Below are 72089 nucleotides of genomic sequence, written 5' to 3' on the forward strand. Positions count from 1 at the left end.
TAATTTAGGGCAGCCCGATGAATGGCGATTTTCTTTTTTTAACAGGTAGAATAAGCTAAAACCAAACACTCAATGGAAGTGTGAAAAGGAGCTTCCATCTGAACCAAGACACTGCATCAGATCCACACACATTTTACACGTGGACTCCCAACCCAAACTCGACATTGCTGGACGTGACTTCTCAGACAGTTTCCACATGGCCAAGTCCAGCCTAATAGGAGAAAACGGACTTGTTATTGATGAAGTTGCTCTTGCAATGTACTTTGTGGATTCTAGCAGTCAGACATGAGTGCAGGGCTGTTGATGATTAAAAGGCAGCACAAACATCAGAGTGAATGCATAGCAAGTGGCAATTGCTGCATTCATTGTCATTCTATTTTTACTTCTAGGAATGAGAAGAGGTGCTTTGGGAAACTATATCCCCTCTGTTGTTTAACTGGAATAGCCTTGGGAACTATGGACCTGGCTTTACAGTAGGGGAGGAAATCATTTATTGATTGAATTGATTTGTTTGCTGCCCATTTTGCTCGGAGGTGACTCTGAACAGCTTATAAACATTAAGAAATAATGACACTATGAACAATAAATATTCATAATATCTTCTTCCTCGCCTTCCCCCTCCTCCTCCTCCTCCTCCTCCTCCTCCTCCTCCTCCTGTACTACTACTACTACTACTACTACTACTACTACTACTACTACTACTACTACTACTTCTTCTTCTTCTTCTTCTTCTTCTTCTTCTTCTTCTTCTTCTTCTTCTTCTTCTTCTTCTTCTTCTTCTTTTTCCTAGCATATTCCTGCAGGTGCAGGGTCCATTTTTTAGATCATTGAATGCCACTTTGCATGGTCAGCTGTCTCTCCAGGGTGCAGGTCCATGGTTTGCAAATCTTTGTTGATGGTGTCTTGCCATCTCTGTTTTGGACACCTGCAAGATTGCAGGCCACAGACTTTGTTGGTAGACAGTCTTGGCCATGGTAGAAGGTACTATTCTCTCTGGATATGTCCATACCAGCAGAGTCGGCCTTCTTTCATCTTCTCTATAATTGATGCTACACCAAATGTTATCGAATGGTGTCCTAATCCTATTCCTAATAATAGCAATACATTATAATTAAATACAATGGGGAGGAAGGAAGCAGGATATGCATGGGAGTGGGGGGAAGGTGGGATTTTCTCTTAATCCATCAACCACCTCCAGTTTGATACACCCCCATTGAGACCACAAGCCAATTTACAGAGCCAGATCTTCAGGACCTTATGAAATGTCAGACATACAGAGGATCTCACTTTAGGATTGGGAGGGGTGGGGAAGATAGGATATCCCAAAAGTCAGAAGAGGCTCTTCTCCTGGGCCCTGCCAGCCAAAATTCTTTGATTGACAGAACCCACAACATTGTGCCTTTTACATCATGTTACTCAGCTCTGTCTCAAGGGAACAACAGGTATCAAGTTGACCTTGGGATGAAAGTAAAAGAGGAAAGGATTCTCTGAATTTGAAAAGGACAATTTTTTATTTGACTTGATTTGGTTGGGTTGGGTTGGGTTTGATTTAATGTGGATCAGTCAGCAGTTTTCTTCATATCAGCCTATGGAGCCATTTGAAACAATTATTGCTTCTGGATTTACTCACCTGGTCATATTTTAAATGTTATATTCTTAGGAATCAGAGAAAGGAATAAAGGAATAACAGTTTTAGTGATGACAGATAGAGATTATCTCAAAGGTTTAGTCATCCCTTGGATCATAATAGACTAAGAGAAATAAGAAGAAACATAAGAGTCAAGAGTTTCTGGATGAGGAACTTGTAACCCTACTAAAATTAATCCATCAAGGAGTACTTTCTTGTCTAATCTCAGGCTCTGAGGTTAGTTTAGAGGGTGCCAGCTTCATAATACCTTGCACATACATGAATAAAAGAATATTTTTTTAAAAAAAAACCCAGCAAGCAGAATGACTTCTTCCATTATGACAGGTAATGGCAATTAATTATTTTGTCCCTGCATGCCTTTAACAGCAAAGATTCCCATTAAACAATACACTGGAGGCAAAAACATATTATTCCCTGTTGGAATTTCTGTTTGGAATTTCCCCCCTTGGAATTATTTCTATGATTTATTATTCCTGAATCCAACCTCCAACCATAGGTCTACTTGATATCTCTCAGCTTTATAGGCTTGCAAACCTACTTATATTGTTAATGAGTTATGGCTGCTTTGGTGAATGACTCATTTGGCTGGGATTCATGCCATTCACAGAGCATGATTTGCTTAACTCGTGGTTTGTTGGATAAATGGCTGGGTTCACAGATAAGTCTAACCATCCAAACCTTGTTTGCAGTTCACAATAACTGAATTCAGAAAATGCCCTAAGCCGACATCATGGAAAGTGCATTATAGTTTGCAGCACTTTGTCATACAATGTGCAATTGGAACTCATTATTACAAGCTATATGGACGAGACGCAGTGGCTCAGTGGCTAAGATGCTGAGCTTGTCGATCGGCAGTTTGATGGTTCGAATCCCTAGCGCTGCGTAATGGAGTGAGCTCCCGTTACTTGTTCCAGCTTCTGCCAAACTAGCAGTTCAAAAGCATGTAAAAATGCAAGTAGAAAAATAGGGACCACCTTTGGTGGGAAGGTAACAGTGTTCCATGCACCTTAGGTGTTTAGTCATGCCAGCCACCTGATCATAGAGACACCTTCAGATAATACTGGCTCTTCAGCTTTGAAATAGAGATCAGCACTGCCCTCTAGAGTTGGGAACGACTAGCACATATATGCGAGGGGAACACTGGTGGGATAGGACTGGTACCTCCCTGGTACAGGCATACCGGTGCCTGCCGGGAGCACCAGGTACCGTTCCAGTACAGTGCTTTGGAGGGCCCACCTGCCTGCCCTCCTTACCTGTATTTGAGCCGATTGGGGCTTCTGCGCATGCGCATGGAGCATACGGCACCTGCACGATGCTCCACTGAGCAGCTGGAGAATTGCAGGCAGTAAGTACACATGTGCATGCTGCACGCATGCTGTGCGAGTGCACGTGGTGGACGCTGCGACCCGTTGCAGCATACCGGTTGCAACGGGATCCAAAACCCACCACTGGAGGGGAAACTTTACCTTTACCTATGGATGACTATTATTTTAGAAGCATATAGGGAGGGGACAGGAGAAATTGATGGCGGGAATTTCCATCACAGACTGCTGATCTTGAAGCTTCTGTGCTATGACTCCCAAAAGCATGTGAAGAATAATGGCAGAGATTCCAGAAACATTCAGCTGACCATGCAAGAAACAAAAGTCCAAGTTAAAATATGCCTTCGCCTAATTCAGCAAGTCCATTCTCATGCTTTTATGGGAACCCAGCCAATCAGTATACATATTCTGCTTAATGCTTTATAAAACATTGCAAAATCATATTTTATGCATACCTCCTTAACTTAAACTATCCTTGCACTGGCTCTAATTCTCTAAATGAAGCCTTCTTTTAAAGATGGAACTGCTGAACAAGAATAGAAATTGATCCATTGACTCAACTCTTATATAAGCTTTCTATTAGTGCTTCCTTTCAACTGATTTGCAAAATACTCACAGCAGAAAGTACTGGCTTATCTAGAAAGCTGCAGCAATGAAGAGAGAAAAAAACAACAACACAGATGAATCTCATAAATCACTACTCTTGCTCTTTCCCCTCTGCTTCCACAACCGTTCCTGTATTTTAAATGAAAACTCCCTGAGATTAAAGCTGCTGAAACATCCTGTAATCACTTTTTCTGCTGGATTTATTTAGCCTAGACATGTTCCTTTTGTGGAAAAGTAATAAACTTCCTCCCTCCCTCTCTTCTTCCCCTCTAGGAGATGGCGTAAGAAAAGGGGGTTGTTTCAGCTGCCAAATCAACATCTCAGAAGTAACAAACACAGAGGAAAGAAGCTGAATGAACCGATTTGAGCCTAGAGTAGGCTTGTTCTGAGTGAAGAAGAAAAAAAATTATTGTAGTGGTATAAGCCAATTAAATAAACCTCTTTGTTTAGGAAAAGCCCTCCTTCAGTAACTGCAACATCAACAGATAATTTGAAGATAGATGCCAACAAGTGATTCTTCCCAGATAAAGCTTTCTGCTATCTGCGATTAATCTTGTGTTCTTAAATCAAGACAATCCATCTATTCATCTATACGGCTTCACTAAGTAAATTGTCTCACTTTTCATACAAAAGGTCAATTCAATTGAAATATTTTATTGTCAATGCACAACCTGTGTACAATGAGACAAACAGTGGGAAAACTGCTGAAATTGTCCTTGTGCCCATGAATCCAATATCTGGGCATTTGTGACATGGCGAAGAATTATGACCACTTAAGAACCACTGAGTCCCAGTGGTGCAGTGGTTAGAGTGCAGTACTGCAGGCTACGTCTGCTGACTGCTGGCTGCCTGAAATTTGATAGTTCAAATTTCACCAGGCTCAAGGTTGACTCAGCATTCAATCCTTCCGAGGTCAGTAAAATGAGGAGCCAAAATTGTTGGGTGCAATATGCTGACTCAGTAAACTGCTTAAGAGAGGGCTGTAAAACACTGTGAAGCAGTATATAAGTCTAAATGCTATTACTATTATTGAATAAGACTGCCCGGTACCCAAAGTTGAATCTAACAAGTTGCAATTTTGTTAGATTTACAAGACCAGCTCATCGTATGAGACCATCCCTCAAATTTCAGGTTAATTAACATAGATTTTTGCCATTGCAAAACCTTTGCAATGGTTGATTGCAATGATCAATGAGTTCATTTAGTTGATCAATAAATTCGAACTCTAGAATTGATGTCTGAACCAGAGGTGGGTTGTGTTACCTTGCACATGCACACGATGCTTCTGTGCATGAGCAGAGGCGTCCGGGCAGATGGGCGGAGCCTCATGCCACCACTACTACTGTTTCTCCCAACCCAGGCCAAACCAGCAGCAACCCACCTCTGGTCTGAACAACACTGGTTTTTTTTGTGGGGAGGCCTTTAAATCAGTGTCAACTCCTGCAACTGCCTGGACAGGTCTTTGCAGTTTTCTTGGCAAGATGTTCAGAAATGATTTGCCATTGCTTGCTTCCCAGGGCTGAGAGAATGTGATTGGCCCAAGGTCACCAAGCTGGCTTTCTGTCTAAGGCAAAACTAGAGCTCACAGTCTCCCAGTTTGTAGCCTGATATCTTAACCACTGCACCAAACTGGCACTCTGTTATACGTATGCTATTTACAGTAAACTGAACTAAAACCAAAGCAAAATGTCCCTTGCTCTCAGCCCAATGAGATACAAAAATAAAGAAAGGCAGGAATGGAGAATCATCAGACTGTATCTGCAGTTCACTAGAACCTGATAAGGATAACTTTGTGTAGTTAGAAAAGTATATTTTGCATATTGAGATCTGTATTCCTTCTTTTTTGGTCACATATAAATACAGCAATACATTCCAAACAATGGTGAGTGAGTTGATAGTCATACTTGAGAAATTTATAAGACATAAATAGCAATGGTTTTCTTGTCTCCATGATTTATAGAGCTGAGGTGGCGCAGTGGTTAAATGCAGCACTGCAGGCTACTTCAGCTGACTGCAATTCTGTAGTTCGGCTGTTCAAATCTCACCGGCTCAAGATTGACTCATCCTTCCATCCTTCCGAGGTGGGTAAAATGAGGACCCGGATTGTTGGGGGCAATATGCTGACTCTGTAAACTGCTTAGAGAGGGCTAAAAGCCCTATGAAGCGGTATATAAGTCTAACTGCTATGGCTATTTCAGTGGTTCTGCTCTAAGCACAATTAAAGCTGAATCCATTGCAGCCTACAGATAGCCCTTGACTTATGACCACAATGGAGCCCAAACATTCTGTCGTTAAGTGCTATATTTGTGATGCGAGCTGTTTATTTTGCCACAGTTAAGTGAATCACTGCAATTGATAATTTAGTAGCCCAGTTGTTAAGTGAATCTGGTTTCCCCATTGACTTTGCTTGTCAGGTGGTCACAAAAGCTGACCACTGAAACTTGGTATGCAGGAACCGTCATAAATATGGACCAGCTGCCAAGCATCTGAGTTTTGATCACATGATTATGGGGATGCTACAATGGTCGTAACTGTGAAAAATGGTCATAAATCATATTTTTCAGTAACTTTGAATAGTCACTAAATGTACTGTTGTAAGCAAGGACTAATTGAATTTTAAAAAGGCATGGTGTATTTGGCTTTCTACAACAAGGTGATATCACTCTTGCTTTGCTGTATTACTGCAGAAAAGATTGCATGTGTAATCTCTCAAAATTCCCTACCTTAATGTCAGAAGACACCCCTCCTCCTTTTTTGAGTAACGTTTCTAAGTTCTCCTTAAAGACTGTTGCTTACCCCTGAGAGAAGCAACATTCAGCCTTAAATTCTAAAATATAGTAAATTTGTTTGTGATCTGAACAGCCATGTACTTGTGAAAAGGAACAGTTTGGCAGTCAAAGGCTAACAATAACATACGTTTCATAGGCTGCCATCTACTGCAACAGTTGGAGAGAAAAAACACACCCTGACAGATCACACATACATGGTAGGGTAGGAGAACACAAGTAGCAAAGGGAGAAAAACACAAACTATAGGTAGAATCCTTTCCAATAGTGGGCATTCAGCGAATATTAAGGCAGTGTAAAGAAGCATCGATCAGAACATGTCTTGGAAGGGAAATGCCAAATGAAAGTGCTGGATCATAGCTGAAGACTTCAGAAGGCTTGCTAGTTCAGTCGGATGATAAAAGTGCCTTCTGTGCACATGAACATACATACACCAAAGACTTTGTTTCTTCAGACCGAAGCAGTTAGTCAAAGCGCAGAGCCCCCCCTATCATTTCCAAAATGGAACAACTCCCTCCTCTTTTTCCCCTGAGGAAAGTACCTGGAACAGTGGTGGGATTCAAAAATTTTTACTACTAGTTCTGTGGGCATGGCTTGGTGGGCGTGGCAGGGGAAGGATACTGTAAAATCTCCATTCCTTCCCTACTCCGTGGGAAGGTTACTGCAAAATCCCCATTTCCTCCCCATCAGCTGGCAGGCAGAGAATAGATGGGGGCGTGGCCAGTCAGAGGTTGTATTTACCGGTTCTCCGAACAACTCAAAAGTTCCGCTACTGGTTCTCCAGAACTGGCCAGAACCTGCTGAATACCACCTCTGATTTGGAAGCAGATCACCACCAGACTCGGCTGAAACTGAAGCAACATTTTGAACCAGATGATGGTCAAATTGCACTCCCTATTACAAAAAAACAAAAAAACCCACCAGTCATTTTTACAATGAGCTGCTGATGAACCAATGCAGTGTGCTAAACCTCTTTGGTTCCTGTTTTACCTCTAGGAAATAATAGTAAACTCTTTGATTTTTTAACTCAGCCCTTTGGTGAGAAAAAAAAGTCTTAGCTGATTCTTTTCAAGGACAAGCACCTCAAGGAAGAAAAAAGGGAAGCATGGCAGCAGATAACCTGACCTTGAATTTGGCAATCCGAATTCAAACACCCACTAATTGTATGTGTGCCGGCTCATTACAATCTGGGGTCATTTCACTAGATTAGTAGTTGCTTATGGAGAGGTGTTACATGCTGCAGTTGAATTCCATCCAATCAGTTGCTCACTTGACTGAAAAATTGAATTTAAAGTTAAACTGATTCCTCTGAAGGGTGGGGGGGAGCATACCTAAAATTCAGTTCTCTCATTCAAACTGGACTCAAATGTTGCAAGCATGCTGGATAGACTCGGGCAACAGAGCAGCCACGAGTCTGTGGCATCGACTGTGAATTCAGCTACTCCTTCTTCCCAGGAAAGACCGAATCTATGGACCATATATCTTAGCCGCTGCCAGAGCCACCCTTCCCCGGGTTCGGAACCTAAGCGGGATGCACCTGGAGAAAAGGTGGAGGAGAGATTCCTGCGGAATACCCAGACCGGGAAGCTGAAAAAGACATCCAGGAAGAGGAGAAAGGACTGCAACAGAAAATCACTTGGATGAATCCAGGTAGCCGCCAGGAGCCGAGCATCACTTGAAGACCTAGGAGGATCAGGGTTTACGGAGCCTATGTCTTCAACCTGACTTCACTGGAAGGCGGGGGGGGGGGAGTGGGAGGGGAATTTGCAGGGAGGGGCAGACAAAAATCCCCCCCCTGCACTGGTGCCCCTCCTGAGAAAGTGGTTTTCTCCAGGATCGCCAGACCTCTCGTTGAACCTTCCCCATTAGAGGGCGGGGACTTCGCGGCGGGGTGGGGGTGGGGAGGAATGAATGAGGCAGCCCTGTGGTTGGTTCACCCTCGCCGGCTTTCTGTCTCCTCGGCTCGTCGGTGGCCCTGGGCTGCCCCGCGTCGGAGAGGGCGTTGAACCGCAGCCTCGCCTCGCCTCCGCCCGCTCCCCAGCCGCAGTGGCCGCTCCTCCGCTTCATTCCCGTCTAGCAGAGGGCGAAGCGAGAGGCTGCTGCTCCCGCCGCCTTTTGCGCACTCCTGACCCTTCTTTCCAAAGCAGCAGGTTCCGGCGTTGCCTGGCATGGCCCTGGCTTGAACGGCGTGGGAAAAGATGCTCCCGGGGAGGCAGCAGCAGCAGCGCCCGGGCGGCTGGGACCGCTGCAGGGTCAGCGAGAGACTGCAAGCCGCCCTGGCCGGCCTCCAGGAACTCCAGGTGCTGCGGGAAAAACAGCGGGCGCTGGTGAGCGAGGCTTTGGCCATGCAGCGGCCAGGCGAGGAGAGCCAGGCACAGAACAAGGAGCAGCGCCTGGAAGCCACCCTCACCGCCCTGAAGGAGCAACTGGTAAGGGAGCCGCTGCGGAGGCTCCTGGGTCACGGAATGCCCTTGGTTCGCGAGTGGGGTGGCTGGGTGGGGAAGAACCGCAACGCGCCCATGACACGCGCGACTCGGCTGCTCTCTGGCCAGGTAAGCGCGCCCCGGCTGGCTCTCGGGGCAGGCGGGCAGGCAGAGGCTTTGTAGCCGGCAAGCTTTCGAAGGAGGACGCCTGGCCGAAAACCGGCAGGGTCCTGGTCGGTCATTGTTCGCTACTCCTGGTTGTATGGAGCTCCCTTGCCTATTCTCTTGCCATGAGAGGTGTCCATGTGTAGATTTGCCCCCCCCCCCACAAAAAAAGGATTGTCCCTGTTAGAAAATCCATTATTTCTGGGCTGAACGAGGGGGAAAATCTTTCGTTCTTGTTTGCACAGACGGATTTCGAGGGGAGGTATTGTTAACAGCCTACCTCTCTGCTCGAAGTAATTGTATTTTAATAGTAAGTTTCCTCCCCACCTGCAGTCTCTCTCTGCTCAGTTGCACAATCTTTGTCCTCGCCCTCTTATTTAGGTTTTATCTGTTAGATCTTTACTATATAAATAGAATGTATCTATAATGTAATACATATATATAATACACACCCACCCTATTTTAATAGTAACCATTAAAAAAGGGAAGGCTCTTGGGTACCTTATAAAAGAACACCAGGGTATGTTCTCACATGTTCAGAAAAGAAGTATATATGTGTCTGCATTTGAAGTTAAGAATATTCAAATTCTCCAGTGTAATGATTTATGATAAAGGAGCATTTAGATGAGAATCCAATCTCTATTGCAGTCATATAATAATCCTGGGGCGGTCCTTGTTATCTTCCTTCCCCATCTAAGAGGTCTATGTATTTTCCCAAGTAAATGTATAGCAATTTAGCCACAATGTGAGATTGTCATCCATAACAACGTGCTTCCTGTCTGTTGCATTTTTTTAACCACAAATGTGAATTCTGTACAAGAAAATATTGAAATAACTCTGAATCTGAGTATAGCGGTAGGGTTCCATTAGCTACATGTTTTGACTTGGATCTGGCAGACTCTTGATGTCAGTGAGAAAGTACCCATGGGTAAGTAGACTTGGATGGTAAATTGCCCCTTTGATCTACTCCACCCATTATTCAATATCTTTTTTTTTAAAAAAAGTTTCAGACTGCAATTCCATGGGCATTTGCAAGTAAGTCCTACTGTATTTAATGGGGAGAAAGCTTACCATCCTATTGAGCAATCAGACACTATTAAAGTGGAATGTGAATTTTGTGATGCAACTTTCAAAAAAAGGATAAGGGCCATCCTTTTATACCAAAGTGAGGTGGGAAAGGAGAGCTTTTGGTCATTTGATGTCATTACCCTCAACAGGACTGAAATCTAAGCACAAAGAGCATCCTATGAACGCTGACTCAAAAGTAAATGCAACTGATTGGGACTTATGTTACCCTGTGAAGCCTGGCTGAAAATTATTTATTTATTTTATTTATTTCATCATCATGTATTAGACAACATGTATGTATGTATGTATGTATGTATGTATAAACATAATTTTGGATACATGAAATGGATACGAATAAAAAGAAACATTAAGACAGGGACAGTAGGCAAATTGGTGCACTTATATACAGTTTATAAGGTAACATTAGGTTTATTAGAAGAGACTGATAAGAAATTCTCTTTTTTGGGGATGTTGTGGCAATTCTCAATCTTTTTATTTCTTTTTCCACAGCCATACGTTATATTGAAATATAAAACCATTCAGTTTTCAGTTTTAGTTTGAGGTTTTGTTTGTTTATTTATTTTCTAGTTATTCCAAGTATGATTTCTGAGTTTAAAAAAATGAAGCTCATTTCTCATTCCATGTTCTAATTAAATTTTATTCTGGTGCACAAAATCCACTGGGATGATTCCAGATCACACTGACACTCTTTCAATACATGTACATATTATTTGACTTCCTTTCCATACAAATATATTTTATTGATAAAATAAAGGTATTTTATCCACAGGAACAGCAATCACCATCTTTCCATATAAATAACTTTTCTCTTACTTCACATAATTTAATATATGTGAGGATTTTTAATGAGATTTCAAACATGTTTATATTTTGCTGTATGTGTGTGTATGTATCTCTGTGTGTATATGTGTGTATGTGTGTATGTATGTATGTATATGTGTGTATATATGTGCATATATATGTGTGTGAAATATATATATTTCTGTCTTGGTGTTTGAAGAAGTATGAAGAGTTATGAGAATTGGAAAAATTAGGAAGCAGTCCACATCATACTGAAATCAGCCATTAAGCTGCTAAAATGCAAACGTCACCCTTTGCTCTTAAAAAAAAACCTCTAACATTTTAGCAGATGTCTGGAGATTGATCACAATCTCTGATTCCTTGAAGGTACTACACAGTATTCCAGTGTAGGACAATCTGCACATTTTTTTAAAATAGAAAAAAAAAGGATTCAGGGTAATCTAACCTTAATTTGACTCACTTCTAATGCAGCTGTTTCCAGTGTGCTGCCTCTTAAATATATCAAAATTATAAACTCCAGTATATTCAGCCAATTTGGGCATAAGAGGCAGGCAGGTCTTATCAATCTCATTGGATGGTTCTTAAAAGACAGACTTCGTCCTGTGAAAGGGAAAATAATTTCTTATCCTAAAAAAGTGTGTGAAATAGCCTTGGACCATGACTTCTATTGGAGAGGCTTGATCAAGTCACTCTCAGTTTAAGAGAACATAGGGGTTATTCTGAAGCTGAGCCATTTTCCTCAGCATCAAGAGAACAAAGTAAGGTGTCTGCTGTATCATCAAAATCAGGAAATGCCTTTATTAATATCAGCTAAGAATTTAAACATTTGTTGGTAAGTTGTCAAAATCCCTGGATCTCTGAGATGTTACAGCATGCAGAGGGGAAGAGGGTGGGATGGAGCAGAGAAAAGGCACAATCTTAAATGGATTAGTGTCTATCCCTAGGTGTTGTCATGCAGGTTTTGGGTTACATTTAGAACTATTGAGAGAGCAGTCACCAATCAAATTCACTTTGTGTCAACCTTCTTATCTTGCTTCAAATAAAGTAATGAGTCAGACCAAGAATATGAGAACAAACCCACCCAGCTATTGGGTCTTTCAAACAGGCAAACAAGACTGTGTAAGGTTTCTTAGTTCTTTTTTCTTCAAGTTTACTTATTTGAAATTTTATTCGTATATTTAAACTTCACAGTAGAGTGTAGCCATGGGAATATTGTTAGATATTCAAGTTTTGTTTAATAAATGGTATGTATATACTATTTTAATATAGAGTTTCACATTACTTCACATAGATTATACAGAAATAATCACATAGATTATTTCTATATATTCTCAAGTAATTTTGTTCAATATTTTGATCATCATATGATAAGTGATTTTGAAAGATTACTTAGTAAGTGGATGACCAAAACAATATAAAATATACTTTGCTTATATATTTATTTATAATATTTACTATATGATGTGAACTTATAGTCTTATATATTCTTTGTGGTGTTTCCTATCTATTGGGGGGGGGGGTGTAGCACTGTGAAGGCAATGGACCTACCTAAGTGCTTTGTGTTATTGGTAGAGTCAACTAGTTCTTCTGACAGATGCACAAATAGGGGGTATTGCCCTATATTCATATAATCCAGCTATCTTAGTCAATGATGAAATTCATTTTTTTTACTACAGGTTCTGTGGGTGGGGCTTGGTGGGTGTGGCAGGGGAAGGATACTAAAATCCCCATTCCCTCCCCACTCTGGGGCCAGCCAGAGGTGGTATTTGCCAGTTCTCCCAACTATTCAAAATTTCCGCTAACAGTTCTCCAGAACCTGTCAGAACCTGCTGAATTTCGCCCCTGCTCTTAGTCTATTGAACTGTTTTGGGTTTTCACTTACCCTCTCTTTCCATCAGTAACGTGCAGGCAGGGGAGACAGAGCCTCACCACTGTCATCATGAAAATAAAAAAAAATGTAAAAGGAAAAAGGCTGAGGTAGTTGCTGCCAGAGTCACAGTGGATGACTCTGCTTAGTGCTTAACTGTTTAAAAAAGCCTCTAAAAAGTGCCCTCTACAGGAGGAGGCGGGAGAACCACGTGCCTCATTTAGTCTGACTTTATGATCACTTGAACAGAGTTGAGCAAGGGTTAAAAGCCGAAAAATTCCTTATGTAGATGAGGCACGTGGTTCTCTTGCCTCCTCCTGTAGTGGGCACTTTTTAAAGAGGCTTTTTTAAACCTTTAAGCAGGATCATCCATTGGGGACTCTGGCAACAGCTAACCCAGCCTGACCTCAGCAGCACTTGCCTTTTTCTTTTTATATTTTTACATTTTCATGATGGCAGGCAAGAGCAGAGTTGAAATCCTCTGTGATTGTGAAACAGTTGGAAAAGGTATGTGGGTTGGGGGAGGGGGAGGAATTCAAAATTAATGTAATTTGTAAGTAATTGTAAGTAATGTGTGTGTGTGTGTGTTTGTTTGTTTGTTTGTTTCTTCACTCAGAGGGAAGGGGGTAGGAGAGGCAGGGAGGGGAGCCTGCCAGCTTTTTTTCTCTGTGTCGGGGCAGCCCACCAGCAGAGGCGGGTCTTTTACCCGCCTCTGCTGGCGGGCTGGTGCCTTTTTTCTTTTGCCGCAAAAGGAAAAAAGCAGCTTTTGCCTGCCCCGCCGCTATGTCGGACATAGGGGATGGGATGCCTCTATGTTGGACATAGCGGCAGGGTGGGCAAAGCCACTTTTTTTTGCCCGCCCGGCTGTCCAACATGGAGGCGTCCCGCTTTTGCCCACTCTGCCGCTATGTCCAACATAGCGGCGGGGCAGGCAAAAGCCACTCTCTTTCTTTTTGCCTCACCAGCCATAAACCTCACTACACGTCACTGCTTTCCATACATAAACTATAGGATGAAATGGGATCCCCATGTTAGTCAATTAGAAAAAAGGTATCATTTTCAGGGGTTTGTGGTATAATAGTCTGAATATCTCTGAAGGTACCTCTTGGTAACCTTTTAGTTGTCTCTACTTGGCAATTTAGAAGAGAAACACCCCTTCCCCTGTTTCTGCCTATTTAGGTAGAATAGATTGAATTTGCACAACTGCTTCTGTTGCTTCTTCCCTTTTTAAAAATAAGAAATGTGTTCCCAAAGAAGAATTCAATCAAAATGTTATAAACTTCAGTCTCTCCCAGTCTCTCCAAATCTCAGTAATTACACACTTCAGTAAACATTGAGCTAATTCAGATCTCCCAGATCCCTCCCTCCTTATTGGTGTTAGACATAGCCATTAATTATCCATCAGGTGTGACACATGCAAAGAGTATTCACTACAAGGGAGTAGCTTATCAGAAGGCATTGGGGAGTGAAAATTGACTTTAACCTTCATGAGATTCTTAAATCCCACCTGGGAAGCTTTGAAGCCAGCATATTTTGATTAGAGTCAAAATGGCAGCACAGATGTACTACCAATCTTTTGATTACCTGCCATTGATAATATTAATGGATAACCCGCTACATTTTATTGAATGCCAAAGAAAATAAGAGTTAACGCATTTATTGATTGCTCAATGCTGGTGGACTAGTACAAACTCCCAATGACCTCTATCTAAAACAGTTTGCTCCTATTTGATATCTGTATTTTGGTTTATAATAGCTCATTTGTTCCATGTGTATAAGATTTGAAAAATGGTTGGTTAGCTGATGAAGATTGAGCAGATAATTAGCTGAGAAAGGGGTTGAAGGAAAAGACTTCACAGTGTTTCCATTATTGCAAAGGTTTCATATACATCGGTAGTCCAATGTTTTGCTTGCTTCTAAATCCGATTCAAGGTGATGTTTATCATGATTAAAGCCCTTCATGGAATGGGACTAGGCTGCCTGAGAACTATCTTGAACTTATTTCATTGACCCATCCCATTCAATCAGGGAGGGCATATTTCAGATCCCATTGGCTAAAGAATTTAAGAACTGGTAGAGTCAAGGAAAAGAGCTTTCTCTGTTGTTATTATTGCCCCTCCTCTATGGAATGTCTTGCCCACAGAGACAAGGCAGATCCTATCCTCCTGGCCTTCTGGAAGTGTCAAGACCTGGCTCTGCCAACTGGCATGGGGGAATAAGAGTAGCATGCAACTTTGGGGACGTTGATGTCTTAAGGGCACTTCCTCTGCCTTTTTAAAACATTAAGCCTCTGTAAACCCCTTTTAACTTTGTTTTTAGTGCTTGGGTTTCTTTTTTTTAATTTATAAACTTCCCCAGAGTCACTTAGATGGTGTAGAAATTTGATGAACAATAAAGAAATTAGTATATTGAGCATTATTCTAAAAACACAAAGAGGAGACTACTGACTTACAGACTTTTTCAAACAATCTAAAGAGATCCTGATCAAAGTTATCAATAGCATCTGAGAGTCCTGCACAACTTAGAAGCAGGTCACACATAGTTCGTAGAGACCAATTATTACAACAGATTTTACTTCCTTTCCTGAATAGTAATTAGATTATTTCAGCTAAATTCCTACTTTTAATACTTGAGTCTTCTAAACAAGTACCTTCTAGTTCAAGTGTGTCCAGTTTCCACCCTGCTTTTCCATAAGAAGAAAAACAATAAAATTAAGGCTGCATTACTAACCAAATCCCATCATATGTGCAGTAAGCATTTGGTTTCATCATAATAACTCTGCCTTTATTTTGATGGAGTCACTCTTTATGTTTAAAGAACACAATATTAGAAAATATATCCAGCTAAATGAGTCACCCATACTGGCAATCTTCACTACATTTGCTACATTAATTAGGGGTGAGTTAGCCATCTAACCTGGCCATCGAACATTTTTACAGTTGTAAAACGTACCGAGCACTTGCCAGTAACATTGTTTGGGAAACAACAGTGTTAAAAATAGGAATTTAGCTGAAATAATCTGATTACTAGACAGCAGATAATATTCAGGAAGAACAGGAAGGGAAGTCAAATCTGTTTGCCCTCTGGGCAATAGCGAGAGCACAATGGCCAACCTTTCAACATTGAGATCCTTCTGCCTCTATAGATTTTGGCAGGCACTTCAAAACTTTACAGCACTGAAAGGACCAGTTATTCTTGCTGAAATTCCATCTAACCCTAAATGAGCGGGCCATGTGCTCTAGAAAAGGTAAAATGGAGCTAATGTCAAATGTCTTCAGTTTTTAGTTGATTGCTTATATCAGCAATATTTCTAAGTGTCTAAGGAAAGAAGTTTCTGGGTTTTTTTAAGCAAAGGGAGCTTTTGAAAAATCATACTTTTCATGATCTACTGCATATATTTTTTTCTCAGCTGATATTTTAAAATCATTTGCTAATGCTGCAGGTAATATTTCTGCTTGGAACTTGTCCCCACCATCTCTGTTTTTTTCACTAGGCTGCTTCTCTTTGCCCTACTCTAAGCTTTTATACAAAGGCCTATTTCTTTTATCTTTTGCTTAGTGCCTAATAACTTGAAATGATTTATAAATAAACTAAAAATTTCTTGATTGACATACCAGAAAATGTATTTTCTAATGTTATTCAAGTATTCCTTGCAATTGTGTTTGCACACCTCTCCACCTTGTGTTTTATGGTAGAATATTTTGGAGGTCAACAGCTGGGCAATATTAACAAATTAATACTATCTCCCTCCAACCCCCCCCCATGAATTAGCAATTTGGAAGACCCTAAGCTCTTAATAGCATAAGGTGCTCTAATTAAATCAAACCTTGGAGGAAAACAAAGCCTTATTGAAGCCTTCAGTACCGAGTGCTTAGCAAACATGTTGAACTACAACTCCTGTAGCTCCCCTCACTACAACAAAAGGCCATGTTGGCAACTCTTTTGGAAGGAATTAGTCCAGTATAGGTGATTTATGGAACTCTTGATGGGAATTCCAATTCCTTGTAAGGAGACTCACCCCCAAAGTTTGTGGCCAGATGTATCAGGCAAAGCCCTACTTGACTGGAACAAATGGATTTTGGGATCATCAAAAAAAATTGGTCTCAAAGGAGCAGTTTGAGCACAAGAAATACAAATCAGGAACGGATGAGAAGTATGAAGCCAACCAAACACTGATGAAGCACACCAGGCTTCATGGTAGGAAAAGTTGGAAAAGAGGAAAGGGTTTATAAGGCCAGTGTAAATAGTCTCATACTGGTTAAAGTGCTGTAAAGTTGCAAACAGATCCTGGTACAATAAATTATCCTTGAATACCTGAGAGTCCTGTGAATGCTTTCTGGCCTCTCTGCCATTAATCAGAAACCACAAAGGGAGGGATTGGCTGGCAAAACATTAATCATGAAGCAATTAATTCCAACCATGAAAACAAAATTCAGTTACTTACTTCCTGAAATCAGTAAAGCCTAAAGCTCTTTCATTCCTTTGCACATCAGAAGAGCAGTGCTTAAACAGAAGAAAAAAATACGTGTATTTCGTTAGTTTGGAATGCTAGCAAGAAAGGTTATGTATTTGAATGGATTGTGTTGTGACTGGTGCCGTTGTTAGATTAGGTCTGCTAACAAAACCTGCAGGAAACTGCATCTCTCATACAGTAGTAGGAGGTTGCCAAGAATGGTATAAATCATCTTGGAAACTGCTTATTGAACAGAGAATCCATAAAGCTAATGCTTTTGCTGAACAAATGCACCTGGCCATGGAAGATGATCCTGCTGCTCAGCTTAGCAAAACACACTTTGGAAGAATTTAGAATTTTTTTTATTTAGAATTTTATTAGAATTTGTAGGCCGCCCTTTTCCCTGAGGGGACTCAGGGCGGCTCACACAAAAACTGGGAAAGGGGAATACAGACAGTAGGACAAAACATGTAATAAAATAGCAAACAACAAACACTCATCATTCGGGCGGGTAACTATCCTATCCCCAGGCCTGACGGGCGAGCCAGTTCTTCAAGGCTATGCGGAAGGCCTGGACGGTGGAGAGGGTACGAATCTCCACGGGGAGCTCGTTCCAAAGGGTCGGGGCTACTGCTGAGAAGGCCCTCCTCCTTGTAGTTGCCAGCCGACACTGGCTGGCCGATGGAATACGGAGGAGGCCTAATCTATGAGATCTTATCGGTCGTAGGGATGTAATTGGCAGAAGGCGGTCTCTCAAGTATCCAGATCCACTGCCATGTAGGGCTTTATGGGTGATTAATAGCACCTTGAAGCGCATCCGGAGATCAACAGGTAGCCAGCGCAGCTCGCGGAGGATAGGTGTTATGCGGGTGAATCGGGGTGCACCCGCAATCACTCGCGCGGCTGCATTCTGCACTAGCTGAAGTCGCCGGATGCTCCTCAAGGGCAGCCCCATGTAGAGCACATTGCAGTATTCCAGCCTAGAGGTCACAAGGGCCCGAGTGACTGTTGTGAGAGCCTCCCGATTCAGGTAGGGTCGCAACTGGCGCACCAGGCGAACCTGGGCGAATGCCCCCCTGGTCACAGCCGTTAAGTGGTGGTCAAATGACAGCTGTGGATCCAGGAGGACTCCCAAGTTGCGAACCCTCTCTGAGGGGTATAAAATTTGACCCCCCAGCCTGAGTGGTGGAATAATAGCCAAATCTTTGGGAGGGAAACACAATAGCCACTCGGTCTTTTCTGGGTTGAGCACAAGCTTGTTCACCCTCATCCAGTCCATAACGGCCTCAAGACCCCGGCTCATCACGTCAACCGCTTCATTGATTTGGCACGGGGCGGACAGATACAATTGAGTATCGTCCGCATATTGATGGTATCTAATCCCGTGCCTGCGGATGATCTCTCCCAGCGGTTTCATGTAGATGTTGAATAGTAGGGGGGATAAGACCGAACCCTGAGGCACCCCATAATTTAGGGGCCTAGGGGACGATCTCTGCCCCCCCACTAACACCGACTGCGACCTGTCCGAGAGGTAGGAGGAGAACCACCGTAACACGGTGCCTCCCACTCCCACCTCCCGCAGTCGTCGCAGAAGGATACCATGGTCGATGGTATCGAAAGCCGCTGAGAGGTCAAGGAGGACCAGGATGGAGGAACGTCCTTCATCTCTGGCTCTCCAGAGATCATCCATCAATGCGACCAAAGCGGTTTCTGTGCTGTAACCGGGCCTGAAGCCTGACTGGAAGGGGTCTAGGTAGTTTGCTTCCTCCAAGGACCGTTGGAGCTGGAAGGCCACCACCTTCTCAACAACCTTCCCCAGGAAGGGAAGGTTGGAGACTGGACGATAGCTATTAAGAACAGCTGGATCCAAGGATGGTTTCTTCAGGAGGGGTCTCACCACCGCCGCTTTCAGTGCGGCGGGGAAGTTCCCCTCCCGAAGGGAGGCGGTCACAACCGCCTGGATCCAGCCTCGTGTCACCTCACTGCAGTTAGTAACCAGCCATGAGGGACACGGATCCAGAACGCAGGTGGAAGTACTTACAGCTCTCATGGCCTTGTCCACATCCCCGGGGGTAACGTCTTGAAACTCAACCCAGAGCTGTTCTACTTGGTCCCCCTGCGCCTCGGCTGGAACTGCGGGGGTGGAGTCCAAGTCCGACCGAAACCGAGCAATTTTGTCCGCTAAGAATTGGGCATATTCTTCAGCTCTGCCCTGCAAGGGTTCCCCCGCCTCCCTTTTGTTCAATAGGGAGCGGGTTATCCTAAACAGGGCGGCTGGGCGGGACTCAGCGGATGCTACCAGGGTGGCTATGTGCGATCTTTTTGCTGCCCTAAGTGCCCTGGTGTATTCCCTGGTGCAGGTGGTTACCATTGCCCGGTTCGATTCGGACTTATCGGACCTCCAACGGTGCTCTAGGCATCTCCTCCGGCGCTTCATCTCCCGGAGTTCCTCGGTGAACCAAGGGGGTCTCCGGGATCCGCCGCCTCGGAGGAGCCGCAGTGGCGCAATCCGGTCGAGGGCCTCCGACGCTGCCGAGTGCCACGCAGCAGCCAGAGTCTCCACCGGATTGTGGGCGAAAGAGTCAGGAATAACCCCAAGCTCTGTCTGGAACCTTACTGGCTCCATAAGACGCCTGGGGCGGAACCACCTGGTCGGTTCCTCCTCCCTACAGTGGGGGTTTGGCCTCCGGAAGTCGAGCCTCAGTAGGCAATGGTCTGACCACGACAGGGGTATGATGTCACTCCCCCTCAGACCAAGATCACAAATCCACTGCTCCGAGAGAAATACGAGGTCAAGCATGTGTCCCGCTGAATGGGTTGGGCCCCGAATTACTTGGGTCAAGCCCATGGCTGTCATGGAAGCCATGAACTCCTGCGCCCCATCAGAGTTTTCACCGAGCGACGGCAAATTAAAGTCCCCCAGGACCATCAACCTAGGGAACTCAATTGCCAGCTCGGCTACCGACTCGAGGAGCGAGGGGAGGGCTGCTGCAACGCTGTTGGGAGGCAGGTACGTTAGCAGCAGACCCACTTGACCCTTGAGGTCCAACTTTAACAGCAAAGACTCACACCCGACAATCTCCGGAGCAGGGACCCTACGAGGAACTAACGACTCTCGGATAACAGCGGCCACACCCCCACCCCTTCCCTGGGCTCTCGGCTGATGCAGCACCTGAAATCCTTCTGGGCACAGCTCTACAAGGGGGACTCCTCCCTCTGGGCCCAGCCAGGTCTCAGTAATACATGCCAGGTCTGCCCTCTCGTCTAAAATTAAGTCCCGGACGAGAGGAGCTTTATGTACAACAGACCTGGCATTTAGCGACAACAGCCTGAGACCAGGGTCCTGACTACTTGCGCCATCTGGTCTTGGAGTGGGACTCCTAGGGCCGGAAGGAGGGATCTCTGTAATGTAGCGAACCCTCCTTCCCCGGTAATGGCCTGCCCTAAAGTCCCCGCCGTATCTGCCCCTCCCTGTTACGACCGCAATACCCCGACCCTCTCCCGTGTCTCTGGTCCCCTCAACCACCCCCGTGGCCCCCGCAACTCCCGGCAGGTCCTCCGAATCACGCATACTCATACACTCCCCCAAACAGTCCCCACGGAAGCCCGTTAAGCACACATTTACTCTGCTATGTAAGCCACTGCAATTAAGAACTCAGCTTTTATCAGACTGCCTGAATATATGGACGTTATTACTCATATAAGTGTCAGGGTGAAGCCACAACAAATAGTCTTCTGACATTCATGTGGACCTAAATAGAAGACATCTCCACTCAAGGCAGGAAAGAAAGAAAGTGATTGCAGGGATTGGGATGTTGGGGTGGGGAGAGGAAGTTTCCCATTTGTCTGCACACCCCTTCCACATTGGTCTACATGTAAGCAATCTGGATTTCATCTGTTAAAAATATGTGCAAAGTTTTGAAGTTTTGCCCCCCCATCCTCCAAGCTAGGCTTCTAAGATATATTTGCTGGCTAAATCTGTAAGGTTGGTAGGGGGTGGAGTATTTAATTAGAGAGGAAAGGGGGAGTTAAATTAAGTGCTTCCTAACAAGCCACTGCTGTTCCAGATGTCAGTGCTGCTTTGCAAATGAGCGAAATTTCAGAGAGTTGAAATATTTGCTGGCTAAATCTGTAAGGTTGGTAGGGGGTGGAGTATTTAATTAGAGAGGAAAGGGGGAGTTAAATTAAGTGCTTCCTAACAAGCCACTGCTGTTCCAGATGTCAGTGCTGCTTTGCAAATGAGCGAAATTTCAGAGAGTTGAAATTTCTGAGTTTACTGCCAATCATTTCCAGCAATCATTAATTCTGCAATAGTGGAGCTGAAAGTATATGCATTTAGGCTTATGAGCTATGTGAACACACACAGAGATTCATAGACAGTCTAAAGTAGAGTTCTCCAACTTTTCTGGCTTTGCAGATGGTGGGGGAGATGGGGAAGAAGGGATGGTTCGGTGCAAGTATTGGGAAAGTGCCAACATGCACACACAAATGGAGCACACGTGCATGCACTCACCTGATACTTGTGAAAAGGGGATGTGTGCACCATCGCCCACCATTTTGGGCAGCCCAGTTTTGAACAGCTCACAGCCTAGTAGTGAACCATGGTTTGGGGATTGGGACCCCTGGTCTAAAGTGTATTTTCCTAGTCCAATAAACAGCAGCCTTTTTGGGATCGCATGTTTATTAAAATTTTGTTGATTTAATCCAAGGATTTTTCTCAATTTGAATAGAACATTTGTTTTGTTTTGGAGAAGGGAAATTTGCTTTTTTAAAAAATGCTTTAAAAGTTTTTACCTTCCAAGGAAGGCAATACTGGAAGCTTTTCCTCTAGAAATATGTATATTAAGTAAGAATTATTGTCTGTAAGGATATAAAATTAGTAACTTTATGGGCTTTCTCCAGATTTTCTAAAATCAGTGGAAGCCTTTCTTAGCAGCTGAAAGGAAATTGAAATGCATGAATGAGAAAGAATCCACATAATCCATAAATTGGAATTAGTAGATTGCTTAGGGAGGAGAAAAAGGAATATTTTGGTATCCTTGTGCCTTAGATCACAGAGGATTTTGGGAGTGTCTTTCCCCCATTTAAAATGTCTATTTATTTATCTGTTTGTGTGTCTAATTTATGTTTCACCCATTTTAAAGATTAACTTTGAGCAGTGTAGAGCTTCAGATATTTTGGTTATCATCAAGATGGTTCACTCAAGTCCCTGAGTTTCTGAAATGGTTTATTAATTAAATATCCACACAAGTGGAGGTTCTACAGATAGAACTTCAAAATGTATTAATGAATTATCATTATGAATTAGTCCTTCCATACTCAGTTTTACCATCAAAATCATCAATTTTAACTCTCATAGAATCCAGTTAACTTACTGTGATTAGAAGCTACTAGTCTTCCTATTGTGCTATTTCTTCAAATATCAGACTAGTCCTAGAAGATGGGAATATTGAGTTGGTCCTACAGAGCCAAAAGAAACTGAACATCTTCCCTTTCCCCTATGAACAGTCACGGCTAAGGAGACAAGATGTGGGACTGAAAACTCATCTGGATCAATTGGACCAGCAGATCAGTGAACTGAAGTTGGATGTCGGCAAAACTTCCATTGAATATCTTGATAGTGATAGTAGGCCCAGTTCAGGTAATTGGATGATTTTTTCCCTTTTCTTCTACTATGAACATTTTTTTATTATTTACAGTGGCAAATACAGTAAAAGAATGATAACACAAAATGTAATCCATATAAAGGAACTTTATTGGTAAGGAACAGGTTACCATATGTCTCCCAAGCTTCCTGTTCCAGCCCCTGAGCCCCTGCTGATTGTGCTCTTAAAGTTAAGTGACAAAATTGACTATTTGGTGGGGCATCGCCAAGTGAAGGGCAAAAGGAGATCTTCACACTTCTTCACTCATCCAAACTCTTCCACTTCCGTTAGCACCATTCTGTCTTTTGCCTTCCCCTTGCTGCAACTTGGAAGTATAAAATAGAACAGAACAGAACAGAATAGAATTCTTTATTGGTTAAGTGTGATTAGACACATAAGGAATTTGTCTTTGGTGCATATGCTCTCAGTGTACATAAAGAAAAATAAAATAGAATAAAATAGAATACATTCATCAAGAATCATAAGATGGATTGATAATTATAGTAATAGTAAAAACACTAAAAGAAAGACGAGATGGTTATGTAGATTTTCATGGGTGTAGGTACACTGGTCTTGTTGTATTCGGGTCTTTTCCCATGTAAGATTGAGATTGTCTTGGCAACGTTTCAGCAAGGTCTCACTCGCCATCTTCAAGCTGGAGTTTTTAGTTTAAAGCATGCTTGGAGCTGCCGTCCAGCCTGAAGATGGCAAGTGAGACCTTGCTGAAATGCCAAGACAATCTCAATCTTACATGGGAAAAGACCCGAATACAACAAGACCGAGGTGGCGCAGTGGTTAAATGCAGCACTGCAGGCTACTTCAGCTGACTGCAGTTCTGCAGTTCGGCTGTTCAAATCTCACCGGCTCAGGGTTGACTCAGCCTTCCATCCTTCCAAGGTGGGTAAAATGAGGACCCGGATTGTTGTTGGGGGCGATATGCTGACTCTGTAAACCGCTTAGAGAGGGCTGAAAGCCCTATGAAGCGGTATATAAGTCTAACTGCTATTGCTATTGCTATCTCAATCTTACATGGGAAAAGACCCGAATACAACAAGACCAGCATACCTACACCTGTGAAAATCTACAAATATATATATATATATATATATATATATATATATATATATGTATGTATGTATGTATGTATGTATGTATGTATGTATGTATGTATGTATGCATGCATGCATGCATATATATACACACACACACACAGACAAACACACACTCATACACACACACACACACACAAAGGTGCCTTATTTTCTAAGTGTCTGTTTTTAGCATTGAGTACCAATCTTGCTTAACCAATCGTGCTCTTTACAACTGTTGAGCAATAATTTTCCAGCTATACACATAGCTGAATGTTATAAGAGGAAATAAAATTCCCATAAATATTCTTCTCAGTCTATTATGTGGTGTGTGGGGTTTTTTTTAGTTGTGGCTACTCTTCAGATGTTTGAGAACTACTTGCACATTATAGATAGTCTGTTTGCTTTCGAGGAACTTGTTATCTCCATCCTGATCACAGCTAGAAGAAATAGCAGTGACTGCCTTTGCGACTCTTCCTTCTTTATATTAAACAACAAAGCTTTAGGAGACTTCTGGTTCTTTCTCAGGAGGAAACTGGTTAATAAATCCTTCATGATTCTGTAAGCCTAACTTAGCATGAATTAGACTGACCATAGGTTCATTTGTTCAGAAGTATGAAAACAAGCAAATCAAACAGAACAGAACAAAATAGAATTCTTTATTGGCCAAGTGTGTTTGGATACACAAAAGGAATTTGTCTTTGGTGCATATGTTCTCAGTGTACATGAAGAAAAAATAAAATAGAATACATTCATCAAGGATCATAAGATACAACACTTAGTGATAGTCATAGGTTACTAATAAGTAATCAAATGGAAAAAGAAATGGTTTTATGCTTTATGTTTCTTCTAAATGGACAAAGCCATAGTTAAGATTTTTTTACTCTTACTAAAGCAAATGAAACAAGCCATGGATATTGCATTGCCTTTACCCACACAGGAAGGGAGACAGCAAGCAATCTGTAAAAGTCATAAAGCACAAGTGGGCATTCTTACTTTAAATTGTGAGTGATGTGTAAACTGAGTCCCTGAGGTTCTTGCCAAACATCTGTTTTATGTGAACTGGGGAAGAGATAAAAAGGAAAGTGACGTTTTGGAGACTCTAAATTTGATTTGAGGACCATAGACATGGATAATTATGATAGTGACTATTAACATTTAAGAGTAAGTTATTAAAATGCAGATGCACAACTTGCAGCCTATTGGAAGATCACTTAGAGCCCCACAGAAGCCCAAATGTTGCTGAATTTCAGTGATATTGAAATCTCCCAATTGCCATTGGTACATCACTCATCACTAGTCCTATCTCCATCTCCATCATTCGGTCTTGTCTTCATTCTCTTTGAAGCTACCAATCTTCATTCCATTGTTGCTTTTTTGTGCTTGGACTTGCCACCTTCCGCACCAACAACAACCAACTTTTCAATTTCACCCAACCCATCTCCAGTCTTCCCCTTCCTATTTGATCCATTCCTTTCTACTTGTGCCTTTTGCCTTATTCTTCCTTCAGTTCCCCCCCCCCCTTCGTTTTTTTTCATGACATCTAAGACAAAAAGCCAGCTGTTATATCATAGCAAAGTCTTTTATACTTGGTTGACCCTGTAGATCTGTCATCCAACTAATCTTATATGGCATTGATTTTAAGATGATGATCATTCAGATAACAGTTATGCTCTTCTTAAAATGATCATAGGGAGGAAATAGAAAAGGCAAATCCTTTCATGGATGAGGACCTGTCTTTTTCAATTCATTAAATGAATACAATTAATGCAACTATAAATAAAACAAAGATTGTTTCTGTGCTTTAGCTGTATCTTTCATTTCATTTCCACTCCATTTCTGTTGGTCCTACTTTTGCCGATTTTGGAGCACAGGATCAAAATGCTTTTCAATCTCCTGGAGTGTCCCTCAAAACTTGCTCACCTGTGTATGACACTTTTTGACATTTCCAGTCAAAGACATAATTTTTCAGACTTTCCCTCACTGACCGATTTTTTTAATGAGAAAAGCCAGAAGCAGTGAGAAAACTTGGGAGACTTAGAAGTATAAGACCAAAATGTCTAATTCACCATTGCAAAATTTTGTGAATGAGGGACAAGCAGAAATTTTGTCTGAAAGCACCTGGTTTTTTTCTCTCTCGCAGTACTCTCATCTATGAAATGGAAGAGAAGGAAGTGCTCCAACTGAACCTTCTGCTATGCAGTTTATTTGTTCTCTGTAAACCAGGAATTTTTTTTTGATTCATCAGGTTTTTATGATCTGAGTGATGGTGGCTCCTGCTCTCTGTCTAATTCCTGCACATCTGTCTTCAGTGAATCCATTTCCTCCTCCCATGCCAGTTTGTTACCAAGTTCTCAGCTCTCCAAAACCCATCTCAGCATCTTTGATTACCGACCCAAATCTGCAGATGAAACCACAGTGCGCACCCAGTTCCAACAGGAGGGACCTCATAGCGGTGATGGATGCCAAAGCAAAGCTTGCCTAGATGTTTCAGGCACTCCAAGCAAATCCAGACCAAGGCCTGTTTCTACTGGTAAGTATCGTAGGTTCTTTGGATCTTGATTAGAAAGGGAAATAGTTTTCTTTTTATCCTTGCTATTATTGATTAAGATGATAATGCACGTGCTATTTTGTATTGAGGCTGTAGTCATGTAAACTTTTATTCTAAAGAAGTAACAGGATGTTGCTGAAGCTGTCCTGGATTGGACAGTGTGGGAAGTTATCTTTCATATAGCACATAGCAATATGGACAGGTTTAATTCACTTAAAGTCTCTATACTTTTAACAATTTATATCAGACAGATTTTCAGTCAGTTTAGCTTCTCTTGAATCAGCATGGTGTACTGCCTGAATTACTGTCTGGTCTTCAGTTTGGGCCAGAAGCTTGGAACTTCAATATCCCTACTCAATAACATCAAAGATAAACAAACCTAGCAGCCACACTGCATAGTCCAAATTGTTGACATGTTTCTATGGTGTTCACATCATGAAATGCAGTTCTTAAACTTAATCCAGTTTCATCAAAGCAGAATGCTTTGAGTTGAATTTAAGTCTAATTTATTTTATAGACATTGATTTCCCACTGCCTTTCCAGATTTGTGTGTGTGTGTATTTCTGCTCTCATGTACTGTGTCCTTATATCTCCAAGTAGTCTCCCATCTAAGTACTAATATCTGCTTTTTCACTGACTGTTTTGTTTCAATGTCTTGGAAACAGCAGGTACTTTGAGTCTGTACTTAAAAACCACACAGCCCATAACTTTAATCACACTGGTGGAATTCTAAAAACATTCTGTCCTAGATGTAAGGAGAATAGCTGACTCCTTCCGATAAGAGGTACATGTTAGTGAGATATGTGTACCTATTGGAGATGAGCAAAGATGTGATTCTTCTGAACTACTTTGGAGGTCATTTAAACCTCCAGGATTGTGCAGGAAGTACATAAAGTTGGAGGGGCTGTTCAATGCAGAGTGTTTGCACTAAGTAACTAAATAGTCTTAAGGGCACAGTTACACTAGAACTGAGTAAAGTGCCAGAAATAATAAAGAAGGATGCATAGCAAGAAGAGGAAATGTCTGTTTTTATTAAGCCTTCCAACTTACTCGGTTAGAGCAAGCTGGAATTAATTAGTTACTGTATAGTTTTTACCCACTTTGCTCTGCAAAAGAAATAATGCAGCTGCTGCCCATATCAATAAACTTCTTCCAAAATTGGCCAATACTGTCATGAAATGGAGCTATCTGGGCCTGCTTCTTGTATCAACTAAAGCATTTAAACTTACAGTTACACAGAAGATTTGCCTTGGTTACCTCCTTCGCCCCTTGATTAGTGTCAGTATGGAATTTGAGCTTCACAATCTTGAGCGTAAGGAAAGTCAAGAAAGCAGTTGTTGGCTTGTTCGATTCTAATGTGATGTGGCTATCTGGCAAATGAAATTCACTCAGATCTGCTCTGACTTGGATTGTGACTGAGAGGTGACTATTGTTCTGTCTCCAATCTACTCTTTTTTAGGGAAGATTGTAGAGAAGATAGTTGGTCTACAGTTGATAAAAACCCTGAAGAAAGCACTTTATCTAGATCCATTTCAGTCAGGCTGGGATTCGTATGGAGAGAGTTTTGAACATGCTTGTAGATGACCTATGGTGGAACCAGAATGGATATGCTGCAATGCTGCATCCATCCTCGTTCTTCTTCATATGGATTTCAACACCATTGACTATGGTATCATTCTGGGAGAGCTTTTGGGGTAAGAAATCCGGGGGGGGGGATGACATTTTAGGGGCTTCTTCCTTTTGGGCTGGTTTCTGGATGTTGGTTTGAGAGGTTATTGTCTAAGTCCCTCCTTTGTGGGGTGCTACAGAGTTTGACTCTCAATCCTGTTCCTTTTTCCTACATGAAACCACTATGGGAGGCTATTTGCTGTTTTTGGGGTTCAATATAAAACCAGCCAAGTGAGGCTATATGAGTGGATGGAGGAGGAACCAACCAGGACTCAATCATACCAAGACTGAGTTCCTGTGGATATTAGGTTCTACAGAGTAAAGAAGATGACTTTGCCTGAGATATGCAAGCTCCCTTATCAGAAGAACAAGGGGTGAAAACTAAGTAAAGCCCACAAAAAATGGTAATACTCTGAAGAGACTTAGATAGACACCTCCATAATTCACAGGTGTATAAGCAGGGGAGGGAGTACAACACAATCACATCTGCAGGTTTATTTTATTATACCCAGTGTCGATAAAAGTAATTTTAGCTATTTGGTGGAATTGATTTCCTGGTCTGATCTATTGAGGCTGACACAGGACCATCTAGATCTGGGGAGATGCCATCTTTAACCTTGAATGGAATAGGACTTCCCCATTCAAGAAAAGTGTACAGTTGGTGATCTTCCTAAATACACAGCTCCTGCTCCATCAGCAGGGGACAGTTATGGCCAGGAAAGTGCACAGCTTCATCTGATATGCCAACTGAACCCTTTCCTAGATGGGGAAATAACCTAGTCTCTTCACAGCATGTTTATTGCAGTGTGTTTGACATGGGGCTGCTCATGATGATCACTCTGAACATGCAATTTGTCAAAAAATGCAGAAGTACAGGCAGTGATGGTCATGCCTGGGTATGCCCATGTGATATGAGTGATTCAGAGTGCTGGCTATGACCCATAAAGTCCTTCTTGGCATTGGGCCTGGTTATTTGAAGGAGTACCTAAGCAGCCTACTGGATTAATCTGACAAGATTGGCACATGTAAGGTTTCTTCAGTTAAGCTCTGCCATCTATTGAGACTCCAGCTGCATGTCTTCGCCACATGGCAGCTGCTTTCTGGAGTAAGATCTAGAGGGTTACCATATTGGTGGCATTCCAGAGAACATTAAAACCCTTGGCTTTTGTCCCAAGATCTGAGCTAGTGCTTTGCTGAGTATATACGTTATTGCTGACCCGATTCATCCCTTTCTTTACAGTTTTATTTTGATTCTGTACTTGCTATTTTTCTCTTCTGCTGGGAGACACCCAGAACTGATTAGAGCTAGAAGCCATCTAAATTGAATAAGTTAATTTTAAAAAACCATTTTAAAAAGAATATTAAAATCTAACACCACCATCATCCAATATATTAAAAGGGCAACAAGTCTACACCATCCATGTTGCCCTCCCTATCTGGTTCACAGGTTAAGAATGAGTTTCTGTATTAGGGAAACCATATTTGTAGGTAGATCTCTGTGTAACTTAGAACATGGCTTAGGACATTGCTCAGACTGAAAGGCAGTGTAGAAATTGGATGAAAATGGCTGCTTATGTCCTTTACGTCCTTTACCCATTTCAGATAGAATCAGTGATGGGTCCTACTCATCTACTACAGATTGCTACTCATTTGTGCAAGGAAAACTGTAGAATAATTCTAGTGCAGCATGAGGTTCTCCAAGTGACCCAAGGCTTATATATAACCCAATAGAGTTATAACTCTATCGAAGGAACTCTATTAGAACTTCTATACCATATTTTCACTGTTTCTTGAATCATTTCAGACTTCACTTTCAGACATTTGCATACTTTTCTGGTATTGAGAGAGATATAATACTGTATGCATGGCAAAAGATGAACCAACCCGTAGAAGATCTTGAACACAGGTTTATTCCACCATTACTATTCCTGTGGAATAATGAATGTTTGGGGAATGAGTGTTAATTTTATTTTAAAGGTTCATATGTATTAATTGCATTGTAAAAGCTTAAATTGGTGTGTGTTGCAGTAAAGCCAGGACAGGAATGGTTTGTCAAATGAATTCCACAAGTCATTCTTAACACAGGGGCTTTGTCACAAATGAGGAGCATCTATGCTTGGATGCCTTCTGGAAAACAGAGGCACATGCTTCATACATAAGGAGGAATGGGATGCAGTGTAACACTTTGCCTTTGTGTCATGCACAAACTTCACTGATCTCAAAAGATCATCATGTCATTGCCTTGCATTGATGCTCACTTAAAGGGATAGAAACAGCAAAGATGTTACTTTCTGTTAACTCTTTTTGTGAAATTCTGTCTTCTCCTCAGGTGACCTTGAAAGACTCAACTTGGTGGATGCTGGATTCCCAAAAGTCACTGACCTCAAGGCCTCTCCCCAGCTTGGTTCAGGAGGAGAAGTCCAATTTTACTGCATGGACCCCAAATACCAAAGCAATTTGGTCTCCAAAAGTGGGAACGATGTGTATCCTTATCCTAGCCCTCTTCATGCAGTTGCTTTACAGAGTCCCCTTTTCTCCCTGGCAGAATCAGAGGGCCGCCCTTTACTTAAAGGTGCACCTCATTTCATGGGGCCCAGTTTGATTAAGACTCGGCCACTTATGGAACTCAGGCCAGGGGGTTATATCAACAAACTGCTGCAGCTGACACGCAGCAAAGGAAACTATCCTGCCAGCTATCCTGCCGAGTTCAGTGAGAAAGGTCCAGCAAAGAATCAGCCACTCACAATGCTCCAGAGACTCATTATTATCCCCAGTCCTGGTGGAGTGAAAATTAACAGCAGCAGCAGCAGCAGCCAGCTGGAAAAACAGAGGGGCCCACTGCCTTGTAATAAAGGCGATGGGAAGCCACCAAGGGACGTGCCTGAAGGGGAATGTGCCAAACAGCCAGAGATTGTGCATAGCGTGAATGTAGAGCAGGCAGGTTCACTGGCTGACACAGAGTCTTCACCAGCTGTGAATGGCTCTTACCCTGCTAAGCCATCTGTGTGGGACTCTCCTGTCACTGAAGCTGGGGAAAGCAGCCTGGAACGCAGCTCTTCCTGCTCCCCATTTGGAGTGGATGATTCCAACTTGAGCCTCCCAAACACCTGGGTTGCTTCTGCCAAAAAATCTCACAAGAAATCCCCGAGAGCCATAAAGCCTGAAGAACCTGAGTCTGCGCCTCAGGAGGAATTGGTGCACGCCAAGTTCATCCCTACTGAGTCCCATCAAGTTCGAGTCAGGTTTGCCAATTCTAAGGTGAAGCCTGTGAAGATGAAGAGGAGGAATAGTGAGAAGGTGCTGAGGCCGGGGAGGCAGGTGCTTTATGTGGAGAAGCCACGTGGGGTTCACCAGCTTGCTGCCAAATTGCCTCTTGAGTGGAGTCTGTCTCAGAGACAGCTCAGGGGAAGGCATCTAATTCGGAGGCCTACCTTTGCAGGGGAAAGTACTGGGAGATCCTGCTCTGAGTCCAGTCTGTATCCTGTGCCATTCGGCATCCCTCAAACACTCTCCAGGTCTGAACTCTGCAGAGCGTCTGCTAATGCCATGTATTCCCTTGAAGCAGCTTATTCTGACCCCATGATTAAAAAAAAGCAGCGCAAATGGCAATCCACAGTGGAGATCTCAGCAAAAACCCAAGTTTCCAGCCTTTCTAGTAGCCTTGCCTTGGGACCACCAAAACAGGGAAAGAGAGCTGGGATTTTGCGTACTGTAACCATGAGAGCCGAGTCCAAAAAAGGCTTCCCTCTTCATCCAGGGGCCTACGCCAAAAGTGAGTCTGACCATTCAGAGTATTCTGCTGAATGTGCATCACTTTTCCACTCCACCATTGCAGAGACCAGTGAAGGAGAAATTAGTGACTATACAACCAACCGCTTTGGGGACAGTGAATCCAGTGATAGTGATTCAGAGGAGGGCAGTAGCAGCAGCGGCAGCAGCAGCAGCCTGACTCTTGATTATACCGATGAGATCCATGAGCATGAAATGATCTGGCCCACATCTACAGGCAAGCAGGCAGCCGCTGGTCAAGCCTTGGCCAAGCCTCTACCACCAGTGCCCAAACTCTGCCGCATCAAAGCATCAAAGGCTCTCAAGAAGAAAATTAGGAGATTCCAGCCTAGTTCCCTGAAAGTGATGACCATGGTTTAAAAAAGAGATGAAGATTGTTCAATCAGCTGCTTGTGTCCCCGTTTGCAAAGCCAAGGAAGATTGGTACTGTAAAGGATTCTTGGATCCTAGATTTCAAGTCAAGGTGGTTGTTGTCGTTGTTTTGTTTTTTTTGCATTTGTTTAATGCCTGTCTAAATGACACTGTGTTCCTTTTTCTGTTCTGTAAGTGTGTTTCCGTGGCTTCATACCTACCCTACTTCATTCCATTCTAATAGCTATTAAGTGTTTAGAATATGTGTCCCATTCATCCAAGTTCTGATGAATTGAGGGAAGAATGCATAGCCTATAATGCATGGGGGAGATTTCCCAAGGTTGGCAGGTGTGTTTGTCTAAGTGTGTAAGATTGCTTTCTTGCCAGAGATGGCACTGCAACGTGTTTCTTGGAAGATCACTCATTGTCAAAAGGGCTCACCTTCTCATCTTCTCTTTCCCCATAGTCATCCATATTAATGAGCAGCAAGGCAGGATACAGATTGAGAAAATGAACAATAATAATCATTATCAACATGGCTTATTCAGTAACACTTGTCCATTCGTTTCAGTTTTCTGGGGTCAGAGAGTTGTGCATGGCTCAGATGAAGGTTTGAATATGATTCTTGGCCATTTCTAAATTCAGAAGGATAAATAATGTTCTACAATATAGAATACCATCTTTTGATATTGAGATGTTTGCATTCTCTGGACTAGGTAAACTACAACCCAAACTGTGCCATAGCACATTGCCAGCTCAGATTTATTGCAGGCTCAATAAATGTTATGATCTATAAAGGTGTAAAAAGCTGTCTCACTTTATTCAAAACAAGAGTTTTCCTAATTTTGTTCAGAGGCTGCTCGGAGTTACTTTGGTGACCAAGCTTTCTCTAAGTGAATATGTTTGAAATGAATTGGATGCTACATGAGTCATAGCACTCGATCCCTAAATTGCTAAAGCCACGTATGATCCTGGTATGATTATTCATTTTAGAGGAAAAATACTATGCTATGCTAGATGCTGCATTTAAGGATTGTGCTTGAATTCAATGCTGCAGCAATTTTTTTAAATCCACAGATAAAATTCATGGCCAAATGTACCCAACTGTGATAGGTTTAAGATTAATATCCCTGATTTTTCTGACTGATGGAAAGATTTTAAAGCACTTCACACCATGTTTACTGTGAATGAGGTTTATCCATTCATAAGATGGGTTCAATTGGTCATTAACAAGATATAAAACACTAATATGCTAGAACCATGCTGGCTAGGGAATTCTGGGAGTTGAAGTCCACAAGTCTTAAAGTTACCAAGTTTGAAGAGCCCTGTGTTAGAAAACTCAACCACACTTTCTAGTTATCTCTTTACTCTCACCCTTCACAAGGATATTACAATAATATTCCAGTTTTCCAAGTAGGTGATCTACTTTGAAATAAAGCACATACACCTATGTATAGGAACAACACACTTTTATTTTCTGCAAAAATATATGAGTGATTACTTGGAACAGAGTGGCTGGTACAAAGCTTGGAATAAAACATAGTCCCAGAATTTGGTACTTTCCTATTTGTAAGCACAACATTAGGGTCCCACAACACTGATTACAGCAGTACTGTGAGCAAGCAGTACCTCCTTTTACATTGAGGTGGATCTATTTCTTACGCTATTTTTTTTTACAAGAAAAGGAGTGACAAGCCTTGTAATCAATGCCAGGAAACACAGAAAAGAGTCTTTACAGGGGAGTATGGAAGTCTTTGAGGTAAAAGAGCAGGCTATGCAACCTAATAGGTTATTATCTCTCTTTTAGCCCAAACAAATCTAATTAACTTCAAAACTCCACAAAGTGGGGATTTAGAGGAAAACATTTAGCCCTTTTCTCTGTACCAATTCCCAAATTAAACTCACCTCTCCTTCACTTCCTGGCTGAGCATCAACTGCTTGGTGTGGGATGAAAGCCATCAGTCAGAATGGTCAAGGAACTGATCGTTAATTTTTCCTGCAGAGAAATTTTAAAGCAATGGTGGGTTTCTTTAGCCTCTAATCTATTTTCATATCTAAAAAATGCACAGTTAGTTTAGGGGAAATAAAATATTTTGCATTAACCAAATGAAAGTAAACTAGAGAAAGACATGCTTTCTCTTTATATAATATTGTAACACATAAGCCCAGATACATTCAATAAAAGGGCCTCAGCAGATCAAAGATGAAGGGGGAAAGTATGGAAGATAGCTCTATTGCTGGCTAGCAATTGTAATCAAACCTCCAGTCAGAAGATGTGTATCATTGAACATTAACTGTGCTATTGGATGTTGAAAGCAACTATGTGAAGCTGGAAAAGAATATCTATTTCTTTTGCGTTATAAATTAGTTATGGGGAGGGGGAAAACCTCACTTTCACACACATATATAACAATGTGCCCAGTTCATGGAGCTCCTGTACACAATTCTACCATAAAAGGGAAAGAGGTTGATCAGATAGTCATTTCAATATTCAATTTTCATCCTTGGAGGTTAAGTATGATCTGTGAAACAGCCTACTTCTGTGGTGGAGAACCTATGGCACACTTGCCTGAAGGGGCATGTGGAGCCATGTCACCTGGTATGCGTGGCATCACCCATTCCTCTTCTGGGTTTCTGGTGTGCATGATGATCAGCTGGCCTTTGTGCATGTGGCAATACTGGAAACTGGAAGTGCTGGTCTTCTGTTTTCTGGCATAAGCATGCACATCAGACAGCCGATCATCATGAGTGCTAGTTACCGGAAGACTATCTGGCCGGCACATGTGTGCGCACTGGAGTCCAGATGTTTATTTTCCTGTGTGCACATGCCCTCTGGACAGCTCCTCTTCCAGGTTGCAGCCGACGTGTGCATGCACACACTCCTTTTTCAGCAGTACTGAAAAGGTTCGCCATCACTAGCCTACTTACTAAAAATGGGAAGGGAAGGAAATTACGGGTCAAATTTAATTTTGCTTCTTGATAACATAATTTTTAATGAAGTGGACCTCACAAAACACCCATTTTTAGATGGGTGTTACATAAATCTGGCTACATGGTTTGGACAACACCGCATTAGCTCATCAAAAACATCAGGAGGTTATCAGCTGAACTACTTACACAAAAATGTTAAATACATCACAAAAATTGTAATAAAACAGGTTTTCAACTCTACAGTGTGGTGACCTTGTAAAATTTCCATTAAGACTGACCTCATTAACTTGACATTGATACTAATATCAATATTAATGTCAATATCCCTATGGATTACACATTCAGGAATCTGCTGTAAATAATACAGCTTAGAATTTTGTTATCCAGGAAACACCCTGAAAGTAATTTCATTTGAGATGGGTAGCTTTGATAATGAAAAGTATAAATTGCTTTACTTCGAACTGAAGACATAAGAAATATGATGTGCCTCTTGAATGTGGATGGTGAACTACGACATTCGGAGAGAAGTCATCTTCTTGTTTAAGGTGCTTAATAAGAATAATGCTAATTTACACAGATAATTCAAATCAGTTGCACTGTCAACATTGGAAGAGTTGAAGGACTGGGTTAGGGACAGATCAATGAAAAACAACTATATGTGGTTGCTAAGAGCTGACACTGACTTGAAGGCATGCCATCAATTTAAAAAAGACTTTCCTGGTTAAAAGGCATCAACCACAATCATAAAGTCACTTCTGCTTAAAAGTGAATGGATGACGCAATATAATTTTGTGGCCAAGAGTCTTACCAAATTGAATAGGAATATGTACACATAAGAGTTTGCTTGACCTTACATATTCTATCACTATATTATTATAAAACATAATTATTCACATCAATTGTATTAAAAAGGAATAAATAGAAATGCACATCTTCCTTGGGTGTTATTTTCAATACTGAGCAGCTAAATCTGTGCATCACATTTTCCCCACTCTGCCTGAAAAGCAGGGGGGGAAATGAAGTTTTGGTTCATCTCTCAAACATTGATCTGAGTAAGGAGCCATAGAAGTGACCTTGGAGAAGACATCCAGGGGTGTTAAAGGACAACCACTGCTGCAGATAAAGCATGCATCAAGTCCAGGATGATAGGAAAGTCAGATAGATTCTGATTCTGATCTTTTCTGATTCCCTAGAGCAGTGTTTCAGAACACTGCTCTAGGGAATCAGAATTCTGATCAGAATCAGAATGCTGGCTGGGGAATTCTGGGAGTTGAAGTCCAGACATCTTCAAGTTGCCAAGTTGAGAAACACTGCCCTAGAGTATACAGTAAGAGGAAGGGAAGGGAAAACATAGGGAGATTGGAAAGTTCTGTTAAAATAACCTGTCTCGGTAAAGTATAATGCTAGTCATCCTGTGGAGTCAGTTTCCTTCTTTGTCTATTTTGTAGGTCTCTAGAGCTCAATTATATCCCAAATGACAGCATGACAAAGATTTTCCCCCTTTTCTCAACATCTGTACTGCATAATGAAGCTCTAGGTATATTGCCATAGCATATCTCTGTGGACCAAGATACCAGCAACACACTATCCATGGGTTCTTTGGCTTCCCAGCAACCCTGCCCAGAGCCTTTGAATCCTGCCTATTCATACATTGAGGCTTTTAGGCTGCTTTATCTGTGGATAACTTTTAGGAGCAGACCCTCAAATACAATAAACAAAGATTAATCCAATAAACAGTAAAAACAAAGCAAAGCAAGTGGTGAATTAGCACCATTTCCACCCCACTGAGAAATATCGCTTAGAAAAAGCATTTATTTCACTGCAAGCACCACTGTCTCAAGGATGAGCTGAAATAGCCAAGTCTTGGCAGTTTTTCTAAATGCCATCATGGTGAGTGCAGACCTGATCTCAGGTGGGCCAGTTTTCCAAAGAAAAATCAGTAATAGAAAAGACTCACCCTCACTGCCCCAAGAACATGCATTCAAAAGAAATGCAGAGGATGCCCTCCCTTACAGATTTTATTGAATGGACACAGATGGCTTAGAGAAGGCTGTCCCAATGATGCCTAGTGTTTGAGCCATATAAGGCTTTGAAGGTGACAGCCAGCATTATAAATTCCAGCAGGGTATAATAATAAATCATGTGATTTAATTACACTCTTAAGATCTCTGTTCCTGTGACTTCTTGGTTGATTTGGAGTATTTAATTCTTGAACTAATTAATTTGTTTCTTGAGATCTCTGCAACATTTAACAAAATCACATGATGCATCCAGTGCTGGAAAAAAAACTGAGGACTCCTGTTCTGGATCTGAAGTAATTAGGAAAACTTTGAATCAGACCTGGGGGGAATTTAGATTCAAATGTATCCTGAAACATGGAATTAAATGGATTAACTTGCAAGCCAATCTGATGGAGTTTGGAAGAGGGAGCACTGTTGTCTGGAGGAAAGGCTGAGTATACATCTAACAAAGAGACAATAAGAATGAGTGAAAATGCCATCTTGCTCTTCAAGAGTCCCAGTTTTTTTTAAAAAAAGATAAAAGTGAGAAAGGGAAAGATGATCTCACTGCTGGTACAATGAACTATCAATAGAAATGAAGTTGGAACATCGAGGTGACAGATCTATCTTTTTTCTTTCTGGAAAGAGGCAGAGGAATAGGAATAGGAATGGGAAGAAGAAGAGGAAGAAGAATTAGAAGAATTAGAAGAATTAGAATTAGAATTAGAATTAGAATTAGAATTAGAATTAGAGGAGGAGGAGGAGGAGGAGGAGGAGGAGGAGGAGGAGGAGGAGGAGGAGGAGGAGGAGGAGGAGGAGGAGATTGACATTGGGACAAGGAAGGCGAACCAGAGATAGTTATGGAGGAGAAAATAGAAAAATGAAATGCCTAGGGTAGAACATGTCTACAAGGAAGATGACAAGATATCTTTGACCCTGACATTAGTCTCTTTCATGTCAATCTGTCCCCAAAGGACTGACTGACATGGAACATAGATTATAACATCAGCGTGGGGGCTGTGCCCCTGACTCAAGCTTATTACAACCACTGTCTATGTAGATTCTCAGTCAACCATATCATGGTTATCCGAAAGGTGCTTTTTCAAAACGCAACTGGACTTTGTTTTTTCTTAAAGACATTTCGCTTCCCATCCAAGAAGCTTCTTTAATTTTGATGAATGGTGAAGAATGGAAGAATTTATATTCCTTGCAGGCATATACATATAAATCTTTCCACCCTCCACCATTCAGAGCAGAAGAAGCTTCTTGGATGAGAAGCTTCAAGATAAAACAACGTCCAGTTGCCTTTTGAAAAAGCACCCTTGAGATTTTTAGAACTGTTAAAATTACTTGAGTAATCTGTGCCAGTGCATTAAAAACAAATTTTGAACCTGGGAAATACCCAACTAAGTTAAACTGCCCGCTGTGTGATGCAGAATGCTGATTTAGATAGAACTTTGATTTGATCCTTCAAAGCTGTCTGTTCCCAAGAGGCTGTCAGGGAGCAAACCTTTCATACCTTTCATACCTTTCCAGGTTGGGGCAGGGCTCATGAATCTGAAAACCCATGAAAGCTGTTTAAGAAATGTATTGTTCCAATGAATTAGGAATTGCTTTGCTATGTCTAGCACCCAGCCAGTTAACTTACGGTTAACTTTTTTTTTTTTGCATCCATTTCATTAACAAATGCCTTTGGAATACATGAACTTTGCCTCATAAACCATTCTTTTGCAAGAGGCTGCATCTATTGAGCTGCTAGACACCACCAAGGATCATCCATCATGCAATGCCTCAGATAGTTAAGTGTTTCTTTTGTTTGAGGCAGCAAACTGACACTTTACAAGGAAAGCAAATTGCTTCTAACTTTCAGAAAGGAAAAGAGCAATAAAAAGGGAATTAAGGAAGAATCTGTTAGTGGATTGCACTGTGCAGTTTGACAAACTTTGATAATGTATGTAGAGCTACAGTTATAGAAATAGGTAACAATATAATCTTTTGATCTGAAAAAAAAAGCTATATATTCCTGGTCCAAAAGGTTTATGGTTTAGGGATTAAAGTGGTAGATTCAGTCTGAGAAAATTCAGGTTCAAGACCCTACTCAACCATGGGATTCACTGGGTGATTGGGATCAGTTTCTTTTCCAAAATTTAACTGTCCTCTTCATTATTATATGAAATTCTTATGTAATTCTTCTTAAAATTATCTAACATGGAACATAATAGAACAAATACTATGAAATTCACCATCAGTCAACTGCAAAAGGCAGCTAAACTCAAAACAGCTTACATTCTGCAATGAAAACAGGATGGTGTTACATCCTCTAACACCATCAAAAGTCAACATCTACCTATCCCAGGTCCTTGAGAAGAAATCGAAAGGTGGATAAAAACACCAAATGCCAATCTGAACATCTGTCTGGCTGTGTGACATACCATAATATAATAAAAGCTCCAAAAGCCAGCTGGATGACCTTGGGCCAGTCACTCTCTCTCAGCCCAACTCACCTCTCAGAGTTGTTGTGTGGGGGGGGAGGGAGGAGGAGAAAAATATGTTGGATATGCTCATTAGTTTGAGTACTTTGTAAAAAAAAAGTGGAATACAAATAAATAATTACATAAAAAAACAGAAATTTTAAAAAATACCAGTAAGTATGAGGAATTAAATCTATGGGACATTGAGGAGTGAAATGAAATATTAATAATTCTGGTCTTTCCTATATGCATTCCCTGAGCATAATTCTACTTATGTCTACCTTGTTTCTCCAAAAATAAAACCTCCCTGAGTAATAAGTCCAATCGGGCTTTTAAGCGCATGCCCTAAAATAAGGCATGCCCTTCCCCAAAAATATTGCAACACAGGAGCAGCCATGAGGTGACCATGCTCGCCACCTCCTGCATCTCAAAAATAATAAGACCTCCCCAAAATAAGGTCAAGGGGAAATATGGTATGTGTGAAATATGACCACTGTCTTGAAACACTTCTGATGTAGAAAGAACATAGACGACAGCCTTACAGATCCAGCAGAGAAATCCAAAATTTTGCCTGATATTCTGAAGATATTATAGAAGTGCTTTGCTGGGTTTTCTGTAGCATTCTGTTCCCAAATTAATGGATCAAATGCTTTTGAGATCTTTATAAAGAAGCTAAGAGCAAAATTAGACTTAGTCCCTCATAATTAATAAAGGTCCAATTAATTTGCATAGCAAGCTTGGCAAAGATATTTTAGCTGGTCCAGATGAAGATCGTACTTTTTTTTTTGTAAATTCTTTGTGCACTGCAGTAGAAATGATTGTCCTCAGTCAGAATCATGTGTTTATTAAAAAAAAGTGAGAAGACATAAAGGCATTTATGCTGTGGAACCAGTATAAATTCAGGCATGGACTGGATATAATCAGGGGGACATGGCAAGTTTAACCCCCCCCTAACCAAAAGCTGATATAGAAAGAGTCAGTTTGGAGAGAGGGGGGAGAGGAAAGGACGGGGGGGGGGAGGGAGGCAAGGCAGGAGGGGGAGAGAATAAATATATACAGCACGTACATTAAATTTGGAATATAAATTAAATTGATTCATGTATTTATGGAAAATCATTTGCACGTGCATATATCTATGTGTTTGTATGTATGTATGTGTGTGTGTATGTATATAACACACACACAGTAGCCACTTTTCCATTTAAAAATAAAGGCACACCAGGGCAGCAGAACTGATATATTAGCCACTAGTGAAATAACTTTCTCTCTTTGGGAGACTTCTAATCTTTGTAAGTTCAGCATGATGGTGAAGGAAAATACAGCTGACTACACATACTCTCATTCAGTTGATCTGTTGTTTCAGGAATCCCAGTTAGTGGGAAGAGCCAAAATATACTCAGTTGAATGTACTTAAAATCCCACACCAAACCATTGTGTCTTCAGGAGTGGAAGTGCTCTGGATGGAAACATTAAGACAAATATGTGTGCTTTCCCAAGACTTTTTAATCTCAGCTTGCATACCTTACATTGAACATGAGAGATGGATAATAGACAGATGGACAGACAGACAGATGGATGGATGATAGGAGAGAAAGTCAGACGTATCTACATGATATGCATTTATCTTGAGGCCTATTCTAGATACATGGCAAATAATATTCAATAAATGAATGTATTACTAATGCAATTCGTATAACCCTCAAATGTTCCATGATAGTTTAATGACAGATGTCACATTACCCTAATCAATATTTCAATTTTAGAAGTAATGAGAACTACCCATTTGATAAAGCAAAACTCTTCATGATATTCTTGGCTTCAGCTCCCAGGGAATAACTTGTTTCTTCTCCCCCACCCCCTCAATATCAAAGTAAAGAATGAGAAAATATACCTTTAGGGATACACATTGGAAAAGAAGGAAATTTCCTTCATCAGAAAGAGGGAAATCTTCTCCTGAATACACAGGGATTTAAATAAGCCTCCTCTTACCTCTGCCTTTTTCACAGTGGAATTCCTGCAAGGGTTATTCCTTTCCACCTAGATTTTTGCATGTCTTTGTTCCATGAGATTGCATTTTGGAAAAAAAAAGGGCATCTTATTGTTTAAACTTTAATGAGATACAGATTGAGCTTAATGTATATGACAAACTCAATTGCCAAATAACCAATCAGATTTTAGCTAGTGAGTTAAGCAAACTCAAATATGTTGAGCCACACGGTTAGTTTATGGGTCATAGAAAATCGAGTTAAGCTTGTAAATGTGTCAGGAGAACACAACTATAAGGATGCTACCTGGACACATAAAAGCAGTCTCAATTTTTAAGACTTCTCAGAGCTAATGAATAGACATATTTAGAAACATTTTTTTGATGTGTAAACTTCAGCTAAGGTATATAATAGGAAAATAAATACATTAGAAAACTATGCAAATAGGCACTTAGATGCGTTGACTTCGATTCCAAGAATTCCCCAGCCAGCCCGCTGACTGGGGATTCCTGGGAGTTGAAGTCCACACACCAGAAAGTTGCCAAGGTTCAGAAACACTGGTATGACTGTTCTGTTAAAGTTAAAACTCTGAAGGGTTTCCCCCTCCACCTGTGCCACTAAATCTTCAAAATATAACAGCAAGGTGAGAAAGCAGTCCACAAAACAATGTCATACCTAGAAAGAATATTGTCACCTGTATTAATTAATACCATTTACTGTAGACTAGTAGGTGGAAAGTTATTCGGTACCCATTTGGAGCTTTGTTTAAGGGATTCTCAGCCTTCAGATCTTCTGGGTAAGTACTGACAGCCTCCCAAACATTGGTGGTGTTATAAGGCAGCCTTTGTGTGCAGCATAAATAAAAAAGGATTGCAAGTGAAGTATTTGGAGGTGCAGAATGGCAGATGCTTTTGCCTTTTTCCACAGCCAAGGGTGTTTCCCCACCTCCCCTCCGTACAGTGACAGCTGCTGAAGGGATTAGATACTTCCCCTCCCCACTCTTAAAACACTCCTAGGGTACACATTCAATCACACACACCCCCAGCCAGTGACTTTCTCTGCAGCTGGCTTAGGGAGGGAAGGAGATCACCACCAGAGGAATTTTCACTTCTTCTCCAAAGGCTCATCAAACTGGATGGATTAACTTTAGTGCCTGCACACAATGTTAATAGCAGATTGTTTGACAATTTATCTGCCCTAACTGACCTTTCAAAACTTCCCTTGCTGGAAATGAAAGTGTTAACACCCTCAATTAAAAGGCATTGGTGTTAAACTCTCCTGATCCAGTGAATGGTCAGGAAAAGAAGGAAATCTCAAAGTAAGAAGATCTATATTGATAAGACTAAAGAGGGAATATAGTAGTCTAACATTCAGTTTTGCATCATGGAAGATCATGAGTAAGAAGAGAAAGCAAAAATCCCATTTCTCTTGTCCTATTCTTTACATAGTTTTCATCACTTTCCCACAATTCTAAATTTCTCAAAGTAATGTTACCAAGAATGATGTTTCTACATTCTTCCTCTGAGGCAGAATGTCCCAAAGGCGTTTTTTTTTTTTAAAAAACAAACAAACAACCTTTTGATGTTTTACTTCTTACCTAAGAAGTTTTTTCAGTTCTTCAGAAGCTTCTTGGATGAGAAGTGAAATATCTTAAAGGAAAAACACAGTTAAATTGCCTTTTGAAAAGTACCCTTAGGACAACTGTGACTGAGAATCTCCATAGATATCTGAAGCAGAATGTTTTCTTGAATTATACTTCCTCCTCAGAACACGCATTTAAAATAATTAAGCAGCAGAGATATTATCCTTTATGCAAGATAGGAGCAATTACATATAACTGGTATGTGACTGATTTTTGGCCTGCTATAAAGGATTTTCCTATGTGTGTGTGAGAGAGACTCTCTCTCTCTCTCTCTCTCTCTCTCTCATCTATCTATCTATCTATCTATCTATCTATCTATCTATCTATCTATCTATCTATCTATCTACACACACACACACACACACACACACACACCACATACACACACAGAGTGTGTGTCTGTGTGTCTATGTTTTCTAGCATAATTATCTTGAGCAATTTCTACCAAACTTGGTACACAAATTGCTTACTTTCTGGAAACAAATACTGTGGGGATAAAACATCCCTAACACCCCTCGGTGTGTGTGTTTTGTTAAGGAACAGCCTGTTTTGCCTTAAAATGGCTTCTACTGTACTTCCTTAAAATGGCTTCTACTATACAGCGCTGTGGAGTTGTTATGGTAACGGCTTCACAGTACTCCACAAGGGTGCTCCCTTTGGTAAGGGGGGAAATCCAACATTAGAAATTGCAGCAGTGTTAATGGAAGGAGGGTTGGGCAATGCCAGGTAATCAGCTAATAATAAATATTTCTAAATCTACCTGATTGTATTATGCTCCCTGTATCTGAGCTGGAAAAATCTGGGCAGTTACTCAGTAGACATGTAGAGGACTTGTAGCATTACATCTCTGGGAACAAAGATAATTTTATTGCTTTGTTATTTTCTTAATTGGTGTTTTTAGCCCAGAGAAAAAGGTGTGCAATTAATTAATATATAATTATATGGCTAGTTATATATTTATACAAATGTTGTAAGTACTTGTTTGAAATGTTTTTGTAGCCTTTGAACAGCCCTATTTTATTTGGATGCACATGAAGGATTCAAGGCCAACATGTAATCTCTTAATTACAACCCTTCCTTCATAAGAGTTTTCCTTATTATGCATCTGCTGCCTAGTATTAAGTGAAAGAAAATGAGCTTCCAGATTCAAATAAGATAGTCAATTGGATTTTCATTAAAAATCCTCCTCCCCCTCTCTTGAACTCTTCATTTTCACACTACTTGATGTAACATTTCCACATTTATTCCCACCTCAGCAAACAGCTGAACAGCTGAAGGCAAATTATTTCTAATTCAGACAAGATGCTATCAAGAAGTGGTAGCCCTTCTTATGCAGCTTTATAAATAGTCTTATCCACTGTAGAAAATTGACCTCAAGGCCTTGAGTAGGAGTTCTAACAGTCTAGATTTGTAATTATCAAATGTAATTACAGTTTAATAAATAAAGAATAATAATTAGCATAATTATAGTCTGTTAATGCAACAAAAAAGCTTGTGGTAGAGGTTATCCCAGTGCTTTTGTGCTTCTTGACCAAAAGAAAATTCACCGATGTAGAAACACATTTAATTCCTAATAATAATAGGCAGAACAAGACCCAGTTTGGATAAAACACCAATAGCAATAGCACTTAGACTTATATACTGCTTTAAAGTGCTTCACAGCCCTCTCTAAGAGGTTTACAGAATCAGTCTATTGCCCCCAACAATCTGGGTCCTCATTTTACCAATCTTGGAAAGATGGAAGGTTGAGTCAATCTTGAGCCTGGTGAGATTTAAACTGCCCAAATGCAGGCAGCCAGCGGTTAACAGAAATAGCCTGCACCACTGCATTCTAATCACTGCACCACCAAGGTAGAAATCAGAAGACTGTGAGTTCTAGTCACAGTCAAAGGCCCATGAAGTCAAACTTAGGTGACAAGTTGATCAGTCAAATCCTTTTACAACCAATAAATTAATAATTGGTTGGTCTTGAAAAAAAAATCACACCCTGCACTTTCAGGAAAGATGCTAAGAAGAAAAAATAGAACATTGTATGCACATTACCCAGGCCAAGGAACTGTTGAGCCAAAGACTCTAGCAAGTATATAAAGTTAGGCTCCCATCTAATTTTGCTTTTCAGTAATTTATTTTTTCATTTCAGCATATCAAAATTCAGCTGCAAAATTCCATATGATGCTCTTTCTCTTTGGTGCATCCAGTAATATTCTGGGTATTTGCAATCCGTATCTGGCAGATTTAATTGTATAGCTATGAAGCTGTGTATAGATTATTAATTTTTTTAATTTAAAAATGCATATGCCACCCACTCCTCTTGGTATAACTGATTAGCAAATCCAACCTAAGTATTAAGTAAATACTAATAGGGTTTTTTTTTGAAGAATATATTTAAAAAGGCTCTAAGTGAAATGTTAAGTGGCCTCCCAGAACTGTAAGAATGACAGATAAGCCCAATTTAGCAGCATCCACTCTTTTGATTAAAAAAGTCAAGATGGGATTATGACCATACAATCAAAGGCCTTTTCCATTAGCATATTTGTCAGTATATTGGAGGATGTTCAATCAAGTGTTCATGACCAACATCTCAACCCTTGCCCTGGACACTTGTCTTCCATAATAAATTCTTCCATAGTTTACCCCAGAATTATATTTGTAATGGTACAAATACAATTTATAATTTGTAATGGTGCCTGCAAAAACACACTACCTTGTTAAGCCTTTGATGAGAACTAGATCAATACCAATTATTATAACCCAAGCTGAGCAAGATTTTATAAAGCACCGTGAACATCTTAATTAATGTTTATAAGCAATTTATTAGAGCTCAACAATTTAATATTTAAAATATTTTCAAATTATTGAAAAGAAGCAAATTAACAAGAATAAATGTATCCAGAAAATTATCCAGCAATGAAATTTTGACCTTTCTCTACATAAATTGTACTCATCAACTCCAATTATTCCATGGTGGGTGAATTAATTTGAGGTATAGTTTAATACACTATATCCACTGAGAGAGGATCAGATTTAGATAGGCTGATTGATTATGGCCTGATACCTCCTCATGTTGACCACAGTTCCCATCAATTCCATTTAGCATAGCAAGTGATTGAGATTAGCAATGCCAATTTTCTAGAAGATACCAAGTGGTGTGCTGTACATTATAGAAATTTTAGTTCTTTAGCTGACATCCTCTTCATCCTTCCTACAGTTTTAACGTAAGAGAAGTAAGCAGATATTCCCTACATCTAGACAATAAAAAAGCATTATTTCCACTGTTCTATTTAGTGCAGTGCTCTTTTTGAAACCAAAAACTGTATCACTTCAACACCATTGTTTTTCTCATGCAGGTGGAATCTGGAGAATGCAATTTAGTGGATTAAGGAGAGCTAATCCACATTATTAAACTGTGGATGCAGCAGAAGCTGTGAAACCCATCAGAAGCTTAGTTATTGCTACATTCCAGTGCTTGGAATTGCTCTTATAGCAAGTTCTCTGTAGGTCTCTTTTGCTCTTACTGTACATAAGAATGGGGAGATTTGCCAAATCCTGACTCTCCTGCATGACAAAAGAGGAACATGCCTTTTGATGGAAGGTCATTCAGCTACAGGGTGCCACAAAACAGCACTGTACCCCACTGAATAGAAAATATCTTCTGAGTCTTAATGAAAGCTTCCCATTAGGGAGCCTTGAAGGATCACCCTCCAGTCTTTCCATTTTGTTTACCAGACAGTGTTTGGTTGGCCAACAAAATGCATCTGTTTCCATAGTGGGGGAAGTTCTCTTTGTTCAAGACAGAATTTAGGAGAACATTAGAAACTTCCCTAGAGCCTGGTCAAAAGGTCATTTATTGTAAGCAGGCATCTGTTCAACGTTGCTTGCCATTTTTCCCCCTAGGCTACCACTATTCTATTACATATGGTAAAATGTGGATGTAACCACTGAATATTTCTTGATCAGATAAAACTTAATCCTAGCAATTACTATACCCATAGGATATAGTTTTTATCTTCTGCAAGTGGTGAAATATGGACATGCCGATTGAGGTTTTCGTATCAGATCAGGCTTAATCATTTAATAGGCCAACTTTCCCTCCCTAATTTGAGTCTGCATTTTTAATGAGATGGAGTTGACAACATTATCACAGAGATTAACTTTAAACATAGAGTTCTTCATTGCTCACATCTCTTCCTCCTTTTCCTTCATCTCTACTATATAATGGCATAATGAATGGCATAATGAATTAGTGGCATAATGAATTTCTGCAATCAGTGGAAGACAATTTAGTTGAATTCTTCTCAGAAGATATTCTCCATTCTCTTTCTTGTCACTGCTTAAACAAAAGTTGAATAGAGAGAGACAGTATGGTGTAGTGGTTAAGGTACTGGATTGGAAAGAAGGAAAATTGGGGTTTAGACTTTCTTTGGTGTGGAAGCCAGCTGGGTGGTGGTGGAGGAGGAGGGGGGAGGGGGGAGGAAGAGGAACTCTTATGGATTTTAATTTTTTTGTTATGACTTCATTATCTTCCCTACTTAATATATAGGACTAAATACTAAATAACATACAATATAAACAAAATGCACACTTTAAAATATCTGAAGTATATATTTATCTATTTGGTAGATACATAAATAAGTCCCTTGATTAAGTTGTTAAAAGGAATTGTAATACAATTATATACCGGTGAACATGTGGCTTTGAAGTTTATCATATTGTTGGATGGAGCACAGTTTTTAATCTTTCTTCTCAGAAAGCAGCCAGTTTGCAATTACTTTCTTTTTAGAACATGCTTTAAAACCATTTTCTTTTCAGATCTTGCTTTAATGTAGGAAACAGTTGGCTTCCAATGCTGGCCTTTAGTCCTAGGGGCATCTTGTGAGAATAGCCTTCCACTGCTAATTGTGAAAACAGAATTGTTTGGCTGCAGGCTGGTGCTTTGATAGAAAATAAGCTGTGTGACCCAACAAACACTGAAATGAAGAGGAAGGGGGAACTTTCGGAATAGCTGGGGCTCCTGTTGAAAAATATTAGTCAAATATCCACCTGATATAACCATTGTGGCATCAAAAGTAGACATTGCGTCCATCTTCTGCCTGTGCTGATCAGATAGGCAGCAGGCTTTGAACTCAGTTAAAATCAATTCGTGTTTGTGGGGTGGAGAGGTTAGAAGTGATCGGAAAGAAATGTAGCATCCAGACCTATTTTGTATTCTATAGGTAAAATTCCAGATACTGAACTGGAAAACTTTGGGTAATATGGGCTGGAACCATATTTAATTGTCTGGAGAAGACCAAGAGATTTTCTGGATTGGGCAGAGTGGAATTGGGATTTTTGGGATGTATTGAATCACAGATGTCTACTGCAGAGGTCAAAATTCAAAATGGCAACTGAATTCAGGAAAGCCCACTCCTTTTTTCCCACAGTAATGAGAAAGATCAGGGCTTTGATCCCATGATTAAAAGTTGGGTCACCAGCCCAACTTTTTTGCCCTGATCCCACCCGCAGATGCTTCTGTTTTGAATTGTTCAAACTGCTATAAACGTTAGTGTTTGTTGGTTAAAAATGGGAAGATATTGTTGAAACTTTGTTCAACCCACACCTGCTTTAAAAACTCTAAATACAGGCCCCTAAGGCAGGTGAGGAAAAGCGACAAAGTGTGTTTTGCAATGCCATGATTCAAATCACCAGTGAGACATAAGTACAAAATGTCAGAATCCGCATTATGTGTCATAACACAAGTTTGGCATGTTCTCATTACCTGGGCTTATAGTAGATACCTCCAGCTTTACAGCTGTGAAAGTTATTGCAGCTATTGCATCTTGCATTCTCATGATTCAGAGAGGAAAAGCTTGCAAACCAAATAATTTAAGGTAAAGCTTTTAATTTAAGTATCAAATCCTGGGTAGAAAGCAAAGTTAAAGGGAGGTTCTTTGTGACCAACATAATTTATTGATTCTCTCCTCTCCTCTCCTCTCTTTTATAATTGAGGGAAATAAAAGTATGAATATACATCGATATAGTGCTTGATGCTCTCTGAACTTGGTTTACTTGCAGATGTTACATTACCCAACTAGGTAACATCTTCAACAATACATATGTGGTTGAATCTACTTTTACAGCTTTTGCAATAGATAGACTGCAGTTTTATCTGTGATTAACTAGGAAGAGCTCACCTTGAACTCAGCAGGATTAACTTATGAATGAGCATTTATAAAACTAACTTTGAAACCTATAGGAAGAAAAATAAATAGATTGCTTTGTTCTTTTCTTAATTATTACTTTTGCCTGAAGAAAAAGCTATATAGTTTAGTAATGCATGAGTACATGCTGATTCCATTAATGTTTTTGAGGCATGTCTATAAAATCTTAGAACAGTTTGACTTCAGCCCTACTTATGGATCTGTTCCCTGGTGTAAATGGGGGAAAATGTACTTCTGGATTCAAAAATAGTCAGTTATTCTTATTAACGCTTTGATTTTATCCATTCTGATGCAATATCTCCAAGCTTCTTCCCATCTTAAGAGCTATATGAGTAGCTGAGGGGAAATTTGATTCAAATGTAACAAGCAAGAAATGGAACATAAAGGCTTTCTGCAAAACTTAAGTCCATGCTTTTATGATTTTATGGTGTTATTACACAGATAAAAGTTGGCTAGCTTCTGCAACTGAGGCAGTTTATAAAGTAATCATAAAGAAACATTTTGCTAGCTCTGTTGTCTGCAAATCAATGCAGGCCCATTAGATGGTAGCAAAGAAATGATACTTCTGCTCCAATCTAGTGGTTTCCTGCATTTTAGCTGTCTATTTTATTTATCATATTTATGTAGCCACCCATCTCATTGAAGGCAACTCTTGTCAATGCATAACAATAGATAAAGAAGGAAGGATAAAAACAGCAAATGCAAATATAAAAACATAGTAATAAATAAAATAAAAAACTCAAAATACAACCATAAATGAAGGGATGGTCGCCTTAGCAATGGAGCCATCTAGAGAAGTCTCCAGTTCTGTGGAGCCCTGGAGCAGGTAACGTAACCAGGAATTTAGGGATTTTCAGAATATCAAAAGGGATGGGGCCAATCTAATCTTGGTCAGAATGATGTTCTATAAGGCAGATGCCAAAGCAGAGAAGCACATCTCTAGGAAACCACATCTCCACCAAATGTGGATCCCTAGCTGGAAGTACCCAGAGAATCATGCCTTTTCTGCAAGAGCTGATGGAGTAGTAGCAGCAGCAGCAGCAGCAGCTGATGTAAATGGGCAGGAGCAGTCCCTTAGATAGCCAATCCTGTGCCTCTATGGCAGCCTCTGTTGTTGGAAGTTAAAACCCACCCCTCTCCTAGAGAAATGAAATATTTTAGGAAATATTAAAAAGGCAAATATTAAAAAGAGAAGTAGAAACTCAAAAGAGGCAGAAACTCAGCTACCTCCACCTTTTTCAATGGGCTATTAGGGGCCTGGACCAGTCTATTCTTCACAACAAAGGTACAATTAGCCTTCTACCCATGTCACCACATGGCACTGGGAAGAAGCAATGTTCAACCAAACTTGGACTCTCAGCACAGCCTACAGAGTTGCCTCTGTACCGCCCCCTGGGAGTCTAACCACCAGAATGCATTTCTTACACAGGAGCGGGAAGCTCTGGGGTGGGGCCCAACAGAGGACATAAAAGCAGGGCACTCTTAGCATCTCGGCCTTTTTCTTCTTCACCCAACATCTTGAAGCATATGATCCCCCTTTTCTGTTCAGGAGCTCCAAGGCATGTGATCCTGTTCACCATTAAACCATATTTCCAAGCAGCTTCCATGTTTCCAGTGTCTTTTTCCCCACTTGAAACTGAACCCAGAAGGAGATTTCTTCCAACATTGTATATACCAGTGATGGCAAACCTTTTTCGCCTCGGGTGCCAAAAGTATGAGCGAGCGAGCGAGCGCTATCGCGTGCACTCGCATGCCTGTGCATGCCCACCCTCATAACATAATGGCCCCTGTGCTGTGCCCCCTGCACATGCACATGTGACACACACACCCTGCTGCCCCACGGATGCCACACAGCTTACCAGGAGCCTGAGGAGGGTCAAAACGGCCTCCCCACCCCCCACCCCTGGAGGCCCTCCTTTAGGGAAGCCTCCAGAGGGCATAAAACAGCCCAATGTGCAAACCAGATGTTTGGGAATGGACTTCTGGTTTGCCCGTTGGAGTGTTTTTAGCCTTCCGGGGTCTTTAGGGAATCCTCCGGAGGGTGAAAAATGGCTGAAAATGAAGGCCGAAATCAGCTGGCCAGCACACGCATGCATGCTGGAGCTGACAGAGCAATGCCCTGCGTGCCCTATGAAATGGCTCTGCGTACCACCTGTGACACGCGTGCCATAGGTTCGCCATCACAGGTATATACTATAGCTCAAAACAATTATTTGTACTTTGTACTCAAAGGATGACTTTTATATCCAGAGCCATGGGTATGCAATCATGCATATTATTTTCTCTCAGTGAGCAGACATCAGATAGCCAAATGGAACAGGAGTGAGGAGGTTCTCTGGCTTATTTTTCAAAGGTTATTTTGTTCTGTTTCTTTAGCTAGCTCTTGAGACCATCAGTCCTTGGAATTGAATGGGCAGACTCAAATGTATGCATGCATTGGAAGGAGCCTTCTCAAGTCCTAATCATCCCCAAGTGTAAAGCACTGTATAGTTAGGAAGCAAGGTCAGCAAAGGTTAAGAGGATTCATGGAGAAAAGTGCCTTTCATGAAGAATAGCAAATGTTTATTTTTAAAAAAGAGTCTTTAGAAAGTCAAGATCTTGAAAGAAGCCCTATGCTCCAATTTTGAGACCAATTAGTCTGCCTCATCCACATATGCGCCATGGACGTATGCCCTCTTTGTTAAAGGCAAAAAGTCAAGCACTAATGCTCCATTGTGCATTGAATAGAGCTGAAATATGCAAAGCAAGAGAATGAAATTATTTGGGAGTTATCTAGGAAATGCATGCTTCAAAGGAACCTGTATGGTAGAAGAAAAACAACAAAAAGATGACTAAATGACTAGTTAAAATAGATTTCTTGTGTTTGTATAATAGTCAGGCCATATGGCTTGTTTTAAATTATAATAGGTTAATGGTCGAACCGGTAGTGGAATTCAGGCCTGGGTCACAGAACTGGCAGCGACCCAAGCCTGCCACGCCCCTGAATTGGTTCCCCACTGCTGCTGGGCCGCCGGCATTTTGGTTTTTAGTGACTGCACATGCACAGTTCACTGTAAATTGTTCTGCGCATGCTTGAAGAACAATTTACATTGAACAGTACACTGCGTGGATTGCAAACTGGTAGTAAAACTGGCAGCAACCCACCTCTGGTTTGAATCCCTAGTGCTATGTAACAGAGTGAGCTCCTGTTACTTGTCCTGGCTTCTGCCAACCTAGCAGTTCAAAAGCATGTAAAAATGCAAGTAAGAAAATAGGAACCACCTTTGGTGGAAAAGTAACAGTGTTCTATGCATTTTCACCGTTTGGTCATGCTGGCTACATGACCACGGAGATGTCTTTGGATACTGCTGGCTCTTTGGCTAGGGAATGGAGATGAGCATCACTCCTTGGAGTCAGGAACGACTAGCACACATGTGCAAGAGCAACCTTTACCTTTATAGCTGCTAATTTTCCCAATTTCTCAAAGCTGGTCTAGACAGACAGATGAATGGTTAGATGGATGGACAGATAGATAATCAGGTAAAGGCATTGTATTAACCAAGAAGTCATATCATGACAGGAGTCACAAAGATCACATGACCTTTCTGGTCTACTCAGTCTACTCTTCAGTAATGGTTGCTCTTATGACTGTTTTATCTTAAACCAAGTTTGGATTCGCCAACCTTCAAACAGAGGTTCTCCAAGAGCTTTTCAAATAAAAACTAGTAAGCCTCCTCTTCCAAGCCCTGTAGAAATTAAGCTGCTTCTATGATCCATACGAATCAGGAAACCCAAAAAGGAATGAAACCATGATTCGAAAGCAGATCACTTTCAGTTAAGTAGCTAGAAAAAAAGCCCCAAACCCTCAATTCTGTTTTTATGCACAGTTTGAATCTCCTACTTCTATATCACCTTTCCCACTTTTCTTGCAATAAACCTTTATAGGAAGCTAAGCAAAAAGACAGTTCCTCATCAAAGACCACCCACAGAGTGATAGCTGGGCAAAGATTAGGCAACAAATCTCCATGGCTCATGTCCAGCAGCAAATCTATGCAAACCCCCCCCCCCCTTTCTTAATGAATAGAAAGGCTGCCCTGAATTTTTGTCAGTGAAGTGTTTTGGGGGTTAAAAAAATAAGAGTGGTTTTTGTAGAAGAAAACAAAATTCAGAATTGCATATATATTTTTCATATGCCATTTGCTCTGCCTTCTTCTAGCACTAAAACATTTTTTAAAAAGATCTTATTTAAAAATAGGTTTAAGGGTTTATTGTGTTGGAAGACATGTCTATCTGGGTTCAGTTCCAAGTGGGGAGAAAGACACTGGAAACAATGGTGGCTGTTTGGAAAGATGATTTTAATGATGGACCGGATCACATGGTCTGATGTCCTAGGCAAAAAGGGGAAGAGATGCTGAAAGTGCCTGGATATCATGTCCTCTCTGGGCTTTTGAATTTCAGCTTGTATTCTGATTGGTTGTCAGACTCCCATGGGCCATGCAGGGATAACTTTGTAGGTTGTCTGTGTGCTAAGTTTGGTTGAATCTTGCTGGGTGATGCAATGAAGGGCAATTAAATGGCTTTGCTGGAAGGAAGTAGATCTTTCTTATGTAGAATAGACTGGCCCAGGCCTTAACGGCCCATTAATAAGTGGTGGTGGTGAGTTTCTGCCTCCCTTTAGGGGAAATATTCTGCCCTTTTTAATGTTTCCTAGAATATGTCCCTTTTCTAGGAGAGGGGTGGGTGCTCACTTCCTACAGTTGCTTGCAACATTTTTTTTAAAGGCAGTTCTAGCCATCATAATTCTTATGCAGGCTCTGTAACTGGTAGCACACCTTTACAGTGATCACAACAGTTATTTAACCATTTATTAGATTTCTATATTGCCTTTCTCCAGGAACACAAGAGCTCATACACAGTAAAGTACTTCCTCCTCTGGGTTTTTTTCTGCAACTTCAACCATCTGAGGAAAGGTGGACTAAGAAAGGATAACAGGGCCAGAGCCAAGCCAACATTCATGATTGAGCCTGGAATGGATCTAAACCTGGATCTCACCAGTTAGAGACCATGCAACAAGTGAGCACTAATGTTTATCGCCCTCCTCCTGAATAATGATTGCTGCATAATTTTCCTAAATAAGTACCAAAATAATTTTTGGTGAGATGACTTCTAGGAAAGTTAATTTTTTTCAACCAAAGTTTCCTATTGGTGTTCTCTGAGTTTGGTTGTTTTCTTGCACATATTTCATTATCAACTAGGGTAACATTCACAGTGCTAGAAGGGAATGAGATCTGCACTGTTGGTGTTGGAAGGAGTGTTTTCTTTTTGGTAGTTCCTTGATTCCTTGATTAGCTGTTTATTGTTTGATTGGTTTTTTTTGAGTTGGTTATTCCTTGATTGGGGTAATGTTTACTACTTGATTGTTGGTCTGGTATAAATCCTGGTGTTAATTCCTACTTATCTGGGTGTTGATTGCTGGTAAAGGAGTGTTTGGTCTTTTTAGCTTTTTGATTTTCTCTTTTGATGGCATGTAAATGTTGTTTATCTCTGTGTGCCTGCTGATGGCTGATTTATCTGAATGCCAGTGTTCCAAGAATTCTCTAGCATTTTTGGACCAGTTGCATCTAGGATGTTAACAGTTTCCCAGTTGAAACTATGGTTAAGTTTGTCCACAAGTTTGTGCCATTAAGGAGTTTTCATCAAGTTTTTGACTGCTACTTAGTGTACAAAAGTAAGATTACCAGATATATGAACAGGCAAAGGAGAAAATGGAAAATAGGAAAGGAAGTCTGGGGGAAAGAAAGTCTGGCGAAAGCATTCACAACAAAAAGTTACAGCAAAAAACCTGGGGAGAACACTGTATACCTTACTATATCCCTCTAAATATGTTTTGTTCTGGAGGTGGATCTGGGTTCAAGAACCTTTTGTGGGTCCATGAACATCTTATAGGGAAGCTATTGGTGCATATAAACTTTGAAGTCAGAGAAGCAAACATCCTAGGCATTCATTTTATAGGATAACTAACTAATTAAAGCTGCAATTTGTGGCCAGAAACAAAGAAACCTCAACCATGGGTGTCCCAAATTAATATCCTGGGGACAATGAGAGATAAAAGAAGCAATAAATAAATAAATAAATTGGGTCAACACTGCTCGGATATCCTTTTATTATTATTATTATTTTGAAAAACGTGTTACTTCAAGAAGAACCCAGGCAGGCAGGGACATGGATATTTCTACTGTTAACTTTGAAAGAATGTTATTCTTTTCTATTCCAGATAAATGGATGGTAAGTTTAACACCAGGACAGAAGAAGCAAGTTCTAGGTTATTCTTATGGCCATGGTAACACAGATTTTTTTTAAAAAAAATCTATCCGTGCTCCTCCTCTTGCTTTCCAAAGAGGGAGAGAAGTGACAAATAGGCTTGTGTTACTTTATTTTTATGTAATATAATAGGAATGCATCTATAAAGCATTACGGGAAGGAAAGTTAATGGAGGAAAGCTAAGTGTGTTTGTGTAAATGCCCCTTCTCCAACTGTAAGACCATTAACTCCATAATCTCTAGCAGCATCACTAGAAAGCATAGGTTTTGAGTATATATTTACAGGAGGAGGGGGGAACAATGTTAAGAAGGGAGGTGCCAATAATTCAGGGCTTAAATAGAGAATGGACTGATTTCCCAACATAATTCATTCAATCTTCAGTTTACAGTTGTGACTTTTTCTAAAACTGGTGAGAGTCATGCCCTTTATAAAATGTTTCAGTTGGGGTTTAATTTCTAGTTAAACATTTGTTGTTTTCTTCTTCTTTCTTAACATAAGCTGTGACATCTTAGACAGCAGCACTAAGCTTGTTGGTTTATTCTAAACGTGCCCGAGGCAGAAATTTGTCAGCTATTTCAGAAACCTCGTGGAAATCAATACACCCTGCAATAAATGGGGTTGACGCATCTTCTTGAAGCCTCATTGGCGGTCGGTGAATGTAAATAAGTCGTGATTTCACAAAACTGTAAAATAATCATCTTGCAAATAAGCACTGTTGGAGTTGATAGAAGAATAAGCTCCAACCATTGATAGTTTACCCACAAAGGGAGAGTTCAAAGCCAGTCTCAAGAACCTATTTGTGTTGAGCTGACTGCTGGTTTTAAGTATGTGTTTGCTCTTTTCTTTTTTCTTTTCTCCCTGCAGACCAAAACATGCCTAATGTCTGGGAAGCCTATGCTTGCTTTTGCTGATAAAAATTAACGAGAAGCTACATATACACATGGTTCGGTTTAATAAGATTGATTTGTATTGTGCCTTTGTCCTGATCAAGGGGGGGGGGTCATCAAAATAAAATTGCTTATGACATTGCCTCTTTCAAGTAGTTTTGATTTAAATAATTTTTAAAGTCAAGCAATAGTTTTAGATTTTTTTTAAAAAAAAAGGCAGAGTCGCCCATTTTATCACTCTATCCCAAACAGTCTTGCTGAAATGCTGAAGTCAGACATTAACCAAATAGGGGTGCAAGCAATGAGTAGCTTCCCGCAGGCACTCCATTTTCTGGACTTCTTAAGTGTTTTTCATGGGTAGCTAATCAAATGGCAACTACAGGCAGAGGCGATGGAGTCCTTCCACTCCTGTCAACCTGCTCCCATGATCAGTGGCCTCTCTTTTATTGAGTTTTGCATGCACAGTTTTGGGAGCTCCCACTCCCTGGTCGCCATAGACAAGAAGCTGAACATTTAGGGATACTTACGTGCATGCATGCTTTTGTGTCATTCTAAAGGTGAAAAATGTGAAACCCCAGCAAAGTATGGGCCAGACCAACAGGCTCTGCTTGCCTTGAAAGTCTGACCTGATGACATGCAGACATTCATCTAGATCATGTTCTATTTCCAGGTAGCAAATTGTTTTGGATCATTGTCATGCGTAGAAATACTCAGAAGGGTTGTTTGTGTTTTGTCTAGGGTTATGGGATGATGGATGTCAGTATTTTGCTTTTAGCAACCACAGCCATTCTTTACCCCCTAGATTTAATTGTCTTAATGCTCCCATCTTTGCCCCTGTTGAGCCACACAGCTACTATGGTTTCTCCTTGCCCTTTACTGCCCCATGTTCTATAATTTGTTTTGCATCACTGTTGTACACTGTTGCAGTCTTGTTCCTTCAGACATTTTGATTTGTCCCTTCATTGACTCTAAGGGTTGAGATTTGTAGTCCAAAATATTTGAGTTGAGACAAAACAAGCAGCACTAAAACGAAAATCCTGACTATGAGGAAAACTCTTTTGCCAGTGTAGGCTTATATTTTGAATTCCTGTATACATAATACTTATGAATGGAGGGATATAAAATAGAGCCAAACATAGTTAATTAGAGAAAAAGCATCATTTTCTATTTTTTGGAGGAAAGGATGGTATCTATTTAAAAGGAAAACCATCCAATACATTTCTATAAACTTTCCTGTGCCTTTTACCTCCTTGTTTGGGGGCCCTCTAATCTGTCAACCACAAATCTCAGTTCTTACTTCATCATTGCATCTTTAGGTCAAGGTTTTTTTTTGTAAACTCCTGGTGGCTGCCTCATCCAGTCCCTTCAGTCTTCTTTTTTCAGAAACAGTTTGCCCTTGCCTCCTTCCCAGGGCTGCACAAAAGCTAGCTTTATGCCTAAAACAGGACAAGAACTGACCATCTCTTAATTTTCATCTTGGTGCCTTAAGCACCACATCAACCAGCTCTCCATAATTATATAGCTGTGGTTTAATCTGGAGCAAACATATAGATATAGGTATGGAAATTGGCAGCTGATGCAAAATTAAAAGGAGTCCATAGGAATGAAACCCTAAGGGTAGATGCAGAATGACAAATCACTCTTCAAATCTCTATCGACTCCCATCTCCTTTGTGGTTAATTCCTTGGTGTTGCTTGCCTTGCCCAATTAGCGGTCTACCATAGCAAGAAAACACAAAGCTGGGGAAGGGGAGATGTGGCCAATCTATAAGGTCTGTGTACCTCAGCCCTCCATTAGCCAAATGTTTGAGTCTCTTCCTTTTCCAAATGGGCCCACAATTTGATTTTATGTAACCAATGAGCACAATAGCCCAATGGAGTAGAAGATACAGTCAGCATTTCCCAAAGCCTTTTCAAATAAAATCAGCTGATAATTCAGGTCTGTGAATGCATTAATATTCATAGTCAGGCCTGAGCCTCCTCTGGAGACCATCACCATTAACAGCCAAAAGCAAGCTACTGTTGAGGTTCTGACAGGTAATATTGGTCACAAGAAGAAACAGCTGTGCCCTTCCCAATTTGCTTGACAGAGTTCCCTTGGAACTAGCTCCTGAATGTTTTCTAAGCTAAGTGGCTCTCATTTCAAACCTCAAGTACCATCTTCCTCCTTCTCTCCCATGGCAAGGTATGGAAATAATAATAATTATTATAAATGCTTCCTGGTGAATACACATAGCTACATAAACAAATGCACATGCAGCACTGAAGAAAGAAAAATACACACTGAATTAATATGCACTATGTGAATGAAATAACCTAGGACTCAATGAACCATCAATAAGACTGAGTTATTTTTTATTAAAGGTAAAGGTTCTCCTCACACTTATGTGCTAGTTGTCCCCGACTCTACGGGGCGGAGCTCATCTTCGTTTCAAAGCCAAAGAGTCAGCGCTATCCAAAGATGTCTCCGTGGTCATGTGACCAGCATAACTAAACACCGAAGACACACAGAACACTGTTACCTTCCCATCAAAAGTAGTTCCTATTTTTAATACTTGCATTTTTACATTCTTTCGAACTGCTCAGTTGGCAGAAGGTGGGACAAGTAATAGGAGCTCACTCTGTTACGCTAGGGATTCGAACTGCCAAACTGCTGGCTTTTCTGATCGACAAGCTCAGTGCCTTAGCTACTGAGCCACTGCATTTTTTATTATTCACCATCATTTCTTCTTTTCAATGTTTGTGTCCTGTCTTTCTCTATTTTTCTAGTTATTTTTTCCAACTCCTTCTCCTTCCACTGGCATGAGAATCAAATATAGCTATCCAATTTGTTATAGAGAAAGGTTGCCCAGTCTCAGAGTCAGCAGTTTCATAGCTGGGGTGGGGATGGGTTTTCTGCTGGGTCCAACTTTGTTACCTGCAGGCTAAGAAGCTTTGATGATACAGCGTGCCTTTGAGATGAACCTTTCAGACTGATTCACAAACTGAAAACTCTGCAGACCAAGATTGTTAATCTTCGTATTAGATTATTGCAGTGTGTTTTATTAGTGGAGCTGCCTCTGAAGATGGCTCAGAAAATGACAATTGTGCAGAAGAAAAGATTCTTGCTGGGTTTTATAGTCATCTAAATCATGTCTTGGTTCTCTCTGGAAGATTTTCATTTGCACTTCTATCCATTCTGAATCCATGTTGAGAAGGGGGAAGCACTTGAACTGGACCAACAGGGCTCTTGAAGTAGCCCATCATTAAGTGAGAATAGAACAGACACATTGCTCAGTTGATCACAGTCTTCATCCTATGGAAAGATGTATTATCCATCTCTTTCATTATAGCTGGCACTAGGCTCACATTTTGTGTAAATATGCCTTCTTCTTCTGAGTTTGCATTTACCTTGATTACAAATAATTTCCCCTTTTAGCAGAAAAGGTAACAATCCAAGAGAAATTTCCATGGGATATTTCTTTGTGTGGTCCATTCACCACAAGGTTTTATCAGCCTGGCTGAACTTTGCTGGACACAGAGCAGAATAGTGCAAGTTCAGAGATATTTGACTTGGCAGATGTTCTATAAAGAACAGAGTGACAGGCAAAGGTGCCAGCATGAACTTTATTCTTGCTGAGGCTATGTCATGGGGATGCATGGGAATGACTTAATTTTGTCACCGGCCTTTTAAAAATGAGGGTTGATATACTCGACAGGAAAGATTGCCTCCCACTCATAGTCCTGAGTTACTGGTGTATTTTCAGCTATCTTTTAACAAGCTAATGATTTACCAAACGAATTGTGGCATGCTGCTCTCATTGAGCCCTCTAAGATATCCTCCCTTCAACAGGGACCTAATTTTCTAGTAACAGCTTGGGAAGTAATATCTAGCAAAGGTTAGGCCTGTAGCCTTTAATCGGCAGAGATGGTTGAGTGGATTTTCACAGATTCTGATCTGGCATGAAGACAACTTCTTTTGAGCCTTCCTTGAAAGAATAAGCATTATTTGGTCCAAGGATAAAAACAAGAAGTGAATTAATCGGATTAATAACATGTTTCAGCTTTGTTCTTTGATCAAACTTAAATTGTACGATTTGTGTTTGTTAATATCGTCCCACCAATACAATCTCATTTTATTTGGAAGATCTTATCCCTCTCCATGCATTTGCTTGAATGCCTGAGGACTTGACATTAGATAGATCTCAGTGTCAACTGTCCAATTAACAAATCCAAAACAAGGAAACACTCTCAGGAGAACTGAATTCCCAAAACTAAAACTTTATCAGATACACCATGTTGGTATTGAGGAAACAAAACCAGCTTTTGGTTTCCCGCACAAAAGGTTGACCACATTGTCCAATTAAGATACTTTTTTTGTTATGAGAATGGTCCATTTCTTTCTCAAGCACCTGCATTGGTGGCCTTGCTGGTGCCATGCTCTCACAATCTCTGCATACATTCTCCACATTCTATTTCCCTCCCTCCATTTCATTGGAAAGCTGAAAAACATTAGATTTGAAAGAAGCAAAGTGGTTCAGTCTTGATATCCAGGGATTCACATGTTGGTCCTATACATAGATGGTCTTATCTCCATATCATTGGATCTTGTGCATTCTATCCTTCCCCAACCTTGTAGAGAAATTAGAAGGGTAACTATGCTTGTCCTATTTTCTTGAAGTCAAGCACAACTTATTGTTCTAGTCTTTCCTGGAATGTTCTGCCATTCTTTGGAAAAGTGGAAAAACATACTGTATTTTTCAGAGTATAAGATGCACCATTTCCCCACCCCCCTAAAAGAAGGTGAAAGTTTGGGTGCATTTTATACACTGAATGTAGCCAAAAACATGAGGAATAGAGGAGGCAATGGTCTGTGGCAATCTCTGCAGCCTGGAACAGCTGATTGGGGGTATTCCAGGAGGCCGATCCACCCACCAATCAGCTGCTCATGCTGAATCAGTCTGCAAGTTCGCTATTTGCTGCAAGGACATGTCAGAGTTTGCTGCAGCAATCACATTCAGAAAGCACACACAAGTAACTAATTCAGCAGGATTCAATAACTTCTCTTTATATATAATATAACACATTAAGTCAATATACAATACCAAAAGCAGGTTTTCCAATGTGGTAGTTCAGCAGAGAAGTTTCACTTTCAGTTTTAGTTTCAGATATCAGCACAGCATGCAGCTTTAGTACAGAAACAAGCCATGCCCAGGTTCCTTTCTGGCTCCTTCCTTGTTGCTCACACAGCAAACACTGTTTGTTTCCAAACAGCCCTCAACTCTCTCACACACTGACAGGACACTAGCCAGATGAATACCATGAATGCTGGTAGGCAGAGGCAGGATATTTGTTTTCTTATTTTCCTCCCCCCAAACTAAGGTGTGTCGTATACTCCGGTGTGTCTTATAGTCCTAAAAATATAGTATATAATCAGGAAAGGTCAAAGAAGGAACCAGAGCTCTCTATACACTGCCTGTCTTAACTTTGTTTAAAGTTCAGAGTCAGAGTCTCCCTGTGATGCCAGTTAGCCTCTCACTTCAAACATCTAATGAAGAGCACATCATTTCTCTAGGTTGCATTATAGAACTACTGAAGAATTCAATGTTGTGTGTAAAACTGCTCTTACTGTTAGGAGTGTTGTGATTTGGAAATTATACTTTATTGACACAAAAGTATGGCCACATGTCTCTGCTACCATATATTCAGTTCACAATTATTACTAACATCCCATTCATTTGATTAGCTAAAATATATTTACATTGCCTACTTCTAGTCTGGGTACCATTTTCTTCCTAACTCAGTATCAGCTTCAGCAGAAACTACTCCCTTCTGTATTTTTTCCTTTTTCTATCTCCTAGTGCAGTGCAGTGTCTTCAATTTTGGCATGCTGCTGAGGAATTCTGGGTGTTAAAAGTCCACACATCTTAAATAGCCAATGTTGAAAAACATTGTCCTAGAGTCTAGAAAAAAAGTGCTTTTAGTTTAAGAAGCCCAATCAGGAACCTTCCCTGAATAATACTATTGAAAATCAGCAACTTCATTAAAACACCAAAAAGTCTATTTTGTGATGTTCTTATCCTTGGAGGTCATGAATGAGCTCAAGGGGTTTCGAACTTGGTAAGCCTTTCCCCTAATCTGTATAATGTGTGGTATTCTAACAGTAAAGAAGCTGGCCATTTTCTGATATTTGATCTCCCCCTCCTCATGAGATTAATTCAAGGTTTTCATTAAAATGCAGTTCAGATATATTCAAATTAAATGGAAAAGGGGGAAATGAAACACTGAATCTCTGAAGCATCAGGAATCTAAATAGTTAATAATGCCTTCAATGATTTATGTTGTTGGTACAGTTAAACATTAAATTTATTTTTAACTTCTATCTCTTTCAAGATTTTGATTGGAATGGATGAAATATTAGAAGTCCTGGATACACTTCTATGACCAAATCTCATTATAGACTAACAATGCTAACTCTAGAAACAGTAATAGGCAATTAGTGGGCTACAGGCTGTAAAACCTGCATTTCCTAACCCCATAAAATCATTTTGTAGAAGTCCACCAAATTTGCACCACTGAAAGCAGCATCTTCAAGGAAGAATTAAAATCAGCAAGTTGATGGTTGGAGGGTCACCATGCACTCCAGAAGTGGGTTGCTGCTGGTTTGGCCTGGATTGGCCGAATCGGTAGTAGTGGTGGCAGGAGGCTCCAGCCATCTGCCCGGACGCTTCTGTGCACGTGCAAAAGCATCACACATGTGCAGGAGTGCGCCCAAACTGGTAGTTTAAAAATTGGCAGCCCATCTCTGACGCACTCCCATTCAAAATGTATTGACAAATGTACAAAAAGTTGATATCACAACAACTCTCTTGCCAATTTTAACTCCTCACCCCATACAACACCATTGACCTGCAATTATTTGGACATTTTTCTGATGAAATGGAGGTTAATATAAAATAGTTTTTATATTTTTTATTTCTTTTTCAAAAACAACAAAAACAAGCATTAACCAATAAACATAGATGCCTATGCAAGGTACTGGTGCCACAATATCACCCCCATGCCTTCTGTAGCCCTCAGGGCCCAAAAAATAATTAGGAAGAAAAAAGTTGCAACCCATAATAAAAAAAATACTTCCTACTCTTGTTCACACAGCTGATAACAATAATCTCTAATGCAACATTGTCCTTTTTGTATTGTTCAATTCATCTTACATTTTAAAATGTATTTGCAGTACAGTGCTTACTGCTAAATGAGATACATTTTAGGAGACCTATATTTGTTAGGTTTTATCAACTGGTAAGGGGAAAAAACAACATTTTTTGAGTTTTCTCATTTCTTTTATATACTAGTAAATATAATTTCCTCTTGATTAATTGCTTTTTTGAATTGTTTGTGTGTTTTTAGTTCCAAAGAAGCTGGAGTTTGAGGACATTTTGGTATTTGATTTTTCTTTCATCTTTATATGTGTCTACCCTGGCAAAGACATCCTGTTTCCAAGTGGTGCTCTGATCCATAATCCTCTATGGAATCAGTGCCCGGGCATTCCAAATAATGGAACAAATGAGTCATAAAGAAAGGCTAACATTTCTTAAAGCAAACAAAGGCGCCACACAATATATCCCTCCCTTCCACACTCCCTCACAGGTGAATCACTCTAGAGAAATACCCACCGCTTTTGTGATGAGCATACGCATAGCTATTCTCATCCTCTATTCCCTTTCTTGGCCCTTGGCAGTTCGATCATCTTCACAATATTGTCTGTGGAAATAACCGAGAGGTAGAAACAACATTTGCCTGAAAAGATGATAGACACTTACTGTAATTGTGTGTGCTGATATACATGAGGGGTGATGCACTTTCCAGAGTGGATAGCCAGGTCAATCTGTTGCACCAAAACCAATGTAAGAAACTAGGAACCTTTTAAGGATTATATGGATCATATTCTCATGGATCAGCAGTTTGCTTCTAGAATAAATCACTCCCTCTGTTCTTACGGGGTATCTTGCATGAAGGTGGACAGCCTAGGGCTCTGCAAAACTACACGCCACCCATCTAAAACAGCTTCAAGCACTGTACCAGGGATGTCTACAAGGTATGATTAAAACATCAGGGTGGAGGCTGTGATAGTGAGATCCAAACTCTGCCTGTTTTTTATGTGCATCTTGATTTTGTTTTGTTTTTGTATTATCCCCTGCAGACACTCTTGCACTGCACAATCCTTACCTTTAAAGAGCAATGTGAAACTGCTGCATTGTTTTGCTTGCTCCTCTGACTCCCTCTGGCCCATCCAGGAGTAAGAAAAAAAGCTTCTGTACAGCAATTGAAAAGGCACATGTGTGTTTTCGGCGGGTTCTAGAAAACTTCACTTTGAACTACATTTGAACACCTATATTCCCAAGCCTAAATCCCTCCCACCCATCTACTGCCTTTTATAGGATCCTTTAAATTGCTTTCTATATATCATATGGATTTCACAATTGTTGCCTTACAAATGAGCTGGATTATAGCTCCTATCATCCGCAGGTAGCACTAATGAACAGTATTATTTTAAAGCCCTTCATGGTTTGGGGCTAACTTGTTTGAATTACAAATTAATGTAATGCATTTGAATTAATTGCATCTACCTAATCTACCATATTGGGAAGGCAGGATATGTTACAGGTCCCTTCCATCAAGGAGATTCATCTAATGGGACCAAGAAGGGCCTTTTCTGCGATGGCTCCCTCCCTGTGGACACAGGCTAGCCCGCATCTTGAGACGCTGCCAAAGATCATATGAAGATATGGTTTCACCAATACAGTAGGGCTGACATTGATGTGGAACCCATCAAATAGTTTATTTGAATGTTGTCACCAGCAGGTTAAGGACCTACTGGGTTTAGTATTTGGGGTTTTATTACAGCAAGTCTCCCAGAATCACCATGAGGGAGTTGAGTGGTCACATATTTGTTTAATAAATAAAATTAAAAAATAAATCCCAATTCATTTGGGAACCATGAAGCTAGGGAAAGGAACAATTAACTTAAGCAAGTATGTGCCATTTCGCATGTCTTGCCAAACTTATCTATTTTGGAATGGGGCACAGTGGTTAGAAGGTAGTATTGCAGGATACTTCTGCTGACTGCCAGCTGACTGCAATTTGGCAGTTCGAATCTCGCCAGGCTCAAGGTTGACTTAGCCTTCCATCCTTTCGAGGTTGGTAAAATTAGGACCCAGATTGTTAGAAGCAATATGCTGTCTCTTTAAACCTCTTAGAAAGGGCCATAAAGCACTGTGAAGCGATATATAAATTTAAGTGCTATTGCTATTCACCAGCAGTGGTGTGATTTGTGCAGGGGATGCAATTTGGAGTCTTAAATGTAGGTGAGAGGGCAGTGACTGTCTTTCGGGGGGGGGGGGTAAATCCCCTCTACAGTATTCCATTCCTACCACAGACAGCCTGTGGATATTATCTGATTGGTCTGTACAAAGCATTTGATGGAAGCTGAGTACTTAACCTTTATCCAGTTAGGTTGTTATACAGAATGCAGATGTAGGAACCTATGGTATAATTTTTGAGGGTTCAAATTTTAAACATAAAATAATTCTTCTGTTTTTTCCATTAGCACCAGAAATTAGCAGATAGCAATTTACAGCTTGCTTGGCAGATATTGCACATGGCTCTATAGAATGCTGCTACTTCTGGGTTGTCTATTTAATCCTAAACTAATCTACTAATAATGATTATATTCTGTGATTTGAATAGGCAGAAGAACCCTGTATCCTGAATTCAGACCACATTTTGTTGCCAAACTATAAGTGGCTGGTAAAAGTCACATCTATCCAGATGTTTATGGTGGCCCAAAGGACATTTTCACTTCACTTTTATCATTTAATCATTTTTGAAATTGGACTTGTGAACAAATTCAGTTGGTGTACTTGGAAAAAAAAACTTTCTTCCTCATTTTTAAATGGTATCCTCCATTTGAAAAAATGAGCTCAGACAGAAGTACCATGAAAATAAGACCTTCCCAATAATAAGCCCAATTGGGCTTTTGAGAGCATACGCTAAAATAAGCCCTCCCCTGCTCTCCCTAAAAATATTGCAACACAGCAGCAGCCATGAGGTGACCACGCTTGCCTCCTCCTGCACCTCAAAAATAATAAGACCTTCCTGAAAATAAGGCAAGTGCTTATTTTTTTGGGGGGGGGGTCAAAGGAAAATAAGACCCTGTCTTATTTTTGGGGAAACACAGTAGTAGGTAGTAGATATTTGTATAATTATGCCTCAGTGTATTTAATGGAACTTCCTTCCAAATAAGCAGGTGTGAGATTGTACTTTAAATTGAGGAGTTTTATAAAAAGTATCTCTGCTTTATTGGAATTATTAGCCAAATGTGTTACTCATGAAATGGATATTATTGCTATTTTTGTTAGTGACATTAATCAGGTGGTGGTTTTGCATAATGCAACCTGTCATTCATTTCAAGGTAGTTCTGCCTATTAGAAAGCAAAGGCATACGATTTTATGATGAAGTCAAATAATTTCAAACAATTTAAATAATAAAGTCAAATAGAACATAATTAGGTATAATCAAACACGATGAAAAGAGGAGCCAGATGAAAACTGGTATCTGGGCTGCAACTTGACTTCAGGAGAGAAGGAAGGGAAGAGGCCAAAATGACATCTGTAATTGCCACCACTGCTGATCTGAAAGGCAATTTCATAGGGTCAAAGGACACATTGTTTCCCTCGGACCTTTTGGAAATAAAGCCGAACAGTCTGGTCAGGCACATTGACAGGGGTGTAATCCATTTGTTTTCCCCCTAGGGCAATCATTCAATCAAGACTTCATGAAGCCGGACTCAGCCATAATATCAGCCCTTCACCCTTATTTGTAGATAACATCTGATGGGAACCTGGCTGCCATAGTAACTAACAGAATACAAATTAAATATGGTCTTATCACAGGGCTTTTCCTTTTCCCAGCAATGTCTTAAATGGTTGTCTTTTGCACTGGTGTCTTCTCTCTCATTTCATAAGTGACCAGGTTTGCACCACTGGCTTTCTACATTCAGTAAAATTTAGCTCTTTGTTGCCTAGGCCATCCGTCTGGTAAAATCATAAGATTCATTTTTCTCCTCATGTGCAAGTATACATCCAAACTAGATTGTGTTGTTTCTCTGTGCTACATAATATATGTGGGTACATACATAATTTTGTATTTATTTATTTTGTCATGTTCATGTAGTGTATATTAGAGGTGGTGACCCTTTGAGAACTGTATGTAACAAAATTTCATTTTAATGTATGCCACTTAGTGTACATGCAATGTAACAATAAAGTTATTGTTCCATTCTGTTCCATTCCATTTCCTTCTGTTCTGTTCTGTGTTTGTGGTATATACTGTATGTTTGGTTGTTTGGCTTGATACTTTTCAGTAAAACAGTCAGACAATTCAGTGTCAGAGGTTGATCTTCTGAATACAAGTGAAACAATTCATTTTGTTATTTATTTGAATAACAATAATAGAAATAGCACTTAGACTTATATACCACTTCATAATGCTTTTACAGCTCTCTCTAAGTGGTCTACAGAATCAGTATATTGCCCCCAACAATCTGGGTCCTCATTTTACCCACCTTGGAAGGATAAGTCAACTTTGAGCTGGTGAGATTTGAACTGCCGAACTGCAGCTAGCAGTCAGCTGAAGTAGCCTGCAGTACTGCACTCTAACCACTGCAACACCTTGGCTCAACAACAATAACAACAGACTTGAATCTGGTGGACAAAGCCTGAACTGCCATATACAAAATTGCTGTACAACTCCAATATTCTACAGATAGTACTCATTTAATACCCACTCATTCCATGAATGTTGAAAGCCACCATGAAGCTGAACAAGGGGTAGGTACATATGATGGCTCCTTCTGTAATTGCAGTTTTCCTGTAATAATATAATCACAATTCAGATTCTTGGCAACCGACTCATAATTATGATATCGCAGTAGTGACATGATTGACATTTGCAACCCTCACTGCCAGCTTCCAACTAGCAGCCAATGGGGAAGCCAGCGGGAGGTTGCAAATGATGATCATGTGACACAGGATGCTGCAACCAGATTGGATTTGGTTAATGATGGAACTGGGACTTTTGGAACTACCATTATAAATTGGCAGTCATGTGACATCATACCTTACAGCTGCATCACATAGCAATGAAGTCCCCTGTCGTAATTACTATTGATAGGCAAGGACTACCTTCCATGTCATCTCTCTTTAGACATGGCTTTAATAAAGAGCAATGTTATTTTTGACATTCTCAAATCCAGATTCTACACTCCGCAATTAAGACACATTAAAATCCAAATGATTTCTATCATGAAAGAAAAAGTTGTGTGCACATAAAAAGGAAATATATGTCAAATACTTTGTTCCATTTTTTTGTAAAAGATGGAACATAAAATCTTTTTAAAAGATATAGGTTGATCAAATGTACCTTGAGAATGTACAGCTTAACATTATGTCTGATTATTCATTTATTGTATCATGATGATGATAATGAGGAGGAGGAGGAGGGGGGGGGAAGTTTCCATCTCCAGCAAATAGAGAACAGTATTTCTTATTGCTTTCTGAAAATTTTCTGAATGAGTATCACAGAATGAATGCATGGCTTTTGTTAAAAGAATATAATTAAATGGTTTAAACTACAATAGGAAATTGGGCAAACATTTGTAATATAGATTTTAAAAAAGAACCTAATTCAGTGGCAGAACACATACATGGTATAGAAAAGTTTCCAAGATCAAGTACACCTCAGAAAAAACCCAGTCTGAAGTCTTGTAAAACCACAAATGAGTGTCCAACTCATGGATGATGCCCATCAAGGGTTTCAGATGTTGCAAGTGACATAGACATCGTCCCTTTGGAACGATCTCCCCGTGGAGATTCATACCCTCACCACCGTCCAGACCTTCCGCACAGCCCTTAAGACCTGGCTAGCCCGTCAGGCCTGGGGACAAAGATACCTGTCCCCACCCGAATGATGAATGAATGTTGCTTACTATTTTATTTCTATGTATTGTTGCGTCTATTGTCTGCATACCCCCGCCCCTTATTTTATGTAAGCTGCCCTGAGTCCCCTCAGGGAAAAGGGCGGCCTATAAGCATTAATAAATACCTAAATACCTAAAATAGAGACAAGCTGTTGGTGCCATTTCTGAACAGGAGGAGAAAGTTCCAGGGGTATGAAAGTGAATCTGCCTTATATAGTTCAATAAACTAAAACCAAGTCTATTCCAGAGCAGATGGTGGCTTTTTATATAAATCACCATGAGTGATTTATAGCATTTCCTTATAATGAGAGCTTTATCTGGATAAAATTGCCACAATACCTGAAGTATACTTATCATGAAGTAAAAAAATAACCTGATTATTGTGACCTATTATTTCAGTCCATGGTAATGATTTTTATTGCTGATTTACATCTTGTTTGTTCAGTAAATATGAGCAAAGACAAAAGGAGAATATTGCCAAACATGGAGGATCTATAATCTTTTCATTTCATTAGAAATAAAGAAAAGAAACAAAAAAATAGAATGTAAACAGAACACAGTGAGGTATGAAGTGATCAGGTTAATGCAAATAGTGTTTCCACATTTAAAATTGACACACACCACTGATTAAAGCTGGCAATTCATTTCCAAACCAATTTACTTGGCATCCAACCCAATTGATTTCAATACTTCTTCCTTCAGAGCATATAAAACCATAATCTAATACCCTCACCTTAAAAAAAAATAAAGTTAAAGTTGTACTACACAATATAATGCTTCTCAATCAGAGATGAATTTCTGTCGGTTCTCCCTGGATTGAGAGAACAAGTAGTGTTGGTAGTGGGAGCTTCCGAGCGTGTATACATGGGTGAACCGGTAGTAAAATAAATTGAAACTCACCACTGTTCTCAATACATCAAAATAGATTTTAAAAGTTTCACATTTATATTGGGCATCTTAATTAACAATATATTTCAAAATGGGATCTGCAGCAGCTACTCATACTGACCAGAGCAGGAAATAAGTATGTCTTAATCCAAATTAAGCAGTTCTGATTCTGACTGATTCTATCTCCACAGGCCAGTACACCACAGGTGGTCCTCACCTTACATCCACAATTGAGCCCAAAATTTATGTTGCCAAGTGAGAAATTTAAATAAGTTTTGCCCCATTTTATGGTTTTTGCTGCCACGTTGTTAAGTGAATCACTGCAATTGTTAAGTTAATAACACTAATGGTTGTTCAGTGAATCAGATCTCCCCATTGACTTTTTTGTCAGAAAGTTGTAAAAGCTGATAACATGATCCCAGGAAGCTGCAACCATCATAAATGTGAGCCAGTTGTCAAGCATCCAAATACAAATCATCTGACCATGGGAACATTGCAATGGTCATAAGCAGGGGTGGGTTCCTGCCAGTTCTAACCTCATCTATAGAAGAGATTCCACAAATCTACAGTGCCGTTTAGAACCGGTTCCAGCTCCCTCCCCCGGCCTGTTCGCACATCATCAAGATGAAGAGCGAGAGGAGGAATTCTGGGAGTTGAAGTCCACAAGTCTTAAAGCTGTCAAATTTGAACACCCCTGGGGTTTTTTTTTCTAAAGGGTATGGGGTGCAAGAGTCTTGTAACTTGAAAGCTTTAAGACTTGCGTGCTTCAAATGCCAGAGTTTCTGAGCCAACATTTTGGTTGCTAAGCAAGAGTGTTGTTAAGTGAGTTTCACCACATTTTGCAAGTTGGCCACTCCCACCCAGTCACATGGCCGGCAAGCCACTCCCACCCAGTCACATGGCCGGTAAGCTACTCCCACCCGGTCACATGGCCGGTAAGCCACTCCCACCCGGTCACATGGCTGGCAAGACACTCCTACAAAGCAGGCCACACCTACAGAAGAGGTTCTAAGAAATTTTGAAACCCACCGCTGGTCATAAGTAACTTTTTTTCAGTGTCATTGTAACTTTGAACAGTCACTAAATGAATTGTTGTAAGTCAATTACTTGTACTAATACAGTTCACAAATGACTTCAGTCTCTGGCTAGCCTCAGTGATATTGACTAAAAATCCAAAATCAATAACAACTTTTAACTTACTTTAATAATGCAAATTCAGAACAACACAACTGTCTATTATTCCAGCGTCCTGAATTCATTGGAAATTGAATGGAAATTCCTCCTGCAGCAATCAAGCCTCAGCCATTCTATTACATGAAAATGACATTACTTATGGAGCCTGTGGGCCAGATTAAGAGGGTGACACTATTCTATTAATGCCCTAAAATAGTTAATGAAGAATTCATTAGATGACTTTAACCTTGAGGCCTTTTTCATTAAAGAAGATGGAGGTTTTCCAATCAATTATATTTTGCTAATTAGCATTGTATCTGAAAAATGGCTATGTTTATGGGCCTAATG

The 72089-nt window shown here is 40.5% G+C and overlaps 1 protein-coding gene across 1 annotated transcript; it reads left to right on the forward strand.

The window, feature by feature from the left end:
* The first annotated feature begins 8399 nt into the window (after positions 1 to 8399).
* Positions 8400 to 33693, forward strand: DACT2 (dishevelled binding antagonist of beta catenin 2). The gene is made up of 4 exons (XM_087718145.1): positions 8400 to 8791; positions 22669 to 22801; positions 26142 to 26426; positions 30442 to 33693. Exons 1-4 carry the CDS (start codon positions 8561 to 8563, stop codon positions 32259 to 32261), a joined length of 2469 nt encoding a protein of 822 aa, XP_087574271.1. The 5' UTR covers positions 8400 to 8560; the 3' UTR covers positions 32262 to 33693.
* Positions 33694 to 72089: the final 38396 nt, after the last annotated feature.

Source organism: Thamnophis sirtalis, unplaced genomic scaffold (assembly GCF_051295495.1).
Source record: "Thamnophis sirtalis isolate CommonGarterSnake01/CBP01778 unplaced genomic scaffold, rThaSir2_p1.2 scaffold_6, whole genome shotgun sequence".
NCBI lineage: Eukaryota > Metazoa > Chordata > Lepidosauria > Squamata > Natricidae > Thamnophis > Thamnophis sirtalis.

Excerpts from the sequence above, each read along its gene's own strand:
- DACT2 (XM_087718145.1), top strand. The coding sequence starts at position 8,561 with ATGCTCCCGGGGAGGCAGCAGCAGCAGCGCCCGGGCGGCTGGGACCGC. Across the intron at positions 22,802-26,141 it reads TGATAGTAGGCCCAGTTCAG|GTTTTTATGATCTGAGTGAT; the intron begins GTAATTGGATGA and ends TTGATTCATCAG. Across the intron at positions 26,427-30,441 it reads ACCAAGGCCTGTTTCTACTG|GTGACCTTGAAAGACTCAAC; the intron begins GTAAGTATCGTA and ends TCTTCTCCTCAG.